The sequence below is a fragment of the Elephas maximus genome, chromosome 3 (assembly GCF_024166365.1).
Source record: "Elephas maximus indicus isolate mEleMax1 chromosome 3, mEleMax1 primary haplotype, whole genome shotgun sequence".
Taxonomy (NCBI): Eukaryota; Metazoa; Chordata; class Mammalia; order Proboscidea; family Elephantidae; genus Elephas; species Elephas maximus.
Window position 1 is genome coordinate 103,510,083 of NC_064821.1, and position 72,089 is coordinate 103,582,171.

Genomic DNA, 72,089 nt, shown 5'->3' on the forward strand with positions numbered 1-72,089 from the left:
TTTTCTCATAGAACAGAGCCTACAGTGTTCACATTCTTGGAGAGGAAATTTCTCTTTTTAAAGGTAAGAGAAGATGGGGACAGAAAGCAAGTACCATTTATGGATGGAGTACTGGGCACTGGGACTCAGCTCCTGTAATCTTCCAGCAAAGCTGTGCAGAGCACATCGCCTACCCTAGTTTTATCAGTGAGGAAAGTGAATCTCAGAGTTTGGTAAACTGCCCACAGCATCATTTGTAAATGGTAGAGTTGGGATTTGAACCCAGGTCTGAATCTCAATCCTGACCTCTATACCAGTGCATCTCGAAGTTTAATGAGCATATGAAACACCTGCGGGTCTTGTTACACTCTCGATTCTGGAGGTCTGTCGCCAGGGAGTCTACATTTCTAACCGGTTTCCAGGTGGTACCAGGGCTGCTGGTTCACAGACTACACTTTGGGTGACAAAACTCTGTTTCCCTTAAAAAGCAAAACTTCCTCCCTTCCTTCATCTGTCAAGAAATGCTTACTGGGTACCTATGGAGAGGAGGAGAGATTATAAATTGTTAACAAATTATCAAAGTTCTGAGAAAGAAAGAATTCTCTTATTGACATGGAATAGGGCAACTTCGCCATTGAAGATGGGGGAGCTCATTCTCAGGTGAGGTTGATCCAACATCCAGGGGCATCTTGATTGTATTACATGGTGCAAAACCAATCAGGGAAGGGGTTTGAATTAGAAGGGTGGGGTAGCACAAAGAACATATGCTTTGGAATGAGAGAGATGTAGGGAAGAAACTCAGTTCTGCTCCTTGACAGCAATGTGACCTTGTCAGAATCACCATCATTCCTCTGAGCCTCCATTTCACACTGGTGAAAGGAAGGATGTTGCTATTGTCATGGTGTGCCAAAAGGGAGGATAACAGTTCCTAATTCAGAGGGATGGAGGCATCACGAAGGGGGCAGTGGTGGTTCACTTCCCAGCCGATGCACCCCAAGCGCGGCCACTCATCTGCCAGTGAAGGCTTGTGTGTTGCTGTGATACTGAACAGGTTCCAGCAGCACTTCTATATTAAGACAGACTAGAAAGAAAGGCCTGGCAATCTACTTTCAAAAGTCAGCCAATGAAAACTCTGTGGATTACAATGGTCTAATCCACCACCAACCAGGCAGTGTTTCATTCCACTGTGCACGTGGTCACCATAAGTCAGGGACCAGCTCAATGGCAGCAAACAACCAGAACAAAGACTGAGAGAACTATTATATGTAAAGTGCTTGACAGGGTGCACACTCAACAAATGATTGCTTCCTCCTCCCCTCTCTCTCCCTCTTTCTTTCCCTCTCTTCTCACTATTTTTGGGAAGCCGCCTCCAAAGGCAACTCTGAGTGATGGAGCCAGCATGGTGCCTGGAGTCAGGCTGAGTCTTCTAGACTTGATCCCAGTCTGTCACTTCCAACCATGACCTCCAGCAAACCCAGCAATGAAGTTTCACAATGAAAGTCCATAACCCTTGTTATTTTCATCGTTTTACTCCAGGGCCCACCACAAAAATATCTTCAGGCTCTTTTCACCATCTTATCTCTGCATCCCAATTGGAAACATAGAAAACGAGAGGGAGGCAGGAGAGAGACTAATCACTAAAAATTACTTAAGTGATTTCTTTGACAGGCAGCAGAGTTCACATGAAGGGCCCACGTTTTAAATGAATCTGATTTTTTTTCTTGCATCTCAGAAGAGTCTTACAGGCAAGACTAGAATGTTAATCTACATTGAGTACAACTTTCTTCAACAAATATTGCCATTGCAAAAGGTGACTTTAAACTCACTTTTGTCTGTTCATCCTTCCATGTGCTCAAGCAGGGTAAGAGGGTCTCTTCAGGAGGGCTCTTCAGCCTCCCAGCCAACCAAGCCTTACTGTATAAATAATTCTACCACTATCGGCTGTTCATTACCTGCCTGAGCCTCCTACTGAGCTGTAGGCTTCTGGGTTAGCTATGTATGACCCATTCCTAGCAGCGTTTGGCATATACTGAGTTCAATAAACATTTGTTAAAATGTATTGCTCTATTCATTGTTTTATGTATACCTACTGTAGTAGATTGCACTATTCATTCCAGTTCTTCAGTCCACTGCCACCCTTGCCATGGCTAAGCACCTTCTATGCCCCTACCATATACAGAGAGAGAGAGAGAAAGATTCTGATTCTGTAGGTCAGGGAGGGGTCGGGGAGACTGGAAAAAAAATTCAATTACAAAAAAAGATTAAAACAAAAATTTTCAAAGCATACATTTTTTTTTACCCTTAGAGGAAAAATGGAAAGAGGGTCCCATTCTGATTCGAGCTTATTTATTTTCCTTCTCTGAATGTGTAAAAAAGACTAGATTAAGATAAAAGTTGAAGAGAGTCCACTCAAACCTACCCAGAAATTATAGCTCAACTCTTAACAGTTACTCAGCTTACATCGACGGGTTTGCCCTGCAACTGAAAATTGTTCTTCGTATCAGGCCCAGCTGGACCCAGCCTCTCCTATACTTGGGCCTGGACCTCACACCTCTGGGTCTTTCTAGGGTCCAGGCTGGTGCCTAGGGATCCTGCACCCGTCTGTCATTTCTCCTCCCCCCACTTCCTTCTCTCCTGGCAGGGTCTGTATCCTGTTGCTCTGAGCAAGGTCCAAGAGAAAGGCTAGCAGCAAGTTATCGTGCTGGGAACTAAGACAAATGAGTCCCTTTTTTGTGGGGCTTCTGGCATCCTGTTGGAGGAAGGAAAGGACAATGCTTTGAGGGAGCTGGCTTTGCTGACCCCTCCTGAAGGGCTCTCCCCTCCCCTTTCCGGCACAGCATTTGTCAGTCCCAAAGCCTCTGCTTCCTGAGCAATCATAAAGATGCACGTGTGAGGGAAGTGGTTCCCCCATGCCCAGGGGCAGGCTCCTGGCCAAACTTCAGGAAGTACACCTCAAAGAGCCCTGGGCTGGAGGAATCCTGAAATGCAGGAGAGTCTTACCTCCTTCTCACTCCCTGCTAGATCACTGCACATCACTGGGCCTCTGCTGTGGCATTTATGTAAGTGCACCATGTGTGCCTGGGACTCCCACCTGCATCAGTGGTTCTCAAACCTGGCCATGCATCAGAATCAACTAGAGAGCTCTGGAGCCCCATCCCCTTAATATGCCACAACCGCTCTCTAGGCACAGAGAACAGACATTGCATCCCTGGAAACGTTCTGTGATATCCTCACTTCTCCTGGAATAAAAGGGCCAGCCCTTCATCTTCTCTCCCCTAGTTCTTTTCTATCCTTCCTTAATAAATTGCTGAATAAGGTATTGATACATACACAGTTACAAGTGGCAGTAAAGCGTAGTGGTTTGGAGGGAGAACTTTAGAGACAGACTCCTTGTATTTGAAACCCAGATCTGCCACTTACTAGGTAAGTAACCTTGAGTGGAACATTTAACCAGAATGTGCTCCCATTTATTAATCTATAAAATAAGAATAATAATAATAACTACTTTATGGGATTGTTGCCAGGGTTAAGTTGATATGTTCACAGCCCTTAAAACAGTATTTTGTAAATTGTAAATACTATATAAGTGTTAAGTATTATTACTATTATCCTGGAATTCACAGGTACATATCTCATTTGTTGAATGTATGATGAGCAATTTTTCTGGATCCAATATTAGGCCAAGTACTGGTGATTTAGGAATCAATAAGACAAGTTTCTTGCCCTCAAGAAGCTTTCAGTTTAGCAGGGGAATTAGATTCATAAAGAACAAACTGTAACACAGTATCATTGCAGGCTAAGTTCCCTAGGAACCAGACTCAGAAGGTGTTTAGAATACAGGATGTTTTTACAGAGATCTCATGGATTAACTCCTGTTGAAAGGAGAGGACAGAAGCAGGGTTGGCAAAGTTAGAAGGTAATCTATGATTTGTTGTTGTTCTTGGGTACTGTCCAGTCAGTTCAGACTCATAGCAACCCTATGTACCACAGAAAGAAACACTGCCCGGTCCTGTACCAAACCCGCAATTATTATGCATGAGCGCATTGTTGCAACCACCGTGTCAATCCATCTCGTTGAAGGTCTTCCTCTTTTACGCTGACCCTGTACTTTACCAGCATCATGTCCTTAGCCAGGGACTGATCCCTCCTGACAACATATACAAAGTATGTAAGATGCAGTCTCGCCATCCCTGCTTCTAAGGAACATTCTGGTTGTACTTCAAGACAGATTTGTTCCTTCTTTTGGCAATCCATGGTGTATTCAATGTTCTCCACCAACACCACAATTCGAAGGCATCCATTCTTCCATCTTCCTTATTCATTGCCCAGCTTTCACATGCATATGATGCAATTGAAAACACCGTGGCTTGGGTCAGGCACACCTTAGTCTTCGAGGTGACATCTTTGCTTTTCAACACTTTAAAGAGGTCTTTTGAAGCAGATTTGCCCAATGCAATACGTATTTGATTTCTTGACTGCTACTTCTATGGCTGTTGATTGTGGATCCAAGTAAAATGAAATCCTTAACAACCTCAATCTTTTCTCCATTTATCATGATGTTGCATATTGGTCCAATTGTGAGGATTTTTTTTTCTTTGTGTTGAGGCATAATCCATACTAAAGGCCGTGGTCTTTGATCTTCATCAGTAAGTGCTTCAAGTCCTCTTCACTTTTAACAAGCAAGGTTGTGTCATCTGCATAACACAGGTTGTTAATGAGTCTCCCTCCAATCCTGATGCCCCATTCTTCTTCATATAGTTCAGCTTTTCAGATTATTCACTCAGCACACAGATTGAATAGGTATGGTGAAAGGATACGATGCTGACGCATACCTTTCCTGACTTTAAACCACACAGTATCCACTTGTTCTGTCCAAATAACTGCCTCTCGATCTATGTAAAGGCTCCTCATGAGCACAATTAAGTGTTCTGGAATTCCCATTCTTCTCAATGTTATCCTTAGTTTGTTATGATCCATATAGTTGAATGCCTTTGCATAGTCAATAAAACACAGGTAAACATCCTTGTGGTATTCTCTGCTTTCAGCCAGGATCCATCTGACATCAGCAATGTTATCCCTGGTTCCACATCCTCTTCTGAATCTGGCCTGAATTTCTGGCAGTTCCCTGTCGATATACCACTGCAACTGGTTTTGAATGATCTTCAGCAAAATTTTGCTTGTGTGTGATATTAATGAGATTGTTCCATAATTTCCACATTCTGTTGGATCACCTTTCTTGGGAATAGGCATAAATACATATATCTTCCAGTCAGTTGGCCAGGAAGCTGTCTTCCATATTTCTTGGCATAGACGAGTGAGCACCTCAAGGGCTGCATCCATTTGTTGAAACATCTCAGTTGATATTCCGTCAATTCCTAGAGCCTTGTTTTTCACCAGCTTTTAGTGCAGCTTCAATTTCTTCCTTCAGTACCATCGGTTCTTGATCATATGTTACCTCTTGAAATGATTGTACATTGACAAATTCTTTTTGGTATAATGACTCCGCATATTCCTTCCATCTTCTTTTGATGCTTCCTGTGCTGTTTAAACCCTGGTGGCGTAGCGGTTAAGTGCTATGGCTGCTAACCAAAGGATCAGCAGTTCGAATCCACCAGGCACTCCTTGGAAACTCTATGAGGCAGTTCTACTCTGTCCTATAGGGTCGCTATGAGTCGGAACCGACTCGATGGCACTGGGTTTGGTTTTTTTTGTGTGTGTGTCGCTTAATATTTTCCCCATATAATCCTTCACTATTGCAACTTGAGGCGTGAATTTTTTCTTCAGTTCTTTCAGCTTGAGGGATGCCGAGCGTGTTCTTCCCCTATGGTTTTCTATCTCCAGCTCTTTGTACATGAGATTTGTCTTCTCGAGCCACCCTTCGAAATCTTCTGTTCAGTTCTTTTACTTCATCATTTCTTCCTTTTGCTTTAGCTGCTTGACATTCAAGAACAAATTTCAGAGTCTCTTCTGATATCCATTTTGGTCTTTTCTTTCTTTCCTGTCTTTTAAATGATACCTTGCTTTCTTCATGTATGATGTCCTTGATGTCATTCCACAACTCGTCTGGTCTTCAGTCATTAGTGTTCAACATGTCAAATCTATTTTTCAAATGTTCTCTAATCTAAATCTATGATACAGGCCTTAAAACAACCTTGGTCAACCCCACAGAGAGCTCTAGAACTAGAATGTTCTTTCAGAGTTGTTACAAGTTTGATTAAAAGGCTAGGTCTTTATACCTCTGGAAGTCCCTGGGTGGTACAAGCAGTTAATGTGCTTGGCTACTAACCCAAATCTGGAGGTTTGAGTCTGCCCCGAGATACCTTGGAAGAAAGGCCTGGTGATCTACTTCTGAATAGTCAGCTACTGAAAACCCTAGGAAGTACAGTCTTGCTCTGACACACATGGGGTCACCATGAGTTGGAATCAACTTGGCAGCAACTGGCTTATACACCCACATTAATCAGTTGGTGGATATGGGCTACCCCAGGAGGGGGTGTGACCTCAGGTGAGGTGAATCTCTGCAGCTAAAGCAATCCTGAAGACTGACAGCTGGAGGCTGTTCCCTGACAGCATTCCCAGAAGCTGGAGAAACAAGTTCTTCATTGAACAGGGGTCTGGTTGAACATCACAATGTTCACCTAAAATTTGCATGGGAAATTCTACTGAAACAACAAAAAGCATAGAGAAGAGGATGAATAATTAATACTGTATGTTTAACTCCTGATATTTCTATGGCAATTTATACTTTTCAAAGCATTCTTTCACATAAAAGCTAACTCATGACTTCTGTTCTATGACCTTGAGGCAGGCTAGAAAGCCATATGTAAAGCCATATGTAAAGGAGAAAGCATTGGGTTATGAGCAAGATAGGACATTGTGAATCCTAGCTCTGCCACTGTGTAGCTGGGAGCCTTTGGACAAGTTTCTCATGTTTTCTGTGTCTGCTCTGTGAAAAGTAAATAATCATAGATAATTCACAGATTTGTGGTAAGGATTTAATTGGTAGATATAGAGTGTCTGGCATATAGTCAGAGCTCAAAAAATGGTAACAAAATACCTTCAAAATAAGCAACAATAAGAAACATTGTCACCCCCGTTTTTACAAACAGATATAATGAGGCTCATCAAGGGAAGATTCTTTCCTAAAAATTCACAATGGACTTTAGGTAAATCCAAGACTATAACTGATGCTTAAGTTCAGTACCATGCCAACTCATAGGCTTGGTGTTTTACCTATAGAGCCCATAGAAAATTAACAATCTTTGAAGGATCAGTTCAGGAGTTTTGTTTCTGATTAACATTAGAAGGTGTTCTGGATTGAGTTGTGTCCCTCCAAAGACAGATTGGAGCCTTAACCCCTGCACCAGTGAATGTGACTTTGTTTAGGAAAATTAGGGAAATAGGGTTTTCCTTTAAAGATATCAGTGAAGTTAACGAGATCATAACAGATTAGGGTGGGTACTAATTTTATATGGCTGGTGTCTTATAAAAGAGGAAGACAGGCATGGAAACAGAGTTATACACAGGGGAAGACACAGTGTAGAGCTACTTTTATAGGCACCAAAGGAATGCCAGTGATTCAATGATTGCCGGCAGCTGTAAGAAGCTAGAAATGAGCACAGCACAGGCCAGTAACAATTAAGCACAAATTCCTCATTTTTTTTTCTTGTTTCATGAGACCTTTAAGGAGCATCAATTCCCAGAAATGCTTCTTAAGAAATCTTTCCTCCTTCTACTAGTTTATTGAGTTCTATTGTTGCTCCAGAGCTCCCCTCACCATGGATATTCTCTCAAACATCAGGCTTCAAGGTTTTATTTCCTTTCCTATCTGTCTTAGTCATCTAGTGCTGCTATACCAGAAATACCACAAGTGGATGGCTTTAACAAAGAGAAATTTATTCTCTCACAGTCTAGGAGGCTAGAAGTCCGAATTCAGGGCGCTAGCTCTAGGGGGAGGCTTTCTTTCTCTGTTGGCTCTGGAGGAATGTCCTTGTTGTTAATCTTCCCCTGGTCTAGGAGCTTCTTTGCACAGGAACCTCAGGTCCAAAAGACACACTTTGCTTCCAGTGCTGATTTCTTGGTGGTATGAGGTCCCCTTGTCTCTTTGCTCTCTTCTCTTTTGTATCTCAAAAGAGATTGACTTAAAACACAACCTAATCATGTAGATTGAATCCTGCCTCATTAACATAATTGCCACTAATCCCACCTCATTAACATCATAGAGGTAGAATTTACAACATATAGGAAAATCACATCAAATGACAAAACGGTGGATGATTACACAATACTGGGAATCATGGACTAGCCAAACTGATGCACATTTTGGGGGAACACAATTCAATCCATATCACTATCTCTCCTCCCCAGCTCTTTACTAAGTAGTTCAACTTAGTTTCTCTCTCTTTTGATGTATGCACTATCTTTCCTTCTACCTTTCTGCATCTGCCACTCTCTGCCTACTTTCCAGATCCAGCATCACAAAAATCAAGGAGCTATAGAACTCTCCAATGATGAACTGTGCTTGTGAGGGAGGGGAGGAAAGTTGGGGCAGGAATATTAAAAATTATTAACAACTGGTTACAGTATGAGCACCCATGAATCAGAATAGAGTGACCAAAGAATTGGATTAGGGTCCTGAAAAACAAAAACCTGTTGCCATCAAGTCTATTCCAACTGATAGTGACCCTATGGAACAGAGTAGTGCTGCCTCCATAGGGTTTCCAAGGCTGTAATCTTTATGGAAGCAGACTGCCACATCTTCCTCCTGTGAAGCGACTGGTAGGTTCAAACCCCTGGCCTTAAAATTAACAGCCAAGCGCTACACTACTACACCACCAGGGCTCCTTACATTATTAGGGTCTTAGAGAACTTCTAGCATGTAAAGATTTAACTATTTTGTTGCTGATGCAAGGGTAGGTCTGAAAAATCATGGAGGAGGATCTGGGAGGGCTAAGGTAGCAGAGGAAACACTCAAGGGGCTCAAACCTATTGCCATTGAGTCAATACTGACTCATAAAAAAAAAAAAAAAAAAAAACAAGCCCAGTGCCATCGAGTTGATTCCGACTCATAGCGACCCTGTAGGACAGAGTAGAACTGCCCCATAGAGTTTCCAAGGAGCACCTGGCAGATTCAAACTGCTGACCCTTTGGTTAGCAGCCATAGCACTTAACCACTGCGCCACCAGGGTTTCCAACCCTATGTAACCCAGAGTATACCTGCTCCATAGGGTTTTCAAGGAGTGGCTGGTGATCAGGGCAGCAGCAATTTACCAAATGGTATGAAAGTATTTCACCACTGTGACAACCAGTACAGCCTTACAGATGAGTTGCAAGCTGCCTGTCTCCAAAGCCTGAGCTCCTGCCACTACCCTGTGTACCTCAAAAGGCATGAAAAGAGTTTGGCTATGGAAATCCATAGTGAACCTCCTTTTTTCTATCTCTCACAGGAATTATGGTGTACTGAAGAGAATATGAGACTTGGATTCAGAAGACCACAGGACAATTCAACTCTGCTACTTTTTTTACTCACTAGCACTGAGAACTTAGACAGGCCTCTTAGCCTCTGTGAGTTCATTTCCTCTTTATTTAATGAAAACAATAATACTGCTCTCTGGGATGTTGTGATGATGAAACAGATTTTGCCTGGAATATGGTGGGTGCTCTACAAATGCTTTGCTCTCCTAGTCACTGTCTCTTACACTCCCTTTCCTATACTCTGTCCGTAATCCCCTGGGTTCATACCCCTGAACTGGAGACACATAAGGTCAAAAGTATAAGAAAAGTCTGTAGAAACATGGCAGATGACCAAGATCTGAGAATTCTTGCTTGGAGCAGGTAGTTCTAATATAGAAAGCAGAATTCCACAGTCAGTTCTTTTCTGTCCAAGAAAAGCCAGACCTTCCTGCTTACCTAGTTGAAGTGGAGGACAGGATTCATTAGCTTTGAGGTCAAGGTGGATTCTTTAGAAAGATGACTAAGATAGGCAGAAACTGCTTGAGACCCACTCTATCTGTTGTATACACACACATACATGTGCACACACACACACATGCACACATACGCCTTTGCTTCACTGTGAAAGATTCAATGAGGGCTGTTAGCCCAATTCTTTAAAACCAGAATTAATAATATTTGGAATAGTGATGATTTTGCCTAGCTGAGATTGCTGCTTGGGTGACTGTCAGTGTTTTATATCAAGAAAATTAATAGCTGTCTTGGTTTCCCCCAAATGATTGCTGCTTTAGAAAAAACAATACCCAAACCTCTTGCTGTCAAGTTGATTTGGACTTAAACGGCAACCCATGTGATACAGAGTAGAGCTGCTCCATAGGGTTTTCTTGGTGGTGATCTTTATGGACACAGATCGCCCGCCAGGCCTTTCTTCCACAGCACCGTGGGGTGGGTTTGAACCACCAGCCTTTAGATTAATAGCTGATTGCAAACCTCTTGTACTACCCAGGGATCTCTGCTTTTTATAAATTTTTCTTCCTTATTATTAACAGATCAGTCAAGGATGTTTCCACAAAAAATTCAACTTTCTTTACTGATATGTTAATTTGGTAATATTCAAGCAAATTCTAGTTTTTTTTTTTAATGCTTTTGCATGTTAGACTGTATCATTTGAACCAAGTTTGGAGAAGGCCACTCTAAAATGTATCTTGTTTTTAAGATATTTATATGTTTGTGACACCCAAATATACAGAATTACTTGATCAGTTACGTATGTTTCTTAGTAGAAATCTCTAAGAGACATACTTTACTAAGAATAAGTAAGAATGATCTATAAAAACTAATCATCATAATTGTCATTTATTGAGTACTTATTATGTACCAATTTCCCTAATATCAGTAATTGGGGTAGCAGTGATGGAATGAGATAGAGAAAATTTTATTTAACAGAACATCTTTCAAGGATGGGCTCTGTGTATATTTAGAAGGAACTGTAATTGGCTGCTTGGGGTGGGCACAGAGATGAGACTCCTAGACTTAAACCATCTTCTAAGATGAGCCAGCTGGTTATCAGTAGCCATTTTTTGTTGTTGTTGTTGAGTAAGATGTCCAAGCTTAGATATAAAATTTGATCAAGAGCTAAGAAGGGGTGACAGAGAGGATCACGGAAAAATGTGGAAGTGAGAGAAGGGAGCACTGCATGGTAGACAGATGAATGGGTTTAGGGGCAGCAAAAAAAACTGATTCGGGAGAAGAAAGATGTCAAGGGAGGATTTCAAGTACTTGTGTGGGGTATGTGATGTAAGCCACCTCCCTCTGTCTCCACTATAAGATCTCCATTAATATCCATCTTTGGTGTAAATAAATTTCTTCTGGAGATTATGAAGAAGCTCTGCAAACCTGCATTAATGGTTGTATGAGGCAAGGGTGGGGCTGCAGGTATGAACCACTGCATGTGGGAAATAATAATAATAAATGATACTAATAACAATAATATACCTACCTGTTCCTGTTGAGTCGATTTCAACTCACAGTGACCCTAAAGGACAAAGTAGAACTGCCCCATAGGGTTTCCAAGGAGCAGCTGGTGGATTCGGACTGCTGACCTTTTGGTTAGCAGCTGAACTCGTAACCACTTTGCCACCAGGGCTCCTAACAACAATGGCAGCTTCATTGCTGAACATTAATCAGAGGCCAGGTACAAAGTTAGGCTCGTTATAGATCTTAATTAAGCCTGTTCGCTAAGTTTTAGTTCGTTGGATTAGCCGCCATATTAAAATGAAGAAAGTGTAGCTCAGAGAGTTTAGGTGACTTGTCTAAGGTTGCTCAGCAGGTACATGGAAAAGCTGACTGAGAACAGGATCTGTTAGACTCCAAAATCACCCTGCCCCCAGCCATCACTGTGCTGCCTCTTCAAGAGTGGAAATGGGCTGGCAACTGGATCACACAGCAGCTTTGGGAAGATACACCCACAGTGCTGGGTAGTCAATGTGTCTGACCACTTTCCATCCCTGGCTCCCTGGTGTCTGGTATTCCAGAGTCTATTGATTTCAAGGTACCTTCCTCACAGAGTTGTTGAATTAAATGAATTGTTGTTGTTGTTAGATGCTGTCAAGTCAATTTTTGGCTAATATCAACTCCATGTGACAGAGTAGAACTGCCCCATAGGGTTTTCTAGACTGTAATCTTTACAAGGAGCCCTCGTGGTGCAACAGTTAAGCACTCAGCTGCTAACCAAAATATTGGCAGTTCAAACCCATCCAGTGGCTCTGCAAGAGAAAGACCTGGTGATCTGTTCTCATAAAGAAACTGAGGCTCAAAGAAGTTAAGTGGTTTGCGTAGGATCACACAGAGAATTAGTTCTGGAGCATGAATTCAAGCCCCAAGTTGTAAGACTCCAGGTATATTGTCACCCCATCTATTATGTTCATTTCCTTCCCTTTGACTACAGCTCTGAAAGTTTCTGGATTTGGAAAACCACAAGCCCTAAGCTGGTCCCAACTTCCAAGTCCACTTATGATTCAAACATTCATGCTAAATCAATGCACACTTTGTGGACTTCCTAGAATCTGCCTCACTCTGTATTCCAAGGAGCCAGAGAGGGAAGCCTGCAAGCCTGGCTCCTGTAACACCCCAACTTCTGGCATGGATGTGAGCATGCAATGTTTAGTCTATTGTTTGTTTCTAGCTAGTTTTTCAAGCCCTTAGATTTCAAGCCCTTTTACTGGAAGATTATAACTTAGGAATCCGGAACAAATGGCTTTTCTAAAACACTCCTGGTCACATCTTCTGCATTTATTCATGCTAAGATGTTTTATCATGTAAACTATTTCAACTGGTGCGGTCAAAAATGTCTACTGTCATGATGTCTGGTTTTAAATGACAGGCAACTCAGAGGTGCTATGTATACAGGCATGTGAACCACATTCTCAGCCCAAAAAATGTGCTTTGAAGTTGAGAACTATTTGCAATGACTGCATTGAACATTCAAAAATGTGCACTACAGTTACTAGTCTAAATTTTGACAAGGGCATTTGGAGGGATGAAGTAAAGGAGTCAAGCCTGGCTGTTGACTGTAAGGAGATGAATCCCAGCTCCATCACTTATTAGCTGTGTGACCAGAGGAGGATACCTTCATCTCTCTAGGCCTCAGTATCCTCATCTAGACAAAGAAAGTAAAAATAGCATCTACTTCCTAGGGCTATCATGAGGCTTACTGAGCAAGTCCATGTAAAGTCCTTGTGGTGTCATTGTGGTGCTCCGTCAAGTTGAGTCCAACTCATAGGAACTCCCTGTGACAGAGCAGAACTGCCCCATAAGGTTTTCTAGGCTGTTATCTTTATGAGAGTAGATCTCCAGGTCTTTTCTCCCTCAGAACTGCTGGGTGGTTTGAACTGCCAAACTTTTGGTTAGCAACCAAGCACTTAACTGTCGTACCACGAGGGCTCCCCGTAAAGTGCTTAGATACATGGTAATAGCTCAATACTTATTGGCTTTTATTATTAGGAGCCTTCGCCTTGTGATTCTTCTGAGATTTAATAATTTGGGTAAAAGCAATTAGTATAATGGGTTAGGATAGAATAAGTGCTTCATAAGTATTCATTAAAAAATATCAATAGTGTAATAATATTGTTGTTGTTTATATTATCATTATTAAATCTGGAGTTTTTTTAATCATTCATTCACTCATTCATTCACTAATTCGGAGTGCCTCCTCTGTGTAAGGTATTACTCTTGGCACGGGAATGAGTTCGACACTATCCCTGTTGTCTGGAAGTTCGCAACATCATGGGAGAGTGAGACCTATAAAGGCATTAAAGGTTTAGCTGCCTTGAGAGAATGAGAGGGTGTTCTGGGGCCAGCCAGGGAGGGAGACTGGCAGAACCCTGATGGAACCCAGTAGTAACTTCTGGATTAGGGATAGAGAGCAGGACAAACTACATTGAAGAAGGCACTCAGGCTGCAGGCAGTGTAGATGTCCACAGGAGAGACAAGGATCAGGGAGGAGCCACCCCAGGAGGGCAGCCAAGATGTAAAGCAGCAAATGTTGAATTTGGGAAACTACAAAGGGCTGGTGCATAGGTCCCAAAACAGGTAAAGATTTGAGTGAGGGATGGTGTAGATAATGGGCAAAAGCCACAAGTCAAAGACCTTCTATGCATGCTAAGGACTTGGGCACCACCTCACTGGAAGTCGAGAGTCAAGGAATAGATTTAAGCATGGCTGTGAGGTGGTGGTCTGCATGTTTTAGAATGATCACCCTATAGGCTATGTGGAGGATGAATTGAATATCCATATGAGGAGGCTAATCCAAAGACAGTGATCCTTGGCAGAGATGATGAGGACCAGGAGTAGGGGAGTAAGAGCAAAAATGCAAAGGAGGGAATTGATTTTCCAGGCCTTGATAACTGATTAAATATGGAGGGGGGGTGGCGAGACTCTGGTGATAGATGGATATTTACACCATCCACCAATATAGTGGACGAGGAAAGCAAAGAAGCAGGTTTCCCCATGTGATAACCTCTTCATACTCTTGGCTACTTGCCCATTTCCTCCCTCCACTGCAAGTACCATGAGATCCTGGCTCCCTCTGTGTCCTGAGCACCCAGCAGAAGGCCTGGTGCTCATCTACATGCTAGGACACAGATGTGAACCAGACAGACAGGTCCTCGCTTTTGTAAAGTTTTTATCCTACTATGGGAGACAGAAAATGAGCAAGAGAATTCCAGATAGGCATACGGGCTGAATGAAACAGAAGTGTATGATGAGGTAGAGAGTAGATTGGGGAGTGGAGGGAAGCGTTAGAAATGGTGGTCAGGAAAGTCCTTGGTGAGGTGGTGGCTGAGATCTGTATGACAAGAGAGAGGTAGCTAAGCCAGGATCAGGAGGGAATGCATTCCAGACCCTAAGGTCAACAGCAAAATATCCTGAGGTGGGGACAAATGTTTGAGGAGAAGAAGGAAGGTCCATGAGGCTAGAGAGGAGAGGGTGAAGGGGGAGAGGTAGGAAATAAGACTGGAGAGAACCCCACCCCAATCTTCTCACCTTACCACTCATCTTCTAATGCTCTGCACACTTGGGAGTGTCCTGAATGCCACTGACACACTGGTTGAACTGACTCAACAGACACGACATCAAGCATCACCCCTGGCCATGGAAAGCCTCCTCAGCTCCGGGCTGATAACCATGGGAATCACGCCCTGGCTCATCCACAGGCTTTTTTGTGTTAAGGACCCAGGGCATGTGACAAGATGTAAGCATTGCTTTGAAGGTCTTTGTTTTTCACCCTAAGGAAAAAGAGACTTTTCTCCCAATTTTTTTTTTTTGGAAAAAATTCAAATTTAGAGAGAAGTTGCAAGAATAGCACAATGAGCATAAGTTGCAAGAATAGCACAATGAGCATATACCCTTCAAACAGCCCCACAGATAGTTCACATTTGGCAATATCTCCTTTCTCTCTCTCTCTCTGTTTCCCTCTTTCTCTGTCTATTTTTCTCTCTTTCCCCTTCTCTCTCTCTCGTGTGTATGTGTACATGCGTGTGTGTGTGTACATTTTCATCTTTTTGCTAAACTGTTTGAAAATTGGTTGCAGACATCATAATACTTCATCCCAAAGTTCTTCAGCATGAACCTCCTAAGAACAAAGAAACAAGAACATTCTCCTATATAAACATGATACATCCATCACACGCAGGAAACTTCCTATTACCTAGCATACAGTCCATATTCAAATTCCCCCAATTGTCTTAAAACCCTCCTTTGGCTGTTTTTAGCCTGGGCCTATTACTACAGAGGAAGGGGAAAGCCAAACAGGGAACAATTAACAACAGTCTCTTCCACAGATCTTACAAATGTACATGTTGACCCATTGACCTGTTGCCATCAAGTTGATTCTGACTCACAGAGACCCCATAGGACAGAGCAGAACTGCCCCATCCAGTTTCCAAGGAGTGCCTGGTGGATTTGAATTGCCGACCTTTTGGTTAGCAGCCATAGGCCTTTACCACTACACCACCAGGGTTATATGTTAGTAAGCTCATTTTCAAGTTGAGGAAAAAACAAAGCTCAGCGAAGTTAAACAACTTGGTAAAGATCACACACACGGAAATTTATTGTGTCTGATTTCAAACAACCACTGTGCTAGAGTGACTCTGATTTGTCTTGTCGTGACTCTGATTTGTCTGTATGTTGTTGTTTTGCTAAAGTGTTGCAGCCTCATGGCATCATGAGTCTGATGATATCCCGTCTTTCTTAGAAATGTGATGCTCGTTTCTGGCCAATGATCCCTAGACGACAAGCATGGGCAGCTGAAAACCTGATAGGTATGTGGCAGTGACAAGAGATGTAGATAGAAAATGCAGTGACAGAAAGTGGATGTGTGTTGGAAACTATGCCAATTTGGGAGCCTGGATACCAAATTTCCAGCCTCACTTCAGTCACTTGTTAATTAAGTGGTCACTCTTCCTCAGTTTCCTCCTCTACTACGTCCTCTCCAGCCCTGATTCTCTCTCATTTTAGGTCTAATACTTGCTTGTGTGATGAGTCAGGCTGGGATCCGGGTTATGAATGTGTTTAAAGCCTTTTCTTCCTTCTGCTGCATCATTTTAGAATCTGTTGAATTCCAGATCCTGTCTTAATGATTGGGTTTGAATTTTAATTTCACAAAATCTCACATGATTAGTGGAAAATATTCATTAACTAGAAGCTCTGTGAGGACAGGGATCATGTTTAATTTTTTCACCATCATGTCCCCAGAAATTAGTGCAGAAAGAGTGCCTGATACATGGCGGGCTTCATAAAGATTGACTGACTTATCGAATACATGGACAGTGTCCTTTCTAGGTATATCTGACAATGATTGAGCAAGCACAGACTTTAAGGGAAGGAGTGTGGGCTATAGGATTTACGCAGCACTTATTTTGAGTCAAGTTCTTACCTAATTTACTTTTCACAACAACTCTTCAAGAAAGATACTATGGTCCTGTTTTTATGGATGAGAACAATGAGATTCAGAGGGATAAAGTAACTCACTAATATTATACAACTGTTTAAAAAGACATGTCCAGAGATTACATGACGAAATCTATGAAACACTCTGAAAGACATGAAAGCAGACTTAAACCAATGGAAAGACACTTCTTGTTCTTGGGACATGTCAGCATCATCAGGATATCATTTATCTAAAGTACATTTGTATCTTTATTGTATTCCCAATAAAAACACCCACACTTCTTTTTTCTGAAGCTAGAAAGCTGATTCTAAATTTCATATGAAAAAAAGAAACAAGCAAAAATAGCTAAGAAAACACTGACAAGAAAGAGTTATGAGAGGCAACTAGTCCTACCAAATATTAAGACATATGGGTTGGATTGCAATGAAAGCAATAAATTTTTTAAAATGTGGTATTTCCATATGAATAGACAGATCAATGGAATAGATTAGAAAGTTCAGAAGTAGACCTAAGCAAACACGGAAATCAAGATATGATAAAGGTGCTAACTCAAATCACTAGGACAAAACTGAAATTCTTAAGAAATGGTGTTGGGACAATGGGTTAGACATTTGGAAAAAGGTAAAAATCAGTGCCAATCCTCACACTATATACAAGAATAAATTCCAAATGTATCAAATATCTAAATATAAAATCATGAAACTATACCAGTACTAGAAGAAAACACGGATAAATTCCCTATAAGCTGGGTGTAAGGAAAGGCTTTTCAACTACGACTGAAAATCAAGATGTAATGAAAGAAAAATTGATAAATTTTGACTACTTAAAAAAATTTTACATGGAAAAACATCATAAGCAAAGTCAAAAGACAAACGAAATAGTTTCAACATATATTACATACAAAGGGCTCTAGCCTCTAGCGTATAAAAAGAACTATTAAACATTGACTGCTAAAACAATAGAAAATTATATATAAAAACAAAAACATACACACATATATATATGCATATACATACACACACATGCATATATATGTATTTGTTGTTGTTGGGTGCAATCAAGTCAGTTTTGACTAATACCAACCCCCCATGTAACAGAATAGAACTGCCCCATAGGGGTTTTTTTGGCTGTAATCCTTATGGAAGCATATCTTCAGGTCTGTCTTCTCAGGAGCCACTGGGTGTGTTCGACCTGTCAACCTTTTGGTTAGTAACTGAGCACCTACTTATTGCACCATTAGGGCTATATATATAAATATATATGTACATATTTACATACATATATAAAGATGTTGAATATTATTCATAGTAAGAGAAGTGCTGTGGAAGATAGCCTCTAAGATGGTCCCCAAAGATCTCTGCTTCTTAGTATTCATGCCCTTGTGTAATGCCCTCCTCTTGAGTATGGGCTGGACCTAGTGAATCACTTCTGACACAGAATATAGCAGAAGTGATGGGATGTTACTTCTGACATTAGGTTACAAGAAGACTGTGGCTTCCATCTTGTTACCCTCTCTCATTCTTAGCTCACTTTCTCACTCACTCTGTGAAAAGCCAGCTGTCATGCTGTGAGCCACCCTGTGGGGGAACCAACATGGCAAGGAACTATGTCTCCACCCAACAGCCAAGGACCTGAAATTTATCAACGGCCACATGAGTGTGCTTGGAAGTAGATCTTCCCCCTGGGGATCCTTGAGATGACTGCAGTCACAAGTGATAGCTTAATTTCAGCCTTGTGAGACACCCTAAGCTAGAGGCACAGTGCAAAGCCAGACCTGGATTTCTGACATGGAGAAACTGTAAGATAATAAACTTTTGTTGTTCCAAACTGCTACATTGTGGGATAATTTGTTATGCAGCAATAGGTAACTAATACAAATGCAAAGTAAAGCAACACTGCGATACAATTTCTCACACATCAGGTTGGCAAAAATTCCAAAGCTTGAGAAATAGTCACCATCCTACATTTCTTATAGGGATAGAAAACAGTAAACCCGGTACAGAGAGGAATTTGCAATATCTAATGAAATAATGTTGCCATTTACCTTCAATCTAGCAATTCCATTTCTAGGATTTTACCCTAAACTCACACTTTCAACAATATAAAAATATATATGCACAAGATTATTCACTGTTATGGATTGAATTGTATCCCCCCAAAATATGTGTCAACTTGGTTAGGCCATGATTCTCAGTATTGTGTGGTTGTCCTTCATTTCGTGATTGATATAATTTCCCTATGTGTTGTAAACTCTAATCTCTGCCTGTGGTTAATGAGGCAAGATTAGATTACGTTTAAAAGGATTGGGGACACATTCTTGATCCAATGTAAAGAGTGTTTCCCTGAGGTGTGGCCTGCGCCACCTTTTATCTTATAAGAGGTAAAAGGAAAGGGAAGTGAGCAGAGAGGCAGGACCTCATACCACCAAGAAAGCAGTGCTGGAAGTAGAGCAAGTCCTTTGGACTTGGGGTTCCTGCACAGAGAAACTCCTAGTCCAGGGAAAGATTGATGACAAGGACCTTCCTCCAGAGCCTACAGAGAGAGAAAGCCTTCCCCTAGAGCCGATGCCCTGAATTTGGACTTCTAGCCTACTAGACTGTGAGAGAATAAACTTCTGTTTTTTGAAAACTATCCATTTGTGGTATTTCTGTCACAGTAGCCCTAGATAACTAAGACATTCACTGAATAATCATTTGTAATTGCAAAACATTACTCAAATGCCCAAACATAGTAGATTAGGAATAACCCACAATGCAGTGTATTTTGTCAGTTATCCGTTAGTTTGTAACAAACCACTTTCAAAATCAGTGGCTTAAAAAACAATTTTATTTTTCATGATTGTGTGAGTTGACTGGGCTCAGCTGGGTGGTTCTTTTTATCTACAAGATAGAGGTGGAGGACACTCAGCTGACTACATCCAGCTGGGAGCTCAGGTGGGGTTGGAACACGCAAGATGGCCTCTAGTTCTCCAGGACCACTCTCATAGTCTAGCCTGAGCTTCTTTACAACATGGTGGCTGATTTCCAAGAGTAAGAAAGCAGAAGCTGCTAGTCCTCTTAAGTTTTACTCTTTGAAGTCCTAGAACATCACTTTTGCCACCTGATGTTGCTCAAAGCAAGTCATACAGCCAACCTCAATTCAAGGGGAGAAGAAATAGACTCCACCTCTTGATTCCAAGGAGCAGCTGGTGGATTTGAACTGCCAACATTTTGGTTAGCAGCCAAGATCTTAACCACTTAGTCACCAGGGCCTCTCTCGATGGCAGGAACAGCAAATAATTTATGGCCATCTATTATAATCTACCATGAAACCCTGGTGGCATAGTGGTTAAGTGCTATGGCTATTAACAAAAAGGTCAGCAGTTCGAATCAACCAGGTTCCCCCTGGAAACTCTACGGGGCAGTTCAACACTGTCCTATAGGGTCACTATGAGTTGGAATCGACTCAACGGCAATGGCGTTATAATCTACCATAACTGTGTATATAGCTGTGAAAGACTGAGGATTATCCTCATGAATGGCTATGGAGTGATTTCCAGGAAAAAGGCAAAAAAGGGAAAATAATGAAATATGTATTATTCATCTGCATACTTAAAAAAAGATAAACTGGAAAATAATAAAATTAATTATCTATAAGAGATTGACGGTATGCGGTGGAAAGAATAAGGGGTGGAGGACAGATTTCTGAGTACACTTCTTGTATAGTTTTGGAAGCATGTTAATGTTCTACATATTAAAAAGATAAAGTTAAATCAACAAGGGTGAGGGAAAATGCAAAACCAAATACAAACGGAAACAAAAATACCCAGTAATTACTCTTGATATTGGAGAAAAAACAAACTGCTATAAAGGACATTATTGGGACAATGGGAAACCCTGGTGGCGTAGTGCTTAAGTGCTACAGCTGCTAACAAAAGGGTCAGCCGTTCGAATCCACCAGGCGCTGCTTGGAAACTCTGTGGGGGAGTTCTACTCTGTCCTGTAGGGTCGCTATGAGTCGGAATCGACTCAACGGCACTAGGTTTGTTTTTTTTTTTTTTTTGGTTTTGGGGCAAAATGAGAATATGAACTACAGGTAAAATAAAAGTATTGTATCTGATACCTACTCAGCTCTTAGGACTGAAGGATTAAGCGGTAAAGGGGCATGATATATGCAACTTAGTCTCAAATGGTTCCAAAAAACTTCAGAAGAATAAATGCTACAAACTTACAGCATCATTTAAAAGTTTATTTACGCTTCTTTTCTACACTTGTGACTTTTGAAAAATAACCGTTTAATTTTAATTTTTTGATCCAGTCAATGTTTGTTATCTTAAATCAAACAGGATGAAAAAAAAAAAGTAAAACTAAAAGAGAAAGAACGAGATAATAAATGTGGCAAAATGTTAAAAGTTGGTGAATCTGGGCAACGGTTACACAGGAGTTCTTTGTACTATTCTTACAACTTTTCTGTAAGTTTAAAATTATTTCAAAATAAAAAGAAAAAAAAGATTACACAATTGGTGAGTGGCAGAGGTACCCCTCTTTGTACCTAGGGTTGTCTGACACCAAAGCTTAGGTTTTTACTGCTCCATGGCCCCACCTCTCTTTCTGAGCAGGAGGGATAGATTTCTACTGACCTATCCTCATTACCTAATCATTAGGACCAAGAAGGACCATGGGCAGTAGTGGACTAGCAATCAGCCAGCAGCATTAGGGCAGAGGAAGGGAAAAGGCTCCCACCGTCCTTGACCCTGAGAAACACACTTTCTAATCCACTGAGCTAACCAACTCCAGACCTTTCTCTGCAGAGAACCATGTAATAGGCGTGTAAAGCGATGAAGGGGATTGTGCTTTCAAAACTTGTGTAAATAAGTCTTTGGGCTGGAGAAAGATTGCCAACACCTGTTTTTTGTTTTCCAATATTTATTAAAGGCACCCTGTGAGAGACCTCTAAGCTTCCTGGATCTATTCATTTTTCTGAGTTCATTCTTGGTTCAAGGGTCAGCATATTGGGGGTCCTGGAAAAAGTTAGCAAGCTCAGAGTAAGGACACTGACTCTGGGCTCTCAGTAGGTAAGACTGGTTCAGAGATCCTTGACTGGACAATGATGATCTTGAGGCCAAATCTGGTTGTTCACCAGGCTTCTCCTAATCCATTACTTCCTACTCCCCTCTCCTCCCAGCTGTCCATCCATCTGTCCATCCGTCCGTCCATCCGTTCATCCATCCATCCATCCATCTGCTCAGTAAAAACTATTAGACCCAAACCAAGACAGGCATTGTGCTAGACACTGTAAATATGATGATGAGTAAGACTGGTCTACGGCTCCGTGAAGAGAGGAACAGACAATTTAGTAGATAAATAGCTGCCTATGAGTCCACTTCAACTCATGGCAACCTTATTTATATGCAACAGAGCAAAACATTACCTGGTCCTTTGTCATCCTCATGATTACAGGCAGTTTAAGTCCTTCTCTACAGCCATTGTGCCAATCTGTCTCACCAAGGGTTTCCTTTACCCTCTCTGGGCATCTGCTTTACCAAACATGATGTTGGTGTCCAGTTGATTTTCCTCCTGATGTCGTGTTCAAAACAAGCAAGTCGGATAATGTTCTGTTGTGATTCACTGGGTTTTCATTGGCTAATTTTCAGAAGTAGATTGCCAGATCTTTCTTCCTAGTCTTAATCTGACATCTCTGCTGAAACCTGTTCATCATGAGTGACCCTGCTGGTATCTGAAATACCAGTGGCATAGCTTCCATAGTCATAGCAATATGCAAGCCACCGCAGTACGACAAACAGACAGATGGTAGAGACAAGTTAGTACAGCATGGTAAATGCTTTGACAGCTGTAGATACAGTGAACCATAGACAAGGGGCACCTAACCCAGCCTGGTGTGGTAAGTTAGAGAAATATTTGGAGCTGGATCAAGAAAATTGTGGCAGTGGTAGGTTAGGCAGAGGAACAGCATCAACAAAGTCAGGATCACCTAAATGCTTGCTTCTCAAAAGTGCAGTCCATGGAGCAGAAAAATCAGCATCACCTGAAGCTTGTTAGAAATGCAGACTCCTGGGCCCCAACCCAGAGCTACTGAATCAGATTCTGCATATTAACAAGACCCCCAAAGAATTCCTATGTAGTTAATTTTTGAGAAGCATTGGCTTAAACACCATTTCTTAAGGAGATCACTAGGTATCTTGCTTCTAGTTCACTACTCCCTTCTCTCAGCCACGGAAGTCTCCCACTGGGAGCTTACAGGCTCAGCTCTGGGCTCTCCTCCTGCTCGCTAACTTCCTTGAAGCACCAACACCCTCAGCCATCTGAAGGTTTCTGGGAAACGAGAAGTTCCTCCCCCTGGAAGTGTTGGTAAGTCTAGCTTTCTTCTGGCTATAACACTGTCTGTACTTTGTGACCCAGTAACTCCACTCTGGGGATATTAGCCCAAGGAAAAAATCCAAAAGAAAACAGTCATTTATACTCAGATGTTACATGTTTACAGCTGTGTCATCTTCAATCATAAACACTCAAAGGAGAAACAATCCAAATGCCTAGCAATGGTGCACATGGGAGGGACGGGAGGGCAGGCTGTTCTGTAAGCACGCTTGGGAATGGCTAGGGCTGTCTCTGGGCTGGGAACAGGTCATAATGTGTGGAAAGTGCCTGGCTGGGAAGTCAGGAAACATGGGTCTCATTCCAGCTCTGCCCCTCTAGACTGGATCCCCTTGGGTAAGCCCATTCCCACCTGAAGGCTTCAGGTTCTTCTGCAATCTGTAAGCTTTGACATTGAATCTGTGCTCCTTGGTGCCCGGAATTCTCCAAGCATAAGAATAAAGCCTACCTTTCCACACAGAGGGGTAAGACTCAAAACACAAAGACCCTGAGAAGGGTGTTATGGAGACGGAAATTCAAGCTGAGCCGACAGTAACTACAGGGAGTGAGCGGAGAGAAAAAGAACATGTATTGAACTCATGTTCTCTGCAGGCTGTGATACTAATAAAAGCTATTGTTTACTCAGTGCTTGCTGTTGGCCAGATGCTGTTTTAAGTGCTTTATATGAATTAGCTCACTTAATCCTCACATCAACACTATAAAGTAAAAGTTATTATTCCCCATTTTCCAGTTAAGGTTCAGAAAGATTTAGTTGCTTGTCCAAAGTCCCTCTGCTATAAGAGTCGAACTCTCACAGTCTAACATCGGAGGTCACATGCTTTAACCCAGTCATTCTCATGATGAACAACGGCCCCAGGATCACCCGTGAATTTGTAAGGAAGGCAGTGCTACCCAGACCTACTGAATCAGAAACTTGAAGTGGGGTCCAGCAATCTCTGTTTTAATAAGCCCGCTTCCCCCAGGTGATTCTGATGCACTATACATTTCTAGAGCCACTGCTGTAACCCATGTTGCCACTTGCTGTATTTAGTAGTCCTTATAACAATCCTTAAGGAGCCCTGGTGGAACAGTGGTTAAAGCCATTAACTACTAACCCAAAGGTCGTTGGTTTGAAACCACCAGACACTCCTTGGGAGAAAGATGTGGCAGTCTGCTTCTGCAGAGATTTATAGCCTTGGAGATCCTACAGACTCACTGTGAGTTGGAATTGACTTGACGGTATTGGGTTTTTGGGGGTTTATAACAATCCTTAAGTAGCCCTAGTGGCGCAGTAGTTAAGGGGCTTGGCTGCTAACCAAAATGTTGGTCATTTGAACCCACCAACCACTCTGCGGGAGAAAGATGTGGCAGTCTGCCTCCCTAAAGATTACAGCCTTGGAAACCCTATGGGAGTAGCTCTACTCTGCCCTGTAGGCTTGCTATGAGTAAGAATCCACTTGACCCCATTGAGTATAACAATCCTTAGAAGTAGGTATAACCCACACCATTGTATAGCTGAGATTACTGAGGCTCAACATAGTTGAATAATTTGCTTTCCCGTAGACAAACAGCTAGAAAATAGCAGAGCCAGAATTTGAACCCAAGTGTACTGATGCATGAGCCCCAGTTCTTTCCACTACACCATGCCCAGGTTCACTACCTCTGTAACCAAGCCACCAGGTGTCATTGTGCCAACTGACTCATGGTCACCTCATGTGTGTCAGAGTAGAACTGTGCTCCTGACAGTTTTCAGTGCCTGATTTTTCTAAAGTGGATCACCATGCCTTTTTTCTGAGGTGCCTCTGTGGAGATTCAAACCTCTAACTGTTCAGTAAGCAGCCAAGTGTGTTTTCCCTTTGTGCTACCCAAGTGTGCTTTCCCTTCAGTGTGTCTGTACAAGTCCGTTTATCTGGAAGTAGAGAAGGGGGAGGAAAGAGAGCAGCAACACACCCCTGATGTGGGTGGGGACTAAGGGGAGGGGGAAGAAAGAGGAGGCACATGGGAAAATTAGCCAACCTGATCTCTGGTCATTGTGCCCCTGGGCTGGTGGCAGCTTCTTGGTTCTGGCAGGTTGGCTAGCCTTGTGTGGGCTGGGACCCTGATTTTCCTGGGTCTCACAGCACAGAGCCTATTTTTAGTTCAGCCCTGATGGGACACGTTTGCTGAGTGTTGCCAATTCACAAGAACAGTCACACCCTGATAGGCAAGCTCCTGTTTGGCTCAGAGACCATGCAGGGCTGCCTGGGCAGGCACCTAGCCTCCACCCAGATGCTGGACACACCTGGACCAGCCCGAAGTGGAGAGAAAGGGATTCCAGGGAAGCCAGGCCATGTCACAGCCCTTCTCTGGTCCCAGGGTGCCGTGGCTGAGTAGGCCCTCAGAAATCAGACATCCAGAGGCAGGCTGTGATTTGACCCAGGTCAGCAGCCAGTTGGTGGTAAGAAGGGAATCAGGATCCCAGGCTTCTCTTTCCCTATGTAACATAGACCATCATTAGGTTCTACAATATGTTTGTTTATTTATCTTCTGTCTGATTATGCTAAAAAAAAAAAAAAAGCTCAGGGAATACCAGTGACCATTGTAACAGATGGAGCTTCTCTGGAGGCAGTTTGCAAACAGAGACAGCAACCTGGAGGCCCCAGGAGATGATTTTCTATGGACAGCAATAGCAATCCAGTAAAAACTAGTAAAGGGAGCAAAGGTTATGGCTCCTGGTCACAATTATAGGCAATATTTTTTTGTTAATTTCCCCTACTCCCCCCCACAAGTGTTAAACATTTCTTGCCCTTTGTTATCTAGTATTTCATCACAATTTATGCAAGACAGAAAAGGCCCCAGAGATGTTCTATTATTATTAATTATAGAGATGGTAGTAATGATAACTGCTACATTAGGCATCAGGCTGTGCATTTTGCACTCATCAGCTCGTTTAAACCTCACAATAATCTCATGAGGTGGGAAATATTAGCCCTGTTGGAGAAATGAAGGCTCAGAGAGTGTATACCACTTGCCCAAGGCCACACAGCTAGTAAGTGTAAGAGCCAAGCCTAACTCCAAAGCATGGGAGCTTAACCATATGGCCCAACTGCTCTAGAAAAGAGGAGACTAGTTGGAAAGGCAGGGGACAGACAGACAGACACACAGGTGTAAGAATTGCCTTCAGATAGCAAATGGGTTCTCTTGTAGAATGAGGAATAAGGAACACCTGTTCCTTACCAGAACCAGAACTGTTGGATAAAAGGTGCAAGGATACAAACATCTTTCAGTGTAAGAAATGAGCATTGTTGACTCATGGAGTTAGGCACCTCAGATGGGAGCCACCAAAACAAGATCTGTGCAAGCAGAAGTTGGAAGATGGTTCATCTAGGACAGGGTAGGAGAGAGAGTTGGACTAGATGATCTCTAAGATCCAGAGGGCAGTAGTTTAGTGATAGAGTACTTGCTTTCCATGCAGGAGACACAGATTCAGTTCCCAGCCACTGCACCACACGTGTAGCCGCCACCTGTCCATCAGTGGAGGCTTGTGTATTGTTATGACACTGAACAAGTTTCAACAGAACTTCCAGACTAAAAAGAACTAGGAAGAAAGGCCTGGTGATCTACTTCCTAAAATTAGCCAATGAAAACCACATAGGATCACAAGGGATCCACAATGGATCATGAAAATGGAACAGAGTCTGGCAGTGTTTCTGTTCTGTTGTGCACGGGATCAATGGCAGATAACAACAACAAGATCATTTATGGCTCTGAAAGGTTACAATTTTCAAAAGTTTAAGCTTGAGGGTATATACCACACTCAATAGTTCTTCACACTGCCCTGGAGCACCCAGCACAAGCATGGCTCAGCAATGGGGATAACATGTTTTCTCTGGCATGGCTTTCCAGTGATGAAATCAACTTATTCTGCATGGTTGCTCTTTCTTTGCCACACTGACAGGTTTCTACTCCAGCAAATGGTAACCCAGAGTAAAGTCCTCATTTTCCAGTCTCTCTAGACCCTAGGTATGTCAAAGTGTTTCCGAAACCAAACCCATTGCCATCAAGTCAATTCTGACTCGTAGTGACCCTTCAGCACGAACTGCCCCATAGGGTTTCCAAGGCTGTAAATCTTTATGGAAGCATACTACCACATCTTTCTTCTGCAGAGCAGCTGGTGGGTTAAAACTGCCAACCTTTGGGTTAGCAGCTGAGTGCTACCAGGGCTCCTTACAAAGTGACTAAGACCTGGGTAATTGGGAGTAAACAGATTGGAATGTGCAAATCCCAAGAAGTACCCTTAAAAGGGAGAGAGCGCCCATCCCTGCCCCTCTTCTGCCACTCTGCTGCCTGCAAATAGGTATGAAGGTTAAAGTTGCTCCTGAAGTGGAAGGCGTATGAGTGGGTAGGGTGCAAAGTGGGTATAAGGCAGGAATGGTAGATTTTTGGAAAATGTCAAACTAAGGAGCTCTTTTCTAGTCTGAAGGACAGAGGGAGGCCTGGAAGATTTTTGAGTAGGAGAGTGAGGTGTTTGAGCAGCCATCTTAAATCATGAGGTAAAAACTATGAGCTGAGAATAGTAGAGCAGTAAGATAGAGCTTGGGTCTGACAACCAGGGAGGTGCCGTACTAGGTCAGTGCTGCCCTATGTAACATGAGAGAGAAAGAAGCTTTACTGTCATTTGAGTTTCCTATTACTCCTTGGTGGTGTAGTGGTTAAGAGCCAGAATTGTCTCGAGGGCAATGGGTTTTTTTTTTTTTTTTTTAAATGGCTCCCCAAAAAACCAAAAGCCTGTTGCTGTCAAGTTGATTCTGACTCATAGCAATCCTATAGGACAGAGTGGAATTGCCCCATTTGGTTTCCAAGGAGCGCCTGGTGGATTCGAACTGCCAGCTTTTGGTTAGCAGCCATAGCTCTTAACTACTGTGCCACCAGGGTTTCCTTATGACTCCCAGAAGGACCCAATTCTAATTCTTACAGAGTAGGAAAACTTCTGAACAACCAAATAAGGAAATGATTGTGAAGGTAAACCTGAAAGGGCTATTGTGATGTAAATAATTATAGAAGAAGAGGAAGAAGGGAAGGAGGAGGGAGAAAAGAAGGATGAGAAAGAGGAGGAAAGGAGATGAAAAAGGAGAGCAGGAGAAGATGGGAAGGAGGAGAAGGAAGAACAGATGCAAGAAGGAAGAAGAGGAGGAGGAGAAAGAAGGAGGAGAGAAGATGATGAAGATGAAAACAAAGAAAGAAGAATAACAGCAATAGCAGCAGGAGCAGTGACAACAAATGGCAATGATGATGATAATGACAAGAATGTCCCCTTTGCTGCAATATTCCCAATACTCAAGACAGAAAGAACTCTACATTTCCATTGCCACTGTCTTAGTCAATATGCTCATTACATCTCACCTGAAGTGTTGGGTCACCTCTCTATTTGGTGTCTGTCTCTAGTTTCTCCTTCCCTCTCCTCTGATCCATCCTGCAGACCATTGCCAGTAATCAATATCATTCCCTTGATCAAAAACTTCCCAGGCCTCCTTTTGTCCTTCGGATTAGAAAAAGGCTCCTCAGTTTGACATTTGCCAGAACTCTACCATTTCTGCTTTATACCCGCTTCTCACCCTACTCCTTCACACAGCTTCCATTTCAGAGACAGTAAATTATTCACCACTCTGCAGTTATGAAGGCCAATTTCCTGCCTCTGTCCCTTTGCTTGCACTGGTTTCTCCATCTGGGGTGCTCTTTGCCTTCCTCTCTACCTGCTGACACCTCATCTGCCCTTGATGGCTTCAGTCAAATGCCCTCTTCTCCATGAATAATTCTCAGCTCTCCTTGCTCCAGCTGGAATCATTTTCCAAAAGCCCACAGATTTTCTACTGCATAAGACTGCCTCTTTGGACTCTTAAAACCTGTCATGGCAAAAGGACTTAACAACAGCCAGAGTGGGAGGAGGAGAAGAAGGAGGGAGTGGCCATTTTTGGTACACTGATTAGGACTTGTCACTGTCCAAACTTCATACAGGGTTCCTCAGTGCCTCTTGGTCCAAACCCCCAGTGTGACACTCAAGGTGTCCCCATGATCTGGTTTTTTCGGACTCTTTATTCCTGTGAAGATGTCCAATCCAGGTAAACTAAATGGTATAACCCAAGACTTTCCATCTCTGAGATTTTGTTGCTCTGTAACCTCCAAACATAATCTTCTCTTCCTGCATCAACACTACCCATTTCTCAAATCTCTGTTCCAGTTTGCCTCCATCATGAAGCTTTCCTGATTCTTTCAGTCACATATCATCTCTCCCTCTTTTGAATCACCTCCTATCTCACAGAGCACACATCATGTTCTTACCTCTGTTTTAGAGATCTGAGTTTTTATATCCAACCCCCCTCCCTGATGCCCCTTGCTAGACTGCAAAGATCATGGAGTTTTGGAACTAGACTGACTTGGCATCGAACATGTTATTAACCTCACTCAGCCTCGGTTTCCCTATCTATAAAATGGGGATACAAATACATACCTCACAGAGTGGTTGCAAACTGGTACTCGAAGTGAGGCTAGCATCACCTGCCCGGGAGAATGCAACAGCAGCACAGGACTTAGCACAAAGGATATATTTACCAAGGGCTGGGTAAATGGCTGACCTGTTGAATTTGAGGCTTATGAAGGAAACCACATCCTTTGGGCTTAGCTGGAAGTTACTGTTTACAACTGTATAAATTAAATGAGCATTGTCGTGATCTTGGCAACACTTAAACAAGATGGACTTGACTATGTAGTGGAGGGGAAACACTGTAATTTCCAGGAGTAGAAAGGCAACATAACCTTGGGTCTAGAGAGCCAGGTAACCTCAGGCAAAAGACTCCTTAAATGCTCTGTGAGTGCCCTGGGACAGACCAGCACTCTGGGATAACCTGAGCTTCCTCGTCTCCGAGAAACTTTTGAGAGCAGTGTGGAAGTCCTCATTGACCTGGTGTGACTAGACCAACAGGAGCAGCTTTAGATGAGCAGTCTTAGAAGATCTCAGGAGATATGAGCCAACTGTCCCCCAGTACTCTGTGCTGGTTACATACCACCCAGGGAGCTGGGTTCATTCAGAGCCCCATGCTGTGAGATGAACTCTAGGCTTGAGAAGAGGGAGGCAGGCTGGTGGGAGGACTAAGATCCCACCCTCTGGAAGAGTTCATTGCGCTGGGGTATAGTGTCTGAGGAAAGGAGGTTTAGGTGACATAGGACATGGTATTCCATATTCAATGAGCTGTCATAGGGACATAAATGAATGAAGTGTGCCAAATGCAAGAGACAGTCAGGACTGATAAGAATATACTCAGCAGCAGATGAGTATACCTGACAGTTGCATACAGGGATATGGGCCCACCATTGCCCAATCATCCAGTTTTTCCTAATATATGAATCTGGGTTTTCTTATGAAATTTCATAATATTTAATTTTCACAACTAATTAAATAATTTTCTACACCAGCCAACACTGTGCAGGGCAAACACATCTGTAGGAAATGAGCTCCCTGGAATGACAGTTTGCAATCTTTGAATAAGATGGTCTCTAGAGTTGCTTTTGGATCTAACACTATCTGGTTATAAATGACCCATAAATTTGGGATTGGTTGACTCCAATAGTGAGTGACATCATCACATGCCCTGGAAAAACATGCTGTGTTATATCTCTTTGGTGCTCGCCGTTATTGCCTCCATCAGCCAAAGCAGAGAGGTTGAGGGCACAGAGACTAGAGTCAGACCTGGGTTCAAATCCCAGCTCTGCCATTAGTTACATGATGTTGGCAAGTGATTTAACCTCATAGTCTTCAACTGCTGTTTAAACACTAGCTGGATTTGTTGAGTTTCCTATGAATCACACACTGTTCTAAGTTCTTTTTTATTAATTACTTTAATTCAGAAACTCCATAAGGTAGGCAAAATTACCATTACTCCCATTGCACAGAGGAGAAAACTGAGGTACAGAAAGATAACTAGCAAGTAGAGAACTGAGATCTAAACTCAGACATTCTAGTCACAGGGTCTATGCTCTGAACCACTTCACCATATCTGAGAAATGGGGACTACCTTGGGACCCCCCAGGGTGCTCATGAGGGCTAAACACGATGACACATGTAAAATAATCAGCTCAGTGCCTGCACTTACTAACAACACATTAAAATTATTATTGTTATTATTATTAACCATTTACTGTGTCCATCCTCACTCTCTCCTCCTCCTCTTCTTTCTCTTTGTGTCTGTCTCTCCCTCTCTCTCTCCTCTATTTGTGTAGAAAAATTATTCCAACACCCAGATCCCCAAAAATATCCTTTTTATTTATCCTCAAACCTTATAATTATTGGCTTATTATCGTTCACTTTTCTATTCCTTGCAGTCCCTCCGCAGCCCCTCCCCAGCCTTTTTTTGTTTAACCTTAGGGATTATTTATCAGGTAAATATATCATGAGGTAATGTTTTAATAACACATTTCCCATCAGATAAGTGGCTATTACGTATTCCCTGTAACCTGCCATGCTCTATGGTAAATATTACCCTAAAAAGGAAATTCATGACTCATAATTAACTGAACAGCCAGCTGGGAAGCTGAGGAGTCCCTCTGTACAAAAATTATTATTGTTTGATTAATTTTAACTCACCCACTGCCTGAGGGTCCTTTGAGTAATGCTGTACACGTGTAGCGGGCAAACTGGCAGGGACTGATTGGCTGGGGGTGAAGTCAGGGTTATTTAATATCCTATATTTATAATACCTACTTACAAGGGAAAAATCTTCTCTGTTTTATGCAATTACCTCTAATCAGGAATTATCTGGCAGTGCATACACACACCGACACTGGATCCCGTACCCCACTTGCCCCAACAGGCCAAGAGTGATGTTTATCTGCTCTTTTCTCCATCCCAGCAGTGAGCTGGATGGAAGGTGCTTAGGTTTGGCAATTGCTCAGGCTTGGTTTGAAGGCTGGCGTTGTCACTTACTTGCTGTGTAACTTCAGACAAAGTAACAGACTCTGTGAGCCTGGGTTCCCTCCTCCCCCCACCCCCCACCATGGCAACGTCATGAGGATTAAGTCTGCTAAAGTGCCTGGCATTTAGCAAAGTGCTCCAAATATGGTGTTGCTGAGGAGGTTAGAGAAGAATGTGAGACTTGAGGAAATTCTGCTCTAGGACAACAGGGCTATGTTTCTGAGCTTTTGTCTGGAGAAGGACAAGCCCTCTTTGGGGTCCCAGGCACATTTTAGATGCTTCAGGTCTCTATTTGCTTCCTATTGACAGGACTGGTGGTACAGTGGTTAAGAGCTCAGGCTGCTAACCAGAAGGTCAGCAGCTTGAATCCATCAGCCACTCCTCGGAAACCCTATGGGGCAGTTGTACTCTGTCCTATCGGGTTGCTCTGAATCAAAATTGACTCGACGGTAAAGGGGTTTCGATAGGACTGGAAGCAAAGCCTTTTCCACCTAATGACGACAAAACTCAGATTACTTCTTCTTGAGCACCTACAGGGTGTCAGGAACTGAGATGGAGAGGTGCAGGGTCATTTAAAGATGAATATCCTATTGTCCTTGCCCCCAAGGAGCTCACAGGTAGCCAATGATTCTCATGTGCAGTCTCTGAACCACATATATCAGAGTCACCCCTATTCCTGGGCCTTTATCCCAGACTTACTAGACCACAGTCTCTTAAAGTAGGGCCTCAGAGTCTGCATTTTTACAAGTTTCTCCGATTAATCTATGTTCGCTAAGTGTTACGAATTGGATTGTGCCCCTCACCCCACCCAAAAGATATGTTTAAGTTCAATCTCTGGTACCTGTGAATATGACCTTGTTTGGAAATAGGGTCTTTGAAGATGTTAACAGTAAAGTTAACGTAAGTTCATACTGGAGTAGGGTGGGTCCTAATGGAGAGACAGACAGAGGAAGCACAGCCATGTAAAGACACATCTACAGCCCACGGAATGCCTGGGGCTACCAGAAGCTGGGTGGAACGAGAAAGGATCTTACCATAGATATTCAGAGGAAACATGGCCCATCTGACGTGTTGATTGGGACTTCTAGCCTCCAGACTGTGAGACAAATTTCTTTTCTTATACTTCACCAGCTTATGGTATTTCATTATGACAGCCCTAGAAAACGAATGTTCTAAGGTTTGAGAACACCTGCTGGCACGGTGGTTAAGCACTTGGCTGCCAACTGAAAGGCTGGCAGTTCAAGCCCCCCACCAACTCTGCAGAAAGATGTAGCAATCTGCTTCTGTAAAATATTTACAGCCTTGGAACTCTATTGGGTAGTTCTACTCTGTCCCATGGAGTCTCTATGAGTCAGGATCAACTCAATGGCAACAGGTAGCGTAGTAGATCAGCAAGATGCATTGTGCATGGACTATTCATTTCTTCATTCAGTAAATACTTGCTGAGGGTGTCTCTGTGCCAGGAACTGTGCTGAGTGCTTTCTGCATTGTTACACTGAATTCACTCAACTGATCTACACGGCGAGTGCCGGGACCTTTATTTTTCTAGTCAGAGAGTTGAGTAGAGTACACACTTCATGACTGAATATGTTGTATCATAACAGAGGTATATAAAATATGCTCTGAAATTCCAAGAAGGGAGAAATCACATATATTAGGTGGGGTAGTGCAAGCAAAATGTCATCCCAGCATAGTCTTAGATTCCTTCAGGGACAGGCAAGTCACTACCTCAAAAAGAAGCCAGTTGCTCCCAGGCTCCATAGTTACAAGGTGTGGGAATGTAGATGAGCCATTCCATGGAGAGCTGTATATGTCAGTAGGCATGTTTAATATCATGTGTGTTAAAATTAGAAGCAATTGGTAACTTAATAAATATATTCATAGGCACCAAGCAGGATGTGTTGAATTTTTCTTTTTGATTATGAGGGAACAGGAGGTGTTTTTAAAACAAATTATCATTCTTCAACTATTTTGAATCAGTGAGATTCATTTCCTCTAAATAAAACTAAGTCGTTACAGCACTGGTTGTTACAGAGCTATGAACGCAGCGCCTGTCAGATAGACAAGGATTAAAAAGAGAAAGAATATTCAGTGCTGGAAAGGATGTGGTGAAATGAGCATTCTCAGAATCTGCTGAAGTTGATGGGAATGTAAATTGTTACACCCTTTCTGAGGGTTATTTGGAAATATGTATCAAGAATTTGAATAAATATTCATACCCTTGAACTCTGTAATTCTCATTCTGGGTAACTGTCCTATTGAGAAAAGCAGAGACTTGGATAAAGATTTTTAAGTAAGAATGCTGCCCCTCACAGTAATATTTTAATAATGGCATTAAATCAGAAACAGTTTAAATATTCCACAGTAGAGATAAATAGGTAAATCATGGCAAATTCACGTGACAGATGTGAAATAAAATGTCAGCTGCATCAGAGCAGGGATCTTTGCCTCTTTTGTTCACTGCTATATTCTCAGAGCCTATAATAGACACTCATTAAGCCTTTGTTGAATGAGTTTAGCATCACAGTTAGGCATGAGTGCTTTGAAGTTGAGCTGCCTGGCTCTCAATCTGAAGCTGTTAAGACCTTTGCCTCAATATCTTTGTCTGAAAACTGGGATAAACATAGAACCTCTCTCACAGGGTTGTACTAAGGATTAAAGCACATAATTAATTCAGTGGCATGAATATACAAACACTAAATAAATGTTTGCTGCTATTATTATCCATGGGAATTTTATAGATTAAATTTATGTGCTTAAATTCTAACTCCTATACCTGTTGATGTAATCCTGTATGGAAACAGGATTTTCTTTGTTATGTTAATTAGATCATACTCGAGTAGCATGGGTTCAAAATCTAATCACTTCTAAGCTATATAAAGAGCAGAATGGACACAGAGATACAGCTACACAGAGGACAATAGATGCCATGTGAGGATCACCAAGGAACAAAGGAACATCTGGGGTTACCGACAAGGAAGAAACTAACACAGCCAAGACCCTGATTTTGACTTTTAGCCTCCAGAATTTCAGTTTTATAAAGCCACCCACATGTGATATTTCTAGGAAACTAAGAGAGGAGTTATAAGGGAATATCCTCATGGTTAGTAAAAACTAGTATATAGCATGAGATTCAAACATTGCAAGAGACAGTACAAATGTAGTATTTATATATAAAAAATAAGGAGGAAGCTTTCTAACAGTGGTTATCTCCGTGTAGCAGAAAACACCATAATTTTCATGAGCAGATGGTCAATGTGATTCTGAAAGCCTTGTGACCAAAGACTGAGTTTAATACATCTATACCTCAAATTCTACATCCGTAATCTCATGAGGAATCAAAGCAATTCAACAGGGTCTGGGCAAAAAAGAAAGAAAAAATAATAATAAAAAGAAAATTTAAAAAGGCTCACGCTGTAATCAATTATTGTAATGGCAAACAAGAGGAACTTTGAAAATTTTATTTACATCAAGCCATATGTTTAGTGTTGATTCTTGATCTTTGTCTGCTTGTTGATAAGAAGCCCCCAAAATGAAATTTGTTTTTGGCACGCTTCTAGCATTTGTAGAGAACATCTGTGAACCTCAGGGAAAACTCTCTGTCATTTGCTATTTCAAGGTTTTTTCCCTTAAGCAATTTTATGGCTCTAGACAGACCACATGCCAGACCACTTTTCCAGAACTTTATCTAATAACTTCAATTAGATCTTGGGGATCTAAAGATCCCCAAAGGTAATAGTGTTTTCAAAGCCATAAAACCTCCTGGTGGCATGGGCAATCCACACTATTCTGTAGTTGAGAGAGCAATGATAATTTTGGGGGGTAACTTTGTGCTTTAAGGAGCTATAACCTGTTGCCATCAAGTCAATTCTGAGTTTTAGTGGCCCTGTAGGACAGAGTATAACTGCCCCATAGGGTTCCCAAGGCTGTAATCTTTACAGAAACAGACTGCCACATCTTTCTCCTGTGGAGTGGCTAGAGGTTTTGAACTACCAAACTTTAGGTTAGCAGCCAAGCTGTTAGCCACTGTACCACCAAGGTTAGACAGGTTCATATTATGGAATTATAAGTTGTTTCCCAGGCTATAGCCTTAAATGCAACCTGAAAACCCCAAGGCCTATGACAAAACAGCATTTCATTGTCCCATTCCACTGTCCACTGCCGTATTGGAGGTTTGGTGGTCCTAAATTCTTCCTGTGGTTCAAAGATGGGCCATGTGGATGGAGGCTGGAAGAGGAACCAGTCCTGTATATAAAATTCAAATATTAACTACTAACCTTGAGAATGGGAGGCCCCTGGCTTACAGAACATTTATTAACCACAAAACAAGAACTTTTGCTATTTTAAACTATCTAAAAAAAATCAAAAGAAGATTTGGTTAGGTGGCATCCTAGTTAAAATGTAGATTCCCAGGCCCTAGACCAAGAAATTCTTATTCATTTGGCTTAATGTGGCCCCAGATAATCACATTTTTAATAAACATTCCAGGTAAAAAAAACACCAACCTAGGGAAACTTCTTGTTAGGTGAGGAACCCTCGTGGTACACTGCTTAAGCACTTGGCTGCTAACCAAAAGGTCAGTGATTCAAGTCCATCAGGCGCTCCACGGGAGAAAGTGGTGGCAGTCTGCTTCTGTAAAGATTACAGCCTTGGAAACCCTATAGGGTAGTTCTACTCTGTCCTACAGGGTCTCTAGAAGTTGGAATTGATTTGATGGCAACGTTTTTGGTTTTTTGCTTTCCTGTTAGGAAATAAATGTCTTTTACTTGAGAAATGCAGACAGAAACTTTCAGACATGGAGACACTCATTTCAGGACAGGAATGGTGGGAGCAACATGCATTCCCAGGAAACAAAACTTCAGGATGTAAATAATTGGTTCCTGGGAATAACATGTCAGGATGTAAACTGATCATCCCTAGGAAGAATGTGTATAACAAAATCAGTGGGCACCACTCATCTAGGGAGTAAAACTCACTTTTCCCTAGCCAAATGATGACCTTTACATTTCAAAGGACTCCAAAGCTGAAGCTGAGTCAATCATTAACAGCCTACCTTTCCTTTGTTCTCTATGCATAAAGACCTCTAACTCAATAGAGACAGCAGAGTGCTTGCTATTTTTACTTAGTGCTGCCCAGCTTGAGCTGTATTTTTCCTCAATAAAACTCATTTTCTTTCATTTCTTCTTGGACATTTCTGGTGTCAGAATCATAATTTTTAAGGTGCTTTATCTCTGACTTTCCTCAAGGTATTTGGACACAGCCACAGTACTTGCTGACCTCTTTGGGCTCTCCACCAGAAATTCTTGGGAATCATTTAAGGTAAAAACCTCTCAAATCCAAGCTCAATTCCCTTACATTGACAGCTCTTCAAGTTTTATAGTGGCTTTGTTTTGTTTCTTTTAAGTAAAAGTTTGCTGTAACTGTCATTACAAAATGGGGAATGCTGTGTTTAAAGGAGATTTGGGGCCACCCTCTGGGACTGCTATTTACTACATGAACAAGCATTATGGTCTCTTATCATGCATGTTCTTTCTGTCTGGCATAACTTCACTTGAGACAGTTTGAAAAATAAGTGGCCACTTTGGGGTTCTTTTAATCTCTTTAAGTTAACATTTCTGCACAGTAAATTAGAGAACTGAGGCTCCTAGGTTAAACAATCCCAGTGGGATGCCTACTTTGATTGGTATATTGTGGTCTCTAAGAAATATCAAGGCAGTAAAATTGCTTCCCTGCAGGACACTCTATCTAAATTAACTAAGCAGAATAAAAGAATCCCAATGCCAAATTTCAGCTCCCATACCAGCTGCTCCCACTTTACACCCTTCTTTGCCTTCCTGCTCCTCTAATAACACTTTATCTGAACTTCCCTAAAAACAAAACAAACCCAGCATATAAACTCCTGCTGGAAATGCCCTTTAAAATTCACCCCAGCAGTGATGCCAAAGATTCTCCCATATCATTTTGCCCTGTGGGCATGCTCAGAATTACAAAACATTGTGAAAGATTTTTCTAAACTCTCTGAGGACACCTAAAAAATTCCTGAAGAATTTAAAATCCTTGTTGAAGCTTACCAGCCTGGCTTCTCAACTTATACTATGATTACTTGCCCAGGGAAGCCCAATTATAGCTACAGCAGGCAGAATGAAAAGATTTCAAGGACAGTTTAGCCTTAAATATTGACAAAATGGCCACCAAGCTGTTGCAATACTCTCAGGCCATGAGTAAAAAATTGATAGAGGCTACCGCTAAGGCTTTTCCTGAGATGGCTCTTAATCTGCAAGAGAGACCCAGGGTCCTTCCTTATGTTGCCTGTACCAATCCTAACATTGTTCAACCTGAATTACTGAAGTATTGCCAGTCTTTAATCCAGTATTTTAAAGAATATCTTTCACAAATTAGAGAAGACCTTGATGACCAGAAACAAGACTCCCAAAGTTTGCCTAACGTCATCCCAGGAGGATATGTATATTGGAAGAAACACTAAATAAAAGACTCATTAGAGCCTCATTGGAATGGACTACGCTTAGTCCTCTTCACATGTTATGGCACATGTAGAAATATTAACCAAATAAATATATGCAAACTCCCCTAAATGACAGTACCCAGGGGCTTCAACAGATAAATACTAAAATAGCAATGATGAGACAAGTAGAACCTATGACATTCTCATTGCAATGCAAGGAAGTACCTGTGCTATAATAAAATCTGATTGCTGTGTTTATATTCCTGACAATAGTGCTAATATTACACTCTATGTTAATCATATGCAATGTGTACTATCTCGCCTTAATGATCCTGTCCCTTCCTTAACTGATATTATAAGTAATTCGTTTTCTTCTTGGGGTAGATGGTGTAAAAAATTACTACCTTATTTTGGAATCTTTATATTCCTCATCATTTCTATTATTGTAGTTATAAAATGCTGTTTTGCTTTGGTTCAACACATTTTATCCATGAAATGTTGTACTTCAAAACCATTTGACACATCACAAAAAGTCATGCTGGCTTCACAGGCTTTCACCAATGACTGTGTTGTTTAATCACCTCCCTGTTGCTCCCTGGGCATGTTTCGTTTTGATCTCTATCATTCAGTCCTGACTGAGAAATGTTCCTCAGATGTGGCCTTGTCTGTCAAGATGTTCCCCATAAAACCTACCCACCCTGAAGATGAAGTTTATTAGCTTGGCAAGGTGAAGAAAATAAATTTTTTTTAACCAAAGCTCCTCAAGAAAACAGACAAAGTGCTTGCGGAAAAAAGGCTATTCCACCATGGGTGACCAGTACCCCCTAGTACTGGCTTGATCAAAAGGGGGTATCATGGATTGAATTGTGTCCCCTCAAAATATGTATCAACTTGTTTAGCCCATGATTCCCAATAGTGTGTGATTGTCTACCATTTTGTCATTTGATGAGATTTTCCTATGTGTTGTAAATCCTATCACCATTATGTTAATGCGATGGATTATTAGCAGTTATATTGATGAGATCTACAAGATTAGGTAATGTCTTAAGCCAATCTCTTTTGAGATATAAAAAAGGGAAGGAAGCAGGGAGACAAGGGGACCTCATACTACCAAGAAAGCAGCACTGGGAACAGAGCGTGCCCTTTGGACCCACGGTTCCTGTGCTGAAAAGTTCCTTGACCAAGGGAAGACTGAGATCAAGGACCTTCCTCCAGAGCTGTCAGAGAGAGAAAGCCTTCCCCTGGAGCTGGTGCCCTGAATTCAGACTTCTAGCCTACCGGACTGTAAGAGAATAAACTTCTCTTTGTTAAACCCATCTGCTTGTGGTATATCTGTTATAGTATCATTAGAAAATTAAGAAGGGGGAAATACACAGATGGAAATTTTCAAATATAGAGGCACTCATCTCAGGACAGGAATTGTGGAATCAACATGCATTCCCAGCAAGTTAAAGTTCGGGATATAAACAATTTATTCCTGGGAAGAATGTGTCAGGGTGTAAACAATTTATTCCCAGGAAGAGTGTGTATAACAGAATTGGCTGCCACCACTCACCTAGGGAGTAAAACTCATCCCCACCACCCAGCCAAATAACAGACTTTTACATTTCAAAGGACTCCAAAGCTGAAGCTGAGTCAATCATTAACATTCTACCTTTCTTTTGTTCTCTATGCATAAAAACCTCTAACTCAACAGAGATAGAAGAGTGCTTTGTATTTTTACTTAACACTGCCCACCTTGAGCTGTATTATTCGTCAATAAAACTCCTTTTCTTTCATTCCTAACAGAGTATGAGGTTTTCCTCTTTGACAGAGTTATTTTAACAGGTGAATATGGTTATGCAAATGTAGGTGTCAGAGTTCATCTTAATGGGAGAGGTCAAAAAAATAACTAAATTTACATTTTTCTATCTTACAACCTAATAGAACTAAGGCTTTTTCCATTGTTAGTCCTTGTCAGAGCTTGAGTCCTTGAGTTAGAAAGATGACCCCATTGAACTACGCTGGAGCCAAGAAGTGAGGAGGCAGTGAGTTACTGACTCAAGGGGTGGATGAAAAATACTTCCGACATGCTGTCTGATGTTTAGTCTTAAGTGTTTTCTCTTTTGTGATGTGACTTCCCTCCTTTATCAGCAAAACTTTAGTAAAATTCTCTATACAAACCAACATGGTTTTGGTGGTGCTTTGGGAAATGAAAGAAAAAGGAGCATGCTAGGATTTTTCAGTGAAACACATTGGAGAAATTGGAATACCATGAGGATCAGGGGTGGAACAGTGAGAAGCAGGTGAGGATTGAGATAGAGAAGGAATTCATAGAATGAAAGAGCAGGGGTTCATAAGTCAATCTCCGAAAATTGAGTGACCTTCCCTCAAAAACCCTTAAAAAGAGTGCCCTGGGCTTGTGAACTGTCATTTATGTACAATAAATTGCTCTCATTTTAAAGGGACAGTTTAAACAATTTTGAAAAATGTGTGTTGTTGTGTGCTTTTGAGTCAATTCCAACTCCTAGTGACCATATAAGACAGACTAGAACTGCCCCATGGGGTTTCTTAGGCTGTAATCTTTACAGGAACAGATCACTAGGTCTTTTTCCCCAAGGATACACTGATGGGTTCAAACTGCTGAACTTTTGGCTAGCAGCCAAGTACTTAACCATTGCACCACCAGGACTCTTTGAAAAATGTATACACTCATGTAAGTACCACCAAAAATCAAGATATAGAACATGTCCATCAAAAAAGTTTCTTTCTGTCCTTCTGGTCAATCAACCCATGCAGGTTGTAAGCAATCACCAAACAGCCTTTCTAGCTTTGTCTCTTCTAGAGTTTCATATAAATGGACTCATACAATATATATACTTTTGTATATAATGGTATTTTAGGTTTCTCTATGTGTTGTTTCAGTAGATTTATTGATTTGAAGAGTAGTGTTTCCTCGTATCAATATACCAAAATGTATTTTTCCATTTGCCTGTTGATAGTCATTTAAGTTGTTCCAGTTTAGGAATAGTACTAAAAATTTGTTATGAACATTTGTGTGCAAGTGTTCATGTGGACATATGTTTCCATTTCTCTTAGGTAAATTTCTTTAAGCAGAATAGCTGGGTCATAGGAAAGGTATATGCTAAACTTTATAATAAAATGTCTATGTTCCAGAGTAATTGTATAGCTTTTGTTTTATTTCATTACCAGCAACATATGAGAATTTTAATTGTTTTACATCCTTGTCAACATTTATACCACTGATATTTATAAACTCTCTAAGTTTATCCATTTTAATGGTACCTCACTGTGGGTTTAATATATATTTCTGTGATAACTAATAATATTGAGCATTTTCTCACATTTATGTAACTTCTTTTGGAAAATGACTGTTCTAAGTTTTTGTCCACTTCTTATGAATTATAAGAGTTCCTTATATATTCTGGATAATTGTCCTTTGTCAGATTTATGTATTGAAATGTATTTATCAGTCTGAGGAGTTCTGTCTTAGCTAGTGATACTGTACTACAAATACCACATTTATGAGGCTTTAAAGAACAGAAATTTATTTTCTCACAGTCTGGAGGTTAAAAGTCCAAGTCAGGGTCTGACTATTTTATGGATTTCCTTCCTTATTGGCCCCTGTTTTTTTCTTGGTTCTTGGTGATTCTCACATGGCATTTATCTTCCCCAGAATGTGCCCACATCTGTGTATAATCTTCTTTTTTATAACTCAGTTTATTAGGTTTAGGACACACTCTGATGTCTGCTGATACGGCTTCATTAACAGAACAAAGAAAACCCTATTTCTAAACAGGCTTACATCCACAGGTATTGGGGTTAGGATTCCAACAATTATTCTGGGTGGACACAATTCAAACCATAACAGGTGCCTTATTACTATTATTATTTGTGTTGTCTTTGCAAGAGCAAATTTTTAAAATTTTGATTAGGCCCAATTTAGAAATTATGTTCATACTTTTGTGTCCTATTGAGGAAAAAATATTTGCCAACATAAAGGCTGTAAAGATTTTGTTCTATGTTTTCTTCTGGAAGTTTGTACTTTTAGCTTTTACATTTAGATCTATGATCCATTTTAAGTTTTTTTTTTTTTTTTTTGGTGTGGTGTAAATTATGATCTTGTTCCTGATCTTAAGATCACTTTTAAGTATGATGCTAGCTACAAGTTTTCCACAGATGCTCTTTATCGAATTGAGGAGGTTCTCTTCTATTCTTAGGTAATTGAGGGGTTGGTTATTTGTATTTTTAAATAATGAATGGGTATTGAATTTTTTCAAATGTTTTTTATGCATTCATTAATTTTTTTCTTTTTTATTTTATTAGTACGTTAATTACCTTGATTGATTTTTTAATGTTAAACCAACCCAGAATAAACTCCACTCGAGTGTGGTATATTACCCATTTTTATGCTAGTGAATGGATTTTATATGTTCATTTTTTAAAAGATTTTTAAATCTGTGTTCATGAAGACTATTTATATACATTTTTTCTTAGGTTTTTGGTTTCGATATCTAGGTAATGCTAGCTTCATAAAAAGAGTTGTGAAGTATTCTTTCTTCCACTCTATTTTGAGGGTTATTGTAGGGTTGATAATATTTCTTTTTCAATGTTTTTATATAATTTAACTTGGAAATCTGTATTTTTATTTACAAAATAATTTTAATAACAATTACAATTTTCTAACAGATTTAGGGCTATGCAAGTTTTCTATTTCTTCTGGAGTCAGTTTTGGCAATGTACATCTTTCTAGAAATCTGTGTATTTCTCTAAATTACTGAATTTTTTATATTAACATAACAAAGAAAATCCATTCCCAAAAGGCATTATAACCACACATACAGGGGTTAGGATTTACCACACATATTTTGGAGGGGGCACAATTCAATCCATAACATTCCAGCCTTTGGCCCCCCAAAATTCATGTCTTGCCACATGCAAAACACATTCACCCCATCAAATAATCACAAAGGTCTTAAATCAACTCCAAGTCCAAAATCTCATCTTCTGAAATATCTAAATCAAATATAGATGAGACTTTAGGCATATTCCATCATGGGGCAAAATTTCTTTTCATCTGTGAGCCTGTGAAATCTAGAATACAAGTTATCCACTTTCAAAATACAATGGTAGAACAGCCAAAAGGTAGACATTTTCATTACAAATGAGAGAAATTGGAGGGAAAGAAGGAATAACAGGCACCAAGCAAGTCCAAAACCCAGCAGAACAAACTACATTAGGTCTCAAGGCTTGAAAATAATCCTCTGTTCTTTGGGACCAGCTAGAAAGGGCTCTGACCTCCAGATTCTGGGTGTTGGCCATGCTTTTTGGATTCTGGGTGGAGGCTTTTTGGCCCTGGGCTTCAGTTCTGCCTTCTAGGCCCAGAGGTATGGCAACTGTGCTCTCTTGGCTTTTGGCAGCCCCATTCTCCTAGTCCGTCTGAGTGGTGACCCCACCCCCTCACTCTAGCAAGCCTTGTTCTTCTGCCCTTTGGGCAAGGCAGACCCACCTTCTCAGCTTTGGGCAGTAGCCCCATCCCCCTGGCACTCTTGAATGGCAGCCCCATGTTCCAGAATTGAATCGGTGAAGATCAAACTTTTAAACCTAGGAGGCCATGACCTCACCCTTTAAAACCAATGCAGCCCTGCTTCATGTGCCTTCAAAAAGTTTTGCTGATTTCTCACTTGTTCCAGGGATAATCGTTTTCATTTCTTGGAGGCTAATGCATGTAGCTCCTTTGGCCTGTTTTCTGCCTGTAGAATTCCAAGAAGCAGAAAGCAATTTTTACTCTTGTTCTGTCTCTGTCCCCTTCAGACTAAGCTGATGGATTTTCTGCTGTGATAGTTGGTTAGATCCATCAGTCACAACCTTAGTATCTTTAGCAAAAGACTGTGTAGCCATATCCTTGGTAAACATTCTAGGACATGTGTCCTTAGTTTGTACAAGAGAATTTTCCAAATCTTCAAGTTTTGTTTTCATTGTGAACAGTTCATTTTTAAGTCCATCTCTTTCCTCTCCCATTTTACTTTAAGTGGCAAGGAGAAACCATGTGGACCCTTTAAGATCTTGCTTCCAAATCTTCTCAGTCAAATATCCAAGTCCATCACTTACAAGTTGTACCTTCCACCAAATATTTGAACATAATTCAGAGTTTTTTTTGCCACTGCGTAAAAAGCATTGTTCTTTCTCCCTTGTCCAATCGCATGTTCATCATTTCCTGTTAAAGCCTCATCAGAAGTATATTTAATGTCTACATTTCTAGCAACATTCTCTTGCTGGTGCCATATGTATTCTTTAAGATTAAAGTGACTTTCTCTATGGCTGTCCTTACTTTCTTCTGAGTCCTCGCCAGAGTTGCCTTTCATGTCCATAATTATACCAACAGTCTCTTCAGGCAATCTAGGCTTTTACTATTAGGCACTTTAAAACTTTTCCAGCCTTTACCCATTACCCAATCCCAAAACCACTTCTACATTTTGTGTGTCTGTTAGAGCACTACCTCACTCTTCAGGTGCCGAATTCTGTCTTAATTATCTAATGCTGCTGTAACAGAAAAAAAAAAAAAAAATGAGTGGCTTTAACAAATAGAAATTTATCTTCTCACAGTTTAGGATGCTAGAAGTCCCATTTTAGGGCACTGCCTCCATGGGAAGGCTTTCTGTCTCTGCCAGCTCTGGAAAAAAGTCCTTGTCTCTTTGGGGTTCATTTCTTGGGCAATGTCCATGTGGCTTGGCATGTCTCCTTCTCCTCTCCACTTCTCCTTTGCTTGTTTAATCTCCTTTATATCTCAGAAAAGATTGATTTAAGACACTCCTACACTAATCCTGTTTCATTAACAAAGAAAACTCATTCCCAAATGGGATTATAACTACAGATACATACGTGGGTTAGATTTGCAACACATATTTTTGGGGTACACATTTCAATATGTAACATAGTCTTATACTATTTGCCTTTTAATTTGAGTGTTTTAACTACTTTCCTTTAACTTAATTAGCAATAGTGTTGTGCTTAAATCTACCATCTTGCTATTTGTTTTCCATTTGTCCCATCTGTTCTTTTTTCTTTTCCTGCCTTCTTTTGGATTGAGTATTTTTTTTATTATTCCATTTTATCTTCACTACTGGTGTATTAGCCTACCTTTTTATTTTGTTTTATTTTATTGTGCTCTAGGTCAAGGGTTGGCAAAGTATAGCTTGTGGTCAAATTCAGCTCACAACAAATTTTTATAAATAAAGTTTTATTGGACACAAACACACTCATTCATTTAAGTATTATCTATTGCTGTCTATGCCGCTGATGACTTTCACGTTACAAAGGCAGAGATGAATAGTTGTGACAGAGACCATGTGGTTCACAAAGCCTAAAATGTTTACTTCCAGTCACTTTACAGAAAATTTGCCAATGCTTCCTCTAGAATTTGCTGTATATTTCTTTAACTTACACAATCTACCTTCACATAATATTATACCATTACCAATATAATATAAGAAATTTAATATGCTATAGTTCCATCTTCCCCTTCCTATCTTTTGTGTGGTTAAGTGCTACGGCTGCTAACCTAAAGGTCGGCGGTTCAAATCTGCCAGGCGCTCCTTGGAAACTCTATGGGGCAGTTCTACTCTGTCCTATGCGGTCGCTATGAGTCAGAATTGACTGGACAGCAACGGGGTTTTCTTTTTTTTTATCTTTTGTGTTACATTTTACTTCTATATACATTATAAATCCCAGTATACATTGTTATTATTTTTGCTTTAAAGAGTCAATTAATTTTTAAGAAATTAACAAATAAAAAAGCTTATATTTACATTTAATTTCTGGTATCCCTCATTTCTTTTCTATACCCAAGTTTTCAGATGCTGTAATTTTCCTTCTCTCTAAAACATATCTTTCCATATTTCTTGTAGTTCAGGTCAAATGGCAACAAATTATTTCAGCCATTTTTTTTTTTTTTTGAAAAGTCTTTATTTCCGAAGAATATTTTCAAAGGCTATAATATTCTAGATTGACAGATTTTTTTTTGTTTTTCATTCTGCACTTTAAATATTGTGTTCCTTTGTCTTCTGGCTTGCATTTATTCAGAGGCCTGTCCTAATTTTTATCTTTGATACTCCATAATGTATTCCCCACGCTCCCTGGCAATTAAAAAAAATTCTCTTCATTATTTATTTTCAGAAATCTGGTTATGATGCACCCCGGTGGAATTTTTGTTTGTTTGTTTTATAATCTTGATTGAAGTTCATTGAAATTTTGCTTTTCATCAAATTTGAGAAATTTTAGCCATACATCTTCAAATATTTTTCTCTTTCCCTTCACTCTGATCTCCCTGTCTGGAACTCCAGTTATACTATGTTAGACCACTTCAAATTGTTCCACAAGTCACTGACATACTGTTTGTTATTATTTTTTTTTTAACTTCTGTTTTCCTCTATATGCTTCATTATGTTGTTGTTGTCAGGTGCCAGTGAGTCGGTTCTGACTCATAGTGACCCCATGCACAACAGAACAAAACACTGCCTGATCCTGTGCCATCCTCACAATCATTGCTTTGTTTGAGCTGATTGTTGCAGCCACTGTGTCAATCCATCTCGTTGAGGGTCTACCTCTTTTTCTCTGCTCCTCTACTTTATCTGACCAGGGTCTTGTCCCTCCTGATAACATGTCCAAAGTAAATGAGACAGATTTTTTCTATCTTCACTTCTAAGGAGCATTCTGACTGTACTTCTTCCAAGACAAATTTGTTCATTCTTCTGGAAGTCCATGGTATAGTCAACATTTTTCACCAACAGCATAATTCAAAGGCATCATTCTTCTTCAGTCTTCCTTTTTCGTTGTCCAGTTTTTGCATGCATATGAGGCAATTGAAAATATCGTGGCTTGGGTCACATGCACCTTAGTCCTCAAGGTGACATCCTTGCTTTTTAACACTTTAGAGAGGTCTTTTGCAGCAAATTTGCCCAGCGAAATGCATTGTTTGATTTCTTGACTGCTGCTTCCATGCCTGTTGATTGTGAATCCAAGTAAAATGAGATCCTTGACAACTTCAGTCTTTTCTCTGTTTATCATTATGTTGCTTATTGGTCCAGTTGTGAGGATTTTTGTTTCCTTTATGATAAAGTGTAATCCATACTGAAGGCTATAATTTTTGATCTTCATTAGTAAGTGCTTCAAGTCCTCTTCACTTTCAAGGTTGTGCCATCTGGATATCTCAGATTGTTAATGAATCTTGCTCCAATCCTGGTGTCGTGTTCTTCTTCTTATAGTCCAGCTTCTCAGATTATTCGCTCAGCATATATATTGAATAAATATGGTGAAAGGGTACAACCATGACATACACCTTCCCTGATTTTACCTTTCCTGATTTTAAACCACACAGTATCCCCTTGTTATGTTCAAATGACTGCCTCTTGTCTATGACAGGTTCTGCATGAGGACAATTAAGCATTCTAGGATTTCCATTCTTCCTAATGTCATTCATAATTTATTATAATCCACACAGTCAAATGCCTTTGCATAGTCAATAAAGCACAGGTAAACATCTTTCTAGTATTCTCTGCTTTCAGCCAAGATCCATCTAACACGAGCAGTGATATCCCTTGTTCCATGTCCTCTTCTGAATCCAGCTTGAATTTCTGGCAGTTCCCTGTCAATGTACTGCTGCAATCATTTTTGAATTACCTTCAACATAAACTTACTTGCATGTGATATCAATGATATTGTTCAATAATTTCTGTATTCCATTGGATCATATTTCTTTGGAATGTGTATGAATATGGATCTCTTCTGGTCTGTTGATGGGGTAGCTGTCTACCAAATTTCTTGACATAGACAAGTAAGCACTTAACAGCATTGCATCTATTTTTTGAAACATCACAATTAGTGTTCTGTCAATTCCTGGAGCCTTGTGTTTTGCCAATGTCTTCAGTGCAGCTTGGACCTCTTCCTTCAGTACCATCAGTTCTTGATCATATACTACCTTCTGAAATGGCTGAATGTCTACCAATTCTTTTTGGTATGGTGACTCTGTGTATTCCTTCCATCTTCTTTTAATGCTTTCTGTGTCATTCAATTTTTTGCTCATAGAATCCATCAATATTGCAACTTGAGGCTTCGATTTTTTCTTCAGTTTTTTCAGCTTGAGAAATGCTGAGCATGTTCTTCCCTTTTGGTTTTCTAACTCCAGGTCTTTGCACATTTCCTTATAACACTTTACTTTTTTTCTTGAGCTACCCTTTGATATCTTCTGTTCAGCTCTTTTGCTTCATCCTTTCCTTCTGTTTGCTTTAGTTACTCAATGTTCAAGAGCAAGTTTCAGAGTCTTTTCTGATATCCATTTTGGTCTTTTCTTTCTTTTCCGTCTTTTTAATGATCTTTTTCTTCCTTCATGTATGATATCCTTGATGTCATCTCACAACTCATCTGGTCTTTGGTCTTTAGTGTTCAGTGCATCAAATCTATTCTTGAGATGGTCTCTAAATTCAGGTGGGATATACTCAAGTTCTGTACTTTCACTCTCCTGGACTTGTTTTAATTTTCTTCAGCTTCAACTTGAATTTGCATATGAGCAATTGATGGTCTGTTCCACAGTTGGCCCCTACCCTTGTTCTGACTGATGATTATTGATGTTTTCCATCATCTGTTTTCACAGATGTTGTCGATTTGATTCCTGTATATTCCATCTGGCAAGGTCCACGTGTATAGTAGCCATTTATGTTGTTTAAAAAAGGTGTTTGCAATGAATAAATCATTGGCCTTACAAAATTCTATCATGCGAATGTTGGATTTGGAGGAACCACAAAGTATAGTGTAGTAACCCAGCGCTTATAGTAGCCCAACTGTTACTACCTCTAGGCCTGGTGGGATAAAGGAAGGGAATGGTTGCCAGGATTCAGAAAAAGAGAGAATTAAGTACAGTCAATTGCTTTTCAACCAATTAGTGACCCTCAATTGAGGGACATAGCCAGCCTAGTGAAACCTTGAAGGGAGAGATCCAGAGAAATACCCTGACCTCATCTTTTGTGTTTTTCTAACCTCCTGCTAGAGTCCCTCCCCATTGTCTGAATCTAACTAGGACCCAGAGGTTACAATACCACATTGATGTGGTCCATATAGCCCAGCCTCAGAGGGCAGACAGCAGATGAAGGGGAGTAGGAAATGGGTCTAGAGAGGCAAATGGAAGGTAGCTGGTATATGGGGGACCACGTAACTATGGTAACTATAAATTTTAGTCAGTGGAATGTATGAAGAAGTGGTCTGTTCAATTTTCAGGACATATACTAAAAGAAAGGAACATGCCATCCTCCTTCCTACTGGGTGGATTGGCAACATGAAGACTAGACTTTGAGCAGCCAACTTGGTCCACAAGATGGAAGTCACATCCTGAGGTTTGTGGAACAACACAATAGAGGGAACATGGACTCCTGAGGATCAGGCAACTAGCCTGCTTGCTTACATTCACTTGAGAGAAAAATAAACTTGTACCCTTTTTTAGCCACTGTTATTTTGGAGTTTTCTGTTACTTGTTGCTGATGTAAATCCTAACCAATTCAGAGGCCAAAAAGGAAATTATTTCGAGATGTGGACTATATTGGTTACTTTTTTTTTTTTTTTCACTTGTAAGCATCAGAAATGGACTTTGTTTAGCTTAAACAAAAGGGAAATTTATTGGAGGGTGTTCAGCATGTTTCAGGGAATCAAAGGAAATGCTGAATCACCAAGATAGGAGGACCCAGGGCAAGGTTTGTATCTCAAAAGCAGGACTTCATGACCTTTCTCCTGGAAGGCTGCCACAAATATGACTCACCTCCAACAATTCCCACTTTTTTCAGCAATGCATTCCAAATTTCATATTTCTGATATGGAGAATCTGACTGAGCCAGCTTGGATCAGGCTTTGGTGTCTGAGAGTTCAGCACAAATACACACAGGGTCACCATAGGCCCCCAGGATTTTTAAAGCTACCAACTCATTATAAGCCAGACAGTCACCCCAAGAGGTGTGGTTTAAATTAACAAAGTCACCATTAACTCAATTTATACCAATCTCTAAAGCTTTTATTTAAGTATCCTGTGCCTCTGCAATGAGATCACAAGCTCCTTGAAGGCATGTTTCATTCCTACTCTGGAGTCAGCATGGACAAGAATAATGCCTGTTCCACAGTAGGCACCAAATAAAGGCTCATTTCTTTTCACTGCCACCCCCTCTAATACCTAATGTAGGGCATAGGGGCAGACAACAACTCAAAGCCACCAAATTTCTCAACATCCACCATGTGCCAGGATGACAGGAAAAAGAAGAAAGAAAATTAAATGCTTTTAAGAGCTCATGGGCTGGCAGGGAAGAGAAGCATAAAGACAAGCCATAGTAATGAACAGTGAGTTACGTGCTGTAAGTGGAAATAAGTATTAGATGATAAAATTCTAGGGGAAAGAGCAACTGGGAGGGCTGGGAAAAGTGATGTTTGAGGTGGGTGTATACGGGTGAGTAGGAGTCCTGCAGGTATAGTATGTAGAAAGAATTAGAAGCAAAAGAAATAGCATGTACAAAGATGCCAAGGTGTGAAAAATCTCAGCATGTTCAGGGATAAGCTAAAACCTCCATGTGAATGGACTCCCAGGCACTGACTGGAAACTTGTTTATTTGTTCAGCAGTAATTTACTGAGTACCTTCTCTGTGTGGGAATACCTGACTTTCAAAGATAAATGTGATGTATTCCACTGAAGAGAGAGGCAAGCGTGATGACTATGATAAGATGAGTGCTATAGCAGAGGGCTATGAAAACCCTACTGTGAGATTGTAGGGGAAAGGTATTTTTCCAGGAGCTCAAGAAGGTGAAAGGAGCCCCAGTGGCAAAATAATTAAGTGCTCAACTGCTAACTGAAAGGTCAGCAGTTCTAACCCATCAGCCACTCTGCTGGAAAAAAGATCTGACTATCTGCTCCTGTAAAGAGTTCAGCTTAGGAAACCCAATGGCTCAGTTCTACTTTGTAACACATGGGGTTGCTATGAGTCAGAATCAGCTGGCCTGCACACAACAACAGGAAGGTGAGGATAGAGCTGTCCGTAGGAATTAGGGGCTGGAATGCCATCCTAACACTGTTTGTAAGTCATGGGACCGTGTGATTGCAAGATGACTACTGCATCTTTAGGTCTCCCTTCCCCATTCCAAGAAGGAGGGAGGGGGAAAAGAAACACTTTTTCTGAAAAGATTTAGCTCTCTTATTCAGGGAAGGGTGCCTTTCCCAGAGACTTCTGCTTACATCTCATTGACCAAAGCTATGTCACGTGGCCACCCCTAGGTACAAAGAATGCTAGATAATTGAATGTTTTTAGTGGTGCGCATTTTCTGTCCCACCATTAGGGTTAAATCACTACCAAAAAAAAGAGGGAAATGGGTAATAAGTAGGCAACATATTATCTCATTCCATTTTTCCAACAGCTCTATAAAGTAGGTAATAGTATCCACATTCTACAGATGTGAAAAAGGACTCAGAAAGGAATATAAATTGTCCTAAGTCACCCAACTAGTGAGTCATGGAACAAAGATTTTAAAATTCTAAAGGCAAATGACTTTTTAATGATAGCATACTGTCTCCCTTAGTCATGTGATTTGAGGAAGAAACTTAGCCTCCCTGGGCTTCAGTTCCATGATCTGTAAAGTAGGGGTAATCATCTGGGTCTGGAAGGTTTTTGAAGCATCAAATCAGATGGTACATGCAAAAGGGCTGGAAAGGCAAATATCTATGGGACCCCGATTACCGTCCATTTACCTTTTGTCAGAGTGTCTCATGTGTAGTAGATAAGCAGGAATGGTTCTTAAAGGACCACAGTTCCAACACTGGTATTTGAGTTTCGTACCAGTAAAATATCTCTTGACTGGCATTTCCTATTTGGGCCCCATCACAGTTTCCCAGGAATTTCCACTGTCTGAGTTTCCTTTGTCCATTCCAATAGCTGCATATGCAGATGAGTTATAAGCCACATTCCACTGCAGGACAGATAAAAACAACTTGCAAACACGCAAAATCCATCATAGCTTTCTGGCCGTCTTGTCTTATTGCTGCTCCTCAATTAGAGCTTAACTTGGACCACTCTTCCTACTATGCTTTGTCTGGCTCTGTCCCAAGAGAGAATAAACCATCCAGCTACAGACCCACAACAGTCCACACTGTTTTATGTCTCTGCTTGGGCTCTTGTGCTTCTTGACTTGGAAAGCTTTGCCTTCGTTGCATCCCCTGGAGAGCCCCTATTCTTTCAGCAAGGCCCAGACTAAATCTCAGTCCCTCCTCTTCTGTCTCACCTGCCCTCCTTCTTCTAGGCAATTTTGTTTTTGTTTTTTACATTTTCCTCTGTATTTCCATGGGGCTTTATCCATACTTGTATTACAATGTAACACATAGTACACCCAGACTGAATTAAGCCTCATGCCATCAAGAGTCTGGTTTTGCTTTTTTGGATGTTGTTGTTGTAGGCTGCCACTGAGTCATTTCCAACTCATAGCAACCCTGTAGGACAGAGTAGAACTGCCCCATAGGGTTTCCTAGGCTGTAATCTCTAAGGAAGCAGATCACAAGGCCTTTACCCAGCAGAGCTCCTAGGTAGGGTCAAACTGCCAACTTTTAGGATGGCAGCCTAGTGCTTAACCATTGCACCACTGGCGCATCTTGCTTTTCCAGATACCAGAGCCTTAAAAAAGAACAAGTAGTATTGATAACCAAAAAGGAAACAAATACAAACAAAAAAAAAAATGTGTTTATTTTAGTATTTGAATGAATGAATGAATGAGTACAACTGCAGATGGTGTTATTTTTGTTGTTGTTAGGTGCTGTCAAGTCTGTTCTGACTCATAGAGACCCTATGTACAACAGAACGAAACACTACTTGGTCCTGCACCATCCTCACAATTGTTGCTGTGTTTGAGCCTGTTGTTGCAGCCACTGTGCCAATCCATCTTGTTGAGGGCCTTCCTCTTTTTAGCTGACCCTCTACTTTACCAAGCGTGATGTCCTTCTCCAGGGACTGATCCCTCCTGACGACATGTCCAAAGCACATAAGACAAAAAGTCTCACCATCTTCCCTTCTAGGAACATTCTAGTTGTACTTCTTCCAAGACACATTTGTTTGGTCTTTTGGCAGTCCATGGTATAGTCAATATTCTTTGCCAACACCATAATTCAAAGGTGTCAATTTTTCTTCAGTTTTCCTTGTTCATTGCCCAGCTTCTGCATGCATATGAAACGACTGAAAATACCATGGCTTGGGTCAGGCACACCTTAGTCCTCAAGCTGACATCTTTTTTTTTTAATACTTTAAAGAGGTCTTTTGCAGCAGATTTGCCCAATGCAATATGTCATTTGGTTCCTTGACTGCTGCTTTCATGGGCATTGATTGCAGATCCAAGTAAAATGAAATCCTTGTCAACTTCAATATTTTCTCTGTTTATTATGATGTTGTTTATTGGTCCAGTTGTGAGGATTTTGGTTTTCTTTATGCTGAGATATAATCTATACCAAAGACTGATCTTCATCAGTAGATGCTTCAAGTCCTCTTCAATTTCAGTGAACAAGTTTGTGTCATCTGCATATCACACATTATTCATGAGCCTTCCTCCAATCCTGAGGGTCAGCAAAAAAGAGGGAGAACCATCTATGAGATAGACTGACACAGTGGCTGCAGCAGTGGGTTCAAGCATAACAACAATTGTGAGGATGGCACAGAATTGGGCAGTGTTTCCTTCTGTTGTATATAGGGTTGCTATGAGTGGGAACTGACTCAACAGCACCTAATGACAACAACAACTTCCCTAATAAGCCCCCAAATCTTGAGTATTGTCTGTGAGTTCTGTGTGGCCATTGAAATGAATTATTGAACACAGCAGAGAGGTAGAGTGCTATGGGGAGGGGAGGCAGTTGGTCTCAGAATTAGTAAAGATGGCAGAGAGAAGCATTATGTCTGACCTCTGCCTTATAGGAATCAGCCTTGGGCTGTTTGATCTTGAGTCTCCTTCCCCCTTGAAAAGTTAGAGGAGGTCAGATACTACTCCCACGCCATTTTTACACAACCACATACGCCATTCACTGAGGTTCTGATGGAAATTTCTAGGCCATCCTCTTAAGCATCTAGTAAGCCTTTTTCACCTCCATGGCAAAGGGAAGAGCTTTTCTTTTTTTTTTTTTTTTTTGTCTTGTCTGGACTTGCTCTTGTCTGTGCTTTGTCCCAGTCTGGCTGAGACCCTTCTGTGTGAGGTGATGTCTAGCTCTGCAACACCCTGACCTGGGAAGCTGTCTTCTCAATTCAGAGCTCTTGCTATTAAATACCTGGAGTCTACTGTCTTTGCATGATGAGTTAATTTCATTTTAAACTCCAAGGGCATTTGCCCTGTGAAAATCTCTGGGAATACCCAAGTTCCTGTTTGGGAGCCTGAAGTCCAGAGGAGGATAAAGCCATATAATGGGGACTGTCATGGTCATATGATAAAGTCAAGAAAAAGTGAAACTCGGGGTACTCTGGAAGACAGGACAGCTCCCCTGCTTACTAGCGATGGGATCTTGGGAGGTTACGTAAACAATTTGTGCCTCATTTTTTTCATCTGTAAAATTCAGATTATAATAACACCTCATAGAATTGTCATGAGGACAAAATGAGCTAATTTAAGTAAAGCGCTTAGAGCCAGTCAGATAGTAGTGATTGATAAATGTTAGTTTTGACTGTCGTCATTATTTTGTTTTTCTTAATTATTATTAATATAATTACAGCACAGCAAAAAGGGGGTTTTTGGAGAAGATGTTGTCAAGGTTGAGTCTTGAAGAGCAGAAAAGGTTGATGTAGCCTTGATTTAGAGGTGAAACAGTACATTATCACCATGTGTGGAGAGCTACAGCGGACTGGACACTTAACCTTCATTACCTCATTTACAAATGCGGAAGCTCAGGCAGAGATGGGTTACCGGGCTTGCCCAAGGTTACACAGCTGCTAAATGCTGATGTTAGGATTTGAAACTATAGTATTTTTATTACCCCTATTTTATAGATGACAGTCTCTGGGTGGTACAAATGGTTAACAGGCTTGACTGTTCAACCGAGAGTTTGGAGGTTCGAGTCCACCCAGAGGTTCCTCGAAAGAAAGACCTGTTTATCTACTTCCAAAAAATCAGCCATTGAAGAGTATGGGGTGTAATTCTACTCTGACACATAGGGGTTTCCAGGAGTTGAAGCTGACTCAGTGGCAACTGGTTATCTTATGGACGAGAAAGGTGAAGCAGAGAGGTTTGGGGTCAAGATTTAAATTCACGTCTCTCAAATAACTCCTAAACCCATGGCGTTCCCACTGCACTAAACTGTTCACTTAAGGGAAAGTGTAAGAGTCTTGCCTCTTTCGAACTTTGGAGTAAGGCATTTGGCTTCTTTCTCCTTTACTGTTCCTATTTCTAAAGCAGGCCTCTACACACCCCTCCTCTCTGCACACTGCCCCTCTTCCAGCCTCCAGGGGAGGTTATGACAACTAGGGGGCTCCCTCTGCAAGGCACCTTGGTTCCCTTGAAGAAAGGCAGAAAGGAAACAAAGTATGGTGATGTTGGCATTTTCAAGGGTAAGTGATGAATGGAAACTTCCTGACATTGCAAGCACAACATCTGAAAGGAAGTGGAATTTTCCTGAAGCATAGACAGGAGATCTCTGTCACAAGCTATTGATTTGGGGTGCACGTCTCGCATTTAATCCAGTGATTAATTTGGAGGGAGGCAGTATGCATGCTGGGCTTTCATTTAGTGAGTTTAAAAGCACACGGCTTCTGATTTATTTTGTCTTCATTCGTGGAGGGCTGTTTTATTGCGAAGGGTTGAGTGACAGACTTCCCAGCAGGCTGTTAAGACAGGTGAAATTTAAATAAAGAACATAAAATCTTTCAAGGCACTCTATTTATCTTTTGTAATTTATTAATCGTGCTATTGAAGGCTGGTTGACCCTCTGGGAACAGTTCAGCAAAGGATAACTATCTGCTACTGCTACGCATGCCAATCCCCTTACTTTTTCTTCTTCTTTTATAGATGAAAAAAACTAAGAACTTGAACTAGGGAGTTACTTGCCTAAGTCATACAACGGGTCTGAACTGAAATTAACTCCTGGCTCTGCCCTACGACCTCAGGACCACTGAAAAACGAGGAGGATGTGTAGAGCTCAAAATGTTCCTTCAATGTTCAGAGCATTTTCGTAATAAATTCATGAATGAACACAAGCATTCCTTTGCCTCTGTCTCTTCAATAGGTCCCCATTCCCTTAAGAGTGGACATCAGGCCGAGGCTTACAAGGCCCTTCATAATCTAGCTTCTGCTTACCTGGCAAGCCCCATCTCTTGTCTTCTCCCTTTGAACTCATCTCCACCCATATGGAATGTCTTTCTCTTTTCCCAAATAGGATATTCTCCTTCTCACTGATGGGCATGTGTACATGTTGTCCACTTGCTTGAAACATTTCTCCCCCCATGAATGAATGAACAAATGAATGAATGCATGAATGAACTAGAACCTGGGTTCTTGGCTCATTCCATTCCAAGACACTGCCTTTTTGAGTTGGTGCTCTTTCTGTCAATTCAAACTACCTCTGACCCACAAGAGTTTTAATTTTTCTAGCACAACTCTATCTTTTGCCTGAGATTATCCCATTGTAACCTTTGGTTCTAAAATGACTCCACTTACATTAGGAAGTTGCCATTCTCTCAGAATAAGTCCCTCCTCTCAAAAATAAAAAAAAAAAGAAGGAACTTTCCATTCAATATCCTAGTAAACTGGTGAAGTCTCCTCTAGCTATAAGCACGTGGGTCCCAAGAAATCAAACCAAAATTAATTAAGAGAAGTTCAGAGTCAATAAAAAATGTGTTATTCATGTATAAGAGGGTCTTATTACCTTGAAGGGTGGTACAAGCTGAAAACCCAGGCACTTACAAAAGGGGCCGGGACATGCAAGACATAATATAAACATGATGGTTTGCTAAGGAGCAACTAGAGATCTTGGGAGGGAGGGGCAAGCACGGTGAATATGGCTTAACTATGTTGATAGCATTATGGAAAAGACAGAAACCTAAGATAAAGCCCTGGAGGAATCAGATGCTGGGAGAGTTGAAGGACAGGTCATTTCATTCATTTAACAACATTTTATTGGGCGTTTACTATGTACCAGGCCCTGTCCTGGGAGCTGGTATAAAGCCATGAAGAAAATGTGATAGGAAGAGAGTTTGGAATTCTGCATCATGGAAACCTGGATTTCAATCTCAGTTTGGTCACTCATTTCTAATTAGACCTTGCGTGTTTGTTTTAGTTTCTTCACTTGTGAAATTTGCAAATTCTTTCATGCCTATTGATAACCTGCCAGATAATTGTGCCAGCCACTGTGCTAGGCACTGAACATGTAGCAGTGTATAAGATAGACATAGTCCCTGCCCTTCCAGAAGCTTCTTGACCAATGAAGAGACAGATACATTATTAGAATAAAGTATTTACTGTGGAAGGGTCTAGCAGGGCTAAAATAACAATTGACATTCAGGACTATTAGGATTAAATGAGATAAAGTATTTATGGACCCAGCACATCTTTAATGAGAATACAGGCTCTAGAACCAGACCTCCTGAGTTCAAATCCCAGCTTTGCCCGTTTACTAACTGTGTAACTTAAGCTACAAAATTCTCCATTTCCTCACCTATGAAATAAAGATGATAGTACTTAATTCATGTAGCTGTTAAGAAGATTAAATAGTTCATACATGTAAAGAGTTTCGAACAGTGTCTGACACAAAGTGCATAACTGATGATGATGAGCACAAACCCTGACCCATGATAGGTATTCACAATTGCTAGTTCCTTTTCTCCACTCCACAAAAACCAAAAAAAAGGAAACCCTGGTGGTATAGTGGTTAAGTGCTACAGCTGCTAACCAAAGGGTTGGTAGCTCGAGTCCACCAGGTGCTCCTTGGAAACTCTATGGGGCAGTTCTACTCTGTCCTGTAGGGTTGCTATGAGTCAGAATCTGTTCTAAACTCTCCACTCCACAGCTCTTTTTAAAGTCCCAAAAGCCTAGTAGAGAACAGTATTCCATGTTTTAAATTTTATCATATGTCCAGGCTGGTAATTACAGAAAGGACTGTTCTCAAGATAATTTGTAATTTATTCTTGTCCAAGCTATTTACTTTACTGAGCCTTTGAAGAGCACCAGGGCTTTCCCTGTACTTGGGTTGACTGGGGACTAAAGCATGTCATGGTGGAATTAGAACCACAGGGACAAGAGAACCTGGAAAAGAGTTTGGGTCCCAAATGGGTGACAGCTAGCTGTTTTCTTTGGGCCCCATTGAGGACAAACCCACATGTTAATGTTTGGACACAAGCTTGGTCTTTGGGATCTCACACTCTTGGGGGCAACGCTTGGCTCTGCACCTACAAGCTGTACAATCTCCTGAGTCATTTGAAAGATGGAAAGGAGCATGTCTACTTCAGATGATTGCTGTAAGGATTATGTGGGATGACTAATTTTAAACTGCCTGGAACTTAATAGAACTATTGTCCACCCTTGTCATCAAATAATGTTAATTAAATGCTCAGAGCAAGCCTCCTTCTCTACAATCATTGGTGGCTACTAAGGCGTGATGGTACTGATGGTCAAACGGCCTTCTTCCTCCAGTGTTTGTAGGACTAGTCTATACCCACAGAGAATGTGACCTCAGAATTAAGGACCCAAGCTCCATGAATGTAGGAACTGGGTGAGGCTTCCTCCTTTTTGGACCCCCAGATGATCTGTGGCTTGCAACCCAAATGTAATAAACATTGTTGAATGGATAAATTGTAAGGTGGCAGGAATAAAAATATACCATGTTTGGAAAGAGGTCAGAATGGTGAAAGGACTCAAAACCACGTCATGTAAGGGGCACTGGTAGAACTAGGATTGTGTAACTGGGGAAAGAATACTGAGGGGACAGAAGTCGTCTGGAGGATGATTGTATCATTCAAGGTTCAACCAGAACCACTAGGAAAGAGAGAAAGATACAGAGAGATATCTGGCTGGCTGACTATCTAGAGATAGATAGGTAGGTAGACAGATTTATTAAAGCAAATTAGCTTATACAATTGTGGGAGCTGGCTAAGCAAGCCCAAAGTCCACAGAGTAGACAGTCAGAAAAAGATGATCTTCAGAAGGCTGAAACTCCACAGGCATAAACTGAAACATGTAGACACAGTCAGGAAGGAAGATCCACAGTGAAGACAGGGTTAATTGCAGGTCCGGCTGCTACTTGGAACCTCTGCTGTCATGGAGGACCTTGTTGTGTGCCTTTGAGTAGATGCCGACTCATGGCAACCCTATAGTGCACAGTAGAACTGTCCCACAGGATTTCTTAGGCTTAAATCTTTATGGGAAGAGCACATGGGCCCAGCGAGGGTAAGAGATACCCGGGGGCAATCTCTAAGTTGCACCTCCCACCCCAATTTCAAGACAAATAGACTTTGATAGCGGCGACACATCAGCAGAAATGCCTTTCCCCCCGTTATCTGGCTGCCTCAGTCAGGTGCCTTTCCTATTTATGGTGCCTTAGAATGTTGTTCTGTGACTCGTCTCCTTGGACTTGCACTCAGGGGCAAGTGCCCCCCCTCTGCCCCCACCCTCCTACACCTCTGGAGAGCAGTTGGTGGGTTTGAACTGCTGAGCTTTTGGTTAGCAGCTGAGGCTTAACCATTGCACCATCAAGGCTCCTTACAGAAGGGGTTAAAGGGCTTTCTATCAGATTAAGATAGAAAACCCTTTAACCCCTTCTGCAAGTCGAAATCGACTCGACAGCACTGGGTTTTTGTTTTTGTTTTTTTTTTTTTATCAGATTAAGACAGGTCCACTCAGGATAATCCCCCTTTTGACTAATTTAAAGTCAACTGATTAGGAACTTTAACTATATCTGCAAATTCCATTCACCCGGGGAACCTAGATTAGAGTGTGATTGAATAACCGGGAGAAGATATGTGTATGCTGCAGAACGGCTGCTGTCTCCCACCCACCTTTAACTCTTACATCAGAATCTCCCTTGTGGTCCCTCTAAGCAGGAACAGAGGGAACTCTGAGGAGGGTTGCTCAGCCTAGCCAGGTTGATCTGTCAAAACCATCACAGTAGTCATAAAAAAAAAAAAGGGAGCGGATTTCTGGGTCCCAAAGATAGAACCAGGGTCAATGGATGGGAATTTCAGAGACATGATTTGGACCCAACTGAGGAAAGAACTTTATAATAAGTGTGGACAGGTTGCTGCAAGAGCTGTATAAGCAGAGAGGATGGCAGGTGGTTGGGAGGGTGGCTTGGAAAGATCACTCGACACCAGAGATTCTGTGATTCTGTGACTCAGGGGTGTAGGTTCTTGTTCTGATATTGCTACTCACACACTGGACCTTATCAAATACTCACTTAGCTTTTGTTGATGGCCTGCTATGTGCCAGGCACTGTATTCAGCAAAGTAAGATCAGAAAGGCAGTTAGACTAAATGATACCTGAGTCATCTCAGTTTCAGCATCCAAAGAGCCTTCCTAGGAAATGCGAAGGTACCACCCACACTCTTAAATTTACATTGCAGCAAGGACATGATGGTTAAAACTATATACACCAATTTGGGGCATCACCAACTTATTGGTGGGGCACATGGCCAGGTAAAAGAGCTTAGAGCTTACCTCTGTGCAAACACACAGGAGACTCAATTGCATGTGTCAGTGTGTGGAGAATGAGTATCAATAAATTATACATAAAGATATTGAATCTACCCAAATCTCAAAAACAGTTTTTGCACACATTTCATCCCTCCAAATCTTTGCACCTGCTATTGTTTCCTATTCCAGGAACACACTTATAGCCTGTTCCAGGCATCTAATTCTACACAGGAAAACCTCAATATAATCAGTCAGAACAAGGCCACAGGTCCACTGGGGATCAGGCCATCAATTGCTTATATGCAAGCTTAAGTTGAAACTAAAGAAAATTAAAACAAGTCCATAAGAAACAAAATACAACCTTGAGTATATCCCACCTGAATTTGGAGAACATTTCAAGAACAGATTTGCTGCATTGAATACTAACAACTGAAGACCAGACGAGTAGTCAGAAGACATGAAGAAAGCAAAGGTTTGTTAAAAAGACAGGAAAGAAAGAAAAGACCAAAATGAACGTCAGAAGAGACTCTGAAACTTGTTCTTGAATAGAGAGTAGCTAAAGCAAATGGAAGAATGATGAAGTAAAAGAGCTGAACAGATTTCAAAGAGCAGCTCAAGATGGACTTGAGGGATATCAAGGGATATCATTGCTGTTGTCAGGTGGATCTTGGCTGAAATCAGGGCATAGCAGAAAGATGTTTACCTGTGTTTTATTGACTATGCAAAGGTATTCAACTGTGTGGATCATAATAAATTATGGATAACATTGCAAAGAATGGGAATTCCAGACACTTAATTGTGCTTATGCAGAACCTGTAGGAAACCCTGGTGGCATAGCGGTTAAGAGCTATGGCTGCTAATCAAAAGGTCAGCAGTTTGAATCCATCAGGTGCTCCTTGGAAACTCTATGGGACAGTTCTACTCTGTCCTATGGTGTCGCTATGAGTCAGAATCCCCTAGACGGCAATGCATTTGTTGGTTTTTGGTTATTCCATCAGCAAATAATCTGAGTAAAAGGACTGTATGAAGAAGAACATGGCATTAGGATTGATTGAAGACTCATTAACAACCTGTCATATGTGGATGACACAACCTTGTTTCCTGAAAATGAAGAGCAGTTGAAGCCCTTACTGATGAAGTTCAAAGACCATGCCCTTCAGTATGGATTACACCTCAACATAAGAGAAAACAGAAATCTTCACAACTGGACCAATAAGCAACATCATGATAAAAAGAGAAAATATCACAGTTGTCAAGGATTTCATTTTACTTGTATCCACAATTGGCGAAAAAGAGGAAGACCCTTGACAAGATGGATTGACACAGTGGCTGCAACAATGGGCTCAACATAGCCACGAGTATGAGGATGGCACAGGACTGGGCATTGTTTTGTTCTGTTGTACATAGGGTCGCTATGAGTCGAACTGATTCAACAGCACCTAACAACAACAACACCCCAAAATTCGGTGGCTTAAAACCACAAAAACATTTTTTTTTGAAAATAATATTGTGTTTTGGTGAAAGTTTACATAGCAAGTTAGGTTCACATTTGACAATTTCCACACAAATTCATTTATGACTTTAGTTCCATTTTTCACAATGTATTAACATTCTCTTTAACTGTGTTCTGATTGTTCTATTTCCAGTACTCTAATATCCCTGCCCTCTTATCTTCTCATCTTTGCTTTAGATTAAATGTTGACCTTTTGGACTCATACAGATGGTTTTTTAGTAGAGCACTGATCTAACAGGTAGTATCCTTATTTTCGTGTGTCACTCTGCTTTTCTGCTAAAAGATATCTCAGGGGATACTTTTGGTTCAAGGTTTAAAGAGTATCTCAGGGCAATAGTCTGAAGGAGTCCTCTGGTCTCAGGTGGTTTACTTAGTTTGGACTTTTTTAAAGAGTTTAAGCTATGTTCTACATTTTTCTGCCATTCTATCTGGGATCATCTACTGTGACTCCAGTTAGATTGATCAGTGGAGGTAGCCAGATACTGTCTAGTTCTTCTGATCTCAGGGTAGTTAAGGTCATGGCTCTTGTAGGCTATCAGCATTGTAGGCTTGCTTTTCCTCTGAGATTTTGGTCACCTTCTTACACTTTTGTTTCTGTTGAGCAGGAACCCACAGTTATATCTTAGATGGCCCCTTGCAAGTTTTAAGATGCCAGATGTTACTCACTTCATTAGGATTCAGAACATGAACTTTGTAAACTATATTATACCAATTGACTGAGTTGTCCCATGAGACAATGGTCCTAAGTTTTCAAATCTAGAAAACCAATCTCTGAAGGTGTTTGATTATGTCTGAAGAATTTCTACAGTTATGTCTTCAATGAATGTGTATGCCTGACCACACATATCTGTATTTACGCATACATATACTTTTTCCTCTTCTCACATATGTATACACCTGTACCTACCCATAAACATAAATGCCTATACCCAACCATATGTGATCATAGACTCGAAAAACCTAGATTTTGCTCATGAATGTGCAATTTAGGCAAGACTGAGAGGAACATCTTATCTCTGCTCCTCTCTGTGTCACCTGGGGTGGCTCAAAGGCTGGGGACTGGAAGGTGGCATTCTATCTCTGTGTGGCTCCTCCATGTGGTCTCTCTAGCATGATGGTTTCAGAGTAGACTCCTTACATGTTGGTTCAGAGCTTCCAAGTTATGAGTCCTGAGAAAGAAAAAGTCAAACAGAAGCCATATCGTCTCTTTGTGACCTAGGCTCAGAAGTCACACAGCATCACTTCTGCCACACTCTGTGGGTTGAAACAGTCACAGGCCCCCATCCAGATTCAAGGGGAGGCAACAAAGACACCACACTTTTCTGTGCAGGGTGTGTCAGTTACATTATAAGAGCATATGGGATGGGAGATACATATTGGTGACTCCATCTTTGGGAAATAAAATCTGCCACCTCTTCTTTTCCTATTTGAAAAAAGACTTCTCACCCTTCTAATCCTAGGTCAAATATTATCCTCCCTCCCCCAGTTCTCCTGGAGCTAATTACCTCCTTCACAGGGCCCTAGCAGTGCTTTGGACCTCTGCTTTCAGAGCACTTAACACCCCGAAATATTTTTATTTGTTTGTCTCCTTCTGGAGACTGTGAGCTCTTCAAGGTCTGGGGTCCGATGTGTATTTCTACATTCCTCTTGGCTACTAACCAAAAGGTTAGTAGCTTGAACTCACCCAGCAGTGCCACAGAAGAAAGACCTGGCAATCTGCTTCCATAAAGATTATAGCCAAGAAAACCCTATGGAGCAGTTCTATTCTGTAACACATTGGGTCACCATGAGCTGGAATTGACTCAATGGCAGTGAGTAGCTTTCAGCACTGTGGAGTGCTTAGGAAATAGATATTTCTACAAGCTAGACTAGGATTTTTCATACATCTTGGGGTAACTGTATCAGAATGCTCAGGTACTTGTTAAAAATGCAGACTCCTGGGCCTGTATCAAATCTCCTGAATCAGACTCTTGGGGCTAAGACTTGAGAAGTTGCATTAAAAACAAACAAACAGACAAACAAACAAACTCCCTAGATCATTCTAATGGGTATTAACCTTTGCAAGTGTTATATCCCCAGTGCCTGGTAGAGTGCCTGGCACAGAGTTGGTAATCAATAAATGCCTATTGAATGAATGAATGGGTAAGTGAATAAAACTGGACTGGGCATATAAAAGTCAGTTTGCCTTTTTGGCTAATGTGCTGTCCAGTTCTGGCTCCAAGGTCAGAGAAGCAGACATTCTTCTAGATAAGACCCAGGTAGAGCTCACTGCCTCACTTCCCCTTAAAGGGGACTGGTCTCCAGAGGGGGTAGCTGAGGCAATAGAGGGGAAAGAATCTTGGCAATTGTAGAGTTGGTGCATTATCTCACCCTCTACCAGAAGGCTCCTTTACCATCCCCACCTCCTCCTCATCTCCCCACCCCCAAGCATCCTGCCACATCCCAGATCTGAACCATTCTGGGAGCAGTATTTGCTAGTTTGACATTTCAAAATAGCATCAAGGAGGCTAAAGATAGCTAGGTTACAAGGGAGGTTAAACATCTTGCCAAATGACGCTAAGCAAATTAGGTCTTCTCCATGTTGGTGTAAAGAGTACTCTGATGTTTTTCCTCTGTTTGGAGGAGTAGGAGCATTGGATGAAGACAGGGGAGGATATTGTACTGACAGCCAAAGGGCAGAGCCCCAGTCTGAAACTCAGTGAATGGTAAGGACTGCATAAATTTCAGAGGCCTCAGTCAATGAGCTGGGTTTTCTCTAGTTAGTTTTCTCTAAGTCAGAAGACTTGACTTAATTGAAACCCTGCTTTCTGGGCACAGTTGGCTCCCATGTCACCTGTGCACCTAGTTTCCACTGAGACAAACACAACTGAGAATCATTCATGTTGGAAAAACAATTTGTGCTTCTGAGATGGTTGAAAAAACACTAGACTTTCCGCCCTGCCCCCTATCATTTTAGCTGTATTTCCCAAAGCCACTACTGTGCAACTTTGGCCAGAACCTGGTGACTCCATGGGGAGATGCAGTGTTCCCCAGAGACGGAGTATCTACTGAGAAGTCAGCATGTACAAATAGTAATACCTACCATTGACTGTTTACTGTTTGCCAAGCACTATGACAAGCTTTTGACATAATTTACCTCATTGCATTCTCATAACAATCCTATGAGTTAAGTAGTATTACATGTACCTTATAAATGAGGACCTGGGGGTCAGGAAGGTTAAGCAACTTGCTTTGGGTTGCACAGCTAGTAAGCTGTAGGACTGAGATTCTAACTGAACACTGTACCATACTTTTTATATACTTTACCTCATTTCATTCTCACAATAATCCAGAGTTAGCCAGTATTGTCTCCACTTTATAGATGAAAAAGTGGAGGTCAGAAAAATGAAGCAAGTTGCTTTGGATACCATGGCTAGAATGTTGTCGAGTTGAGATTCTAACAGAGGTGTGTCTGGCTCCAAAACCTGGTTTCTTTTCAACCTTGTTATATTGTCTCCCTTCATAAAGGTAGACAAGGGGCATCCTGGCCTACACACAACAAGTTGAACCTGTCCCATGAATTAAACCAGCTTCAAAGAGGGGTGGAGGTGGCCCTGGAGATGGGTAGGCCATGACTGGTAGAGTTGGGGGGAGGGGGATGGATAATCAGGCTCCGTGACTCAGCAGCCCAACCCACTTGTCTGACCTTTTCCCCATGTCACCGATATCTAGTAAAAGGGTTATCCCTGTTTGCATCCTGCAGCCCCAGGGGTAAGTGGCAACCTGAGTCACAAGGGACAGACTGAATGTCAGAGTTGAAGTGAGTCTCTGCCTCACCCAGTCTGAATGTGACAGCAGCTGAATGCAGTGGTGGCAGTGCTGTCACAGCCAGAACACATTGGCAGAGAGGCAGGCCGGGTGGCTGGGGGAGGGGAGGTCAGGATGCTGGCCATCTGGCTAAAACAAGGGATTAAGGTGAGGCGTGAGTAAGGCGGCCCAATTATGCCTTGCGTTTGGTTGCAGGCTCGATAACACAATTCAGGTGCTTCCAAGGGCCCCTCCTGCCTCCCGAGCAAATTCAGTTAAGAGCAGGGGGTGGATGCACTAACGGTTTCCACATTTGGGGCCCTCTGCAGGGAGGTCTTTCAAGCTCAGGGGCCATGAAATTTGACCTCTCCTCAGGGTACAGCCCTGTTCTATCCAGCGCGAAAGTGTTCCTTGAGCTCCTCTTTATAAGCGAGGGTCTTAGGCCTGGTGGTCTGGACATGAGAATAGGATGGCAATGCACAAACACACGCACAGCCTGCCCAGAGCTTACAGCCTAGTGGAGAGACAGAAAATTACGATATAGGGTGAAGAGGGCTGTGGGTGCTGTAGGAACAGAGGACCAAAAAAAAAAAAAAAAAAAAACACCAAACCTGTTGCCGTCAAGTGGATTCCAACTCATGGCAATCCAATAGGGCAGAGTAGAACTGCCCCATAGGGTTTCCAAGTTGTGGCTGGTGGATTTGAACTGCCAACCTTTTAGTTAGCAGCTGTAGCTCTCTGTAGTTCTTAACCACTGTACCACTAGGGCTCCAAGAGCAGACAAGAGGGCACCAAACCCAGAGTTCATAGTTCCGGGAAAGGGTTCCCTGTGCAAGTGACTGAGACCTGGAGGCCAAGGAGTAGTTCTGCTGAGCTGGAGATGGCAGGAGTAGGCGGGTAAAGAGCACACGGGAAGAACCAAAAGGGGAAAGATGTATGCCATGGCCAGAGCACAGAATGCAAGGACACATAGTGTTTTTAGAAATAAATTAGGAAACCTGAACAGTTGGCAAAAAAAAAAAAAAAAAATTCAGTCCTGAAATCCACCATGTAGAGTGATTGAAGAATTTTTTTTAGAGATATAATGACATCCATTTAGAAATACCAAGCTGGCTTCCAGGAACAAATGGGGTGGCTGGGACATGATGAGATACCCGTGGGGAGACCAGTTAGCAGGCTGTAGTAGTAGTCGGGTGAATGGTGGTGTTCTAGAATCGGGTGGTGGCTGTGGGGATGGACAGATAGGGAAGGAGGAAGCTCGTTAGAAGTCCAAATCAACAAATTATACGGTCCTTGCCTTCAAGGAAGGAGCCCTGGTGGTGCCGTGCTTAAGTGTCTGGCTGCTAACCAAAAGGTGTGCATTAGAACCCACCAGCCACTCTGTAGAACAAAGATGAGGCAGCCTGCTTGCGTAAAGATTACAGCCACGGAAACCCTGTGGGGCAGTTCTCCTCTGTCTTATAGGGTCACTATGAGTTCAAATTGACTCGGCAGCAACATATTTAGTTTGGTTGGCATCTTCAAGGAGAAAACAATTTAGTTGAAAAAACATTTTCTCCCTTAACTCACTCCAGTCTTATGTGACTGGAGGGAGCCAAGAAGTAATTTAGTTCAGATCTCTTGTTGCAAGAGGTCCAGGGGTTTTCATCCTGAGCTGGAGTTCCTCCGGTGCAGGGAGGCAGTGGTGGGGTGTTAGACAGCAGTGAGAACAATCTGGGTGGGCAGCTGGAGTGGACACCACCTTTTTTGAAGTTCCTGAAATCACTGGATAGGGAAGAATGTGTATGCTGCTGGCAAGGCTTGTGGCTCCAGGCAATGGGACAATTACGAGGTGACTTCTTTTTCACCAGCTGTTTGTGGGAGCAGGCTGCTGTCCCCACCAGGTAAAGCCCCCTTCCCCAGGTCCACGGCTGCTGGCAGGGGGCTGAGGGCACTTTTCTGCTATCAGACCCACCCACAAGTGCTTGCTGTGACTGCCCTGTGCCCAGCTTGTTCCTGGAAACTGCTGTGATTACAACCTTTGGGTGAGAACACTCACTCACTGACCTTGTACATGGACAGACTTGCAGGAGAAGGTCTTTTGGGAGGTTGCTGAAAATTTAATGACAGCCATTCCTTAAACTTGTAAAACCTTTTAACGTTCTCAAAGCACAGACAACAGCATCTTTTCTGGCACTGCACGGTGTTTTCCAGCTATAAAGCACTTTCCCATGCCTTGACATGCATGATCCACAGACAACCCTGCAATGAAAGCAGAAATCATGGGCTGTAGAGCCAGGGAAACCTGGGTTCAAATCCTCACTCCACTCCTTGAGGCCGTGTGGCTGTGGGTCTTCCTTTTTCTCTCTGAGATTCAGTTTCCTCCTCTCTAAAATAGGGACATTACACTTATCGTGAAGGGTTGCTGTTAGCATTCAATGAGATGATAATGTCTAGCCCAGTGCATGACAAGTAGTGGGTGCTCTCGGTAAAAGCTGTTTTCCTCCCCCTTATTTCTACCACTCCCATATTCCAAACAAGGATAAAGCCAAGGTTGTAAAATTAGAAGTGGTGCCTGGCATATAGTGGGTCTGAAATAAAGTTAGTTTCCCTTTCCCTCCCCTTAAGGCCCTGAGCAAGCACTATCTCTTCCCCAGGCTTTTCCTTTTCAGCTGAGTTCTTCCTGGGGACCTCCTTGGGCAATGGGATAAGAGCCACGCAGCCTCTACCCTGAAAAATGCACATGTATGCAAGTAGGTTAAGTGGTTAGGTGCTACAGCTGCTAACCGAAGGGCTGGCAGTTCAAATTCCCCAGGCGCTCCTTGGAAACTCTATGGGGCAGTTCTGCTCTGTCCTATAGGGTCGCTATGAGTCGGAATCAACTCGATGGCAATGGGTATGGGTATGCAAGTAGGGAACACGTACCCTCTCACCCACACAATTTTGCTTACAATTTTAAGGAGTGCACAGATTCCCTGAAGCTCATCCACAGACTCTAATTTAAAAACCTGCTATAGCACCCATATGACAAAAATTACCTTCTGCCACAATTGTGGTTCTTCAGTTACCTAAGTTTCCCTGATACATTATAAACTACATTAGGTTGGGGAGTGATTCTTCTGGTTTAAATCTATATAGTGATTGAAGAGTGATAGGTACACAGAGAATGTGAATTGAACGCCTGGATGGATGGGTGGGTGGATGGGTGGGTGGATGGGTGGATGGATGGGTGGATGGGTAGGTGGGTGCATGGGTAGATGGAGTGAGTGGCTAACTAGGTAGTTGTGTAGATGCTGGGTGACTGGGTGAGTGGTTTGGGTGGGAGAGACAGATGGAGGGGTGAATGAAATGGTGAAGAAGTTACCATACTCAGAGAAGGTCCTAGGCAAGCAGTGAGGAGATTAAAAAAAAAAAAAAAACCCTGGCAGAAGACCTCTGATGTAATTCTATTAAAAAAAAAATGTGGGCTCTAGAGGGATCAGGAGCAGAGGATAAGCAGAAAGAACAATGTCTTAGCAAGCTGGGTCTGCAGCAGGGCTATTGGCGAGGGTGGGCAGTAAGGCTCTGAGTCAGAGGGCCAAGTAGGAAAGCTAGGCAAGAGGTGAAGAAACACTGGACCAACAGAGCAGCACTGGTACTGAATGGAAAGCAGAAGCTACAAGACCCAATTCCAAGAAAAACTGGAGAGCAGGCAGGACCCAGCGAGTAGGGTAAAGGGATGAGTAGAGGCAGAAGAATTCAAGGCATGTGGGATTCTCTGAGTCACTCATTAAATGATCATTTCTTCAGCCCCTCCTATGTGCCAGGGGCAGTTTCAGGCACTGAAAATAAGACCCAGTCCTTGCTGTCGATTAAGAAAGAAACATTGACAAAAGTTGAAACTTGAGGACCTACTATGCACCAGACGCTGTTCTAAGTGTTTAACGTGACTCCTCTCAAACACAGCCCTATGGTAGAGTATTATTTTTATCCCCATTTTACAAATAAGGAAACTGAGGCACAGAGGATAAGTAACTTCCTCAAAGTAACACAACTAATAAGTGTCCAAGCCAGGATTTTAACCCAGTCTCCAGAGCCTACGTGCTTCATTGCTATGCTCTATTGCTGCCTTCGAGTTGATGATTAAGTGATAGGCTCCATGCAGGGTGATGAAAGATATTATGGCAGCCTGGGCTGGTCACAGCGGGACACAACATGTGGGGGTGACTGACTCTGGCTGGGGGTTCTAGGAAAGCGTTAGAGAAAAGGAGACTGTTTGGAGCTGGGCCTTGAAGAATGAGTGAGGTTTCTTAGGCATCCTGCAAGTAAGGGGTAAGGTTGAAGGTTAAGGGAAGGGATATTCCAGGCAGAGAGACTAGCTTGAGCCAAGTGCACAGGCACCAAGGCATGAAATAGCAGGGACCTGTGCGCTGAGCAGGAAACCATAAGTAGTTCTGTGTGAATGCTTTGCGGGCCTGGGAACTGGCAGGAGGGGACATGAGCTGCACATTGAGTAATGAGGATAAGGTTTCCTCATATTTTGGTAGAATTTATGGTGTTTAACATGCTTTTATCTCTTTTGATCATCCTGAACAACCCTAACAAATAGGCAAGTCAAATATTAAGACTATGCCTAATTTAGAGATAAGGAAACAGCTCAGAGAAGTTAGATGACTGGCTTAAGGTTATACCATCAATATATAGCGGAGATCAGACCAGACCCTCAGCCTCCTAACTTTAATAACCTGGGTACTTCTGGCATAGGAAACACTTTGCTGAGTGTGACGATAAATAACATGGGGTTCTAAGTGTTTTCTACTACAGAGGCAATGATGAGGCAGCTCAGATCAGCAAAGGGTTGTATACGATGCTTCAGAGAAAAATGTTGTTAGGTGCCATGGAGTCCGCTCTGACTCGTGGCAACCTTATGTATCACAGAACAAAATGTTGTCCAGTCCTGCACCCTCCTCACAACTGTTGCTATGTTTGAGCCCATTGTAGCTCCCACTGTGTCAATCCGTCTGTTGAGGGTCTTCCTCTCCTTTGCAGACCCTGCCTTAGCCAAGGATGACGTCTTTTTCCAGCAATTGGTCCCTCCTGATAATATGTCCAAAGTATGAGAGACACAGTCTTGACATCCTAGCTTCTTAGGAGCATTCTGGCTGTACTTCCTCGAAGACAGATTTGTTCTTTCTTCTCGCAATCCATGATATATTCCATATTCTTCACCAGCACCACAATTTGAATGTGTCAATTCTTATTTAGTCTTCTTTTATCATTGCCCAGCTTTCACATGCATGTGAAAGAAGGTGATTAAAAATACCATGGTTTGGGTCCGTCACACTTTAGTCATCAAAGTGACATCTTTGTTTTTTAAAACTTTAAAGAGGTCTTTTTGTAGCAAAATTGCCCAATGCAATATGTCATTTGATTTCTTGACTGCTACTTCCATGTGCATTGATTGTTGATCTGAGAAGAATGAAATCCTTGACAATTTCAATTTATTTACCATATATCATGATGTTCTTTATTGGTCCAGT

The 72,089-nt window shown here is 41.6% G+C and overlaps 1 long non-coding RNA gene across 1 annotated transcript; it reads left to right on the forward strand.

The window, feature by feature from the left end:
• Positions 1 to 9,530: 9,530 nt before the first annotated feature.
• LOC126071735 (uncharacterized) lies at positions 9,531 to 56,084 on the forward strand. The gene is made up of 3 exons (XR_007516374.1): positions 9,531 to 9,543; positions 37,420 to 37,492; positions 56,070 to 56,084. It is a non-coding gene; the product is annotated as an uncharacterized LOC126071735 (long non-coding RNA).
• The last annotated feature ends 16,005 nt before the right edge of the window (positions 56,085 to 72,089 follow it).